The sequence below is a fragment of the Copadichromis virginalis genome, linkage group LG1 (assembly GCF_057382275.1).
Source record: "Copadichromis virginalis isolate Kocher_CV1m ecotype Utaka linkage group LG1, C_Virginalis_male_GT1.1, whole genome shotgun sequence".
Classification (NCBI taxonomy): Eukaryota; Metazoa; Chordata; class Actinopteri; order Cichliformes; family Cichlidae; genus Copadichromis; species Copadichromis virginalis.
In genome coordinates, this window is record NC_140618.1 from 38,449,655 (window position 1) to 38,521,743 (window position 72,089).

The window sequence follows — 72,089 nt, forward strand, 5'->3', positions numbered from 1 at the left end:
ATGGGATATGACATTAGTGACACTGATGTGTCCTTACTGTTGTTCTACTCCCACCCCAACCACACTCTACCTCTAAATCTAATCAATAACTTTTCACTGGGTTAATAAAGCCAGCAAGGGAATGTGAATATTAAAGCTAGTGGAAAAAGAAAACATCTCAGCAAATGGGAGAAAAGACAAACAATAGCAAAAGACAAATGTTCCACTGGAATGCAACCATGGTCTACTGCAGGGGTGGGCAACTCCAGGCCTCGAGTGCCAGCATCCTGCAGGTTTTAAATCTCACCCTGGGTGAATCAAATGATGAGTTCATCACCAGGCCTCTGGAGAACTTCAGGACATGTTGAGGAGGTCAGTTAGCCATTTAAATCAGCTGTGTTGGATTAGGGACACATCTAAAACCTGCAGGACACCAGCCCTCGAGGCCTGGGGTTGCCCAGCCCTGGTCTACTGGCTGGGTGTCAGGTTTACTGCAGGGAACAGCAGGTCCAGTTAAGCCACCTTAACGGAAGCTAGTATTGAACCACCCAGTTTCCAGTTTGTGACATCGAAACATTTAACAAGCTCTTAAACTACAGTGTTAGAGTGGTATATGGGTAAAATAAAACAGCAAAAACATGAATTATACATAAGACAGCCCTATGAGGTCTTTTCAGAACCTTTTCTTATTGTTTTCCAAAGTCTTGGCAAACCTAACCCTTACATATTAGGGCTCAACGCTGAATTAATTCTAGCCAGCAGTGAGGTTTCTGGGTTGTTAAAGACCATAGGAATGGATTTCAGGGAGTATCTGTAAAATGCAGATTTTGAAGGGGGCACTTAATAAAAATAATTAGCGTTATATGTCTGATGATGATTTCATAAAAATGTGTCAGCCCAGCTGATGGATTTGACCTGACCTCATCTCATGGAGGATGTGTTTTGGGTGTCATTCCAGCGCTTTCAGAGATCACTCAGCTTGACAGGTCATTAACTGACTGAGGCAGAGCAACAGCTATCCACCTCTGAAAGGTCAGGAAAAGGTCAGGTTCATACCGTGCCTTATCTGACTGAGAAACACCTCCCACATTCTCTCTTTTATCAACATCCCATTCTCTAAAACATTTACACTTGCTCTCTGCTGCTTCTTAACATCCTCTACACTCGCCCTCTGACAGTGAGTCTCATATATTGCAAAGTGTCATGAAATGGCTGTGACACAGGCAGAACGTAGGTCCAGATGTGGGTTAAGTTGATCCTTAAACTCCACTTTCATTACTCGTCTATATAGAATGATTTAGGAATTTTGCTTCACAGAGGCAGCAAAGAAACTGTGAAAAGGTTAGAGTTGTTTGTGTAATTGTGCTGTTTCTACCTTATTTATCTAGGTAGAGTAGGGGTGGGATTACAGAGTATACAGAGTCATGTTTATAACAATCCTCACAATAACAACAGGATCAAAATACAAAAAATCCGCTATATTCTAAAAAGCAGGCATAATATACCTATTCAATTATTTAGCTCTTTAACTTTGAGTCTGGTAACTCAGATAAGACAAACAGTTTACTGATAATGTATAGCAAGAGGGAACTGTACTGTGTGTCATTGCATTAATATTTTAACCCTTTTACTTTGTTTAACAGTTTAATCGAGAATGAAATAAGTAGGGCTGCTTTTCCTGAAGCTCTACTTACAATCAAATACAAATTTGAGGCACTGTTTTGACCTTAGTGATCAAAAATAATAAGAATTGCTTTATTCTATTAGACTATATGCAGTGGCGTGTCCAGCGGGCCACCCCTCCAACCAGACTGGCCACCCCGGGTGCCACCCCAAAGCTAAAACAATAAAATTTAATGAAATATCAAATGTACGATTATGTCTTGACAGTGAAGCTCAGATATCCGAGTGTAAGTGAATGCAGCATCAGCTTCTGCACTATGAGCATTGCGTTAGCAAAGGAAGGAGAGCCAAGCACGAAAGACGGCACAGCAAAAAAAAAAAAATTTCGGTGAAAGATAATGAGGAGAGAATAAATGTTCCGGTAAGTAATATTAAGTTTGTTGAGTTTAGTAAACTTCGGTGAAATTAGAATACCAAGAAAAAAATAACACTTAAAGAATTATTGCAATTGTCGAATATTTCAGACAGTAGGCTGCTGGGGGGAGCTAACATAAGAGTTATGAGTTATAAGCAGTGTTGGGACTAACGCGTTATCAAGTAACGCGTTACAGTAACTACGTTATTATTGTGGTAACGAGCACGGTAACTAGTTACTAGGAGAGACCCGAAGCAGCAGCTGGTCCGAGAGTGTCAGGTGAAGTGAACTTCAGGTAAGAAGTTATGACCTGCAGTCCATCTGGGTCAGATATGAACCAAGTTTAGGTGGAGTTTATTTTCGTTATGCTGACTTTTTCGTAGTGCGTGCTAGCTAGCATGACGGAGTTTCTATACAGCTATGTTACTGATGTTGAACTTTATTTTGTTCATAAGCTTAATTATTAGAGTTGCCAACCGTCCCGTAAAAAACGGAATCGTCTCGTATTCAGAGAAAATATTACGCGTTTCTTATTGAGGTGAAAAGGAAGACAGTTTGTCCCGGACTTCAGCTACAATGAAAAAGACACAAAGCTGGATTTATTCTGCGTCTTTACGCTGCACAGCTGCCTCTTCTCCTCTCATCCTCTCACCCTCCCTCTCCTGTTTCTACTTCAATCATGAAACTGATCAGTGATCAGCTGATCGGCTTTTCTCTCTTGTTTATTTATCTCCCACTTTGCGCCAGAAAGAGGAAACCAGCGGATGTCGCGTTAAACAACAGCAGCACTTTTAAACTTGATCAGCTGTTGTTAGAATTTATTTTATATTAATTTCTAGTATCAGCTGATGTTTGCTGGAGCCACAGCTGTAAACCTGCTGGTCATGATATCGGTTTGGTTGTGTGGTGAGAGGGAAACATGAAGATGAAACCAGGAGATGTCCTTACTGAATCATCAGAGCTGAACAGGTGATGGAGAAACATGTTTACCTTTTAGGTGACATGAATGAGTTGAAGGGAAGTTATGAACTGTTTCTGAGAGACAAATAACACCAGGATCCTTTTCTAAGTAGCTGACAACTGGTAACTGTGCAGGGGCGGGTCTAGCAAAGTGTTGCCCGGGTCCATGTAGGGCATTAAAAGGGAAAGGGGGGCACTGGGTATCCAGTTACGGAAGCAACACATTAACAAGAGAATTCTGAGTAAAACCAAAGTTACTTTCCCTAGTAACTAGTTACTCTGAAAGTAACGAGTAACTGAAGTAACTGGGTTACTTTTGATAGAAGTAACTAGTAATGTAACTAAGTTACTAATTTAAAATAACTTACCCAACACTGGTTATAAGCAGTGTTGGTCAAGTTACTTGAAAAAGTAATCAGTAACTAATTACTGATTACTTCCCCAAAAAAGTAATCCCATTACTTTACTGATTACTTATTTTCAAAAGTAATTAATCATTTAGTTACTTAGTTACTTTTAAAAAACACGACTTACAACCTGAATAGGTGATAAAGCAATAAATCTTTCAGCCCAATTCTACTTTTTCTGCATAATCCATCATACAAAATGTAATCAAATGGAAAAGTCTCCTTTTTTTAAACTTGTTTTATTAGTTTTAATCTTTTAACTTTATGCATCAAGCAAAAATGTAATTATATGCAACATTCTCTGACTTGAAGAAATTAGTTTAACATTTAAACCTATTTTCTGCACATCAAGCACATAAAATAAAATATTTTGTTTGTGTTTACACAAAAGTCTTTCAAATAGATGCAAGTAAAACACAGCAGAAAATAAATAAAATCAAAGACTACCAGTCCTGTTGCTCTATTTTCACCTGTAAAGCAGGAGTGGCGTAGGCGGAGGTTTGCCCTGGTGCAGGTGTGCCGCGGTCAGTGGAAGAATCCGCGAGTTTCTCTGTGATTTTCCCATTACGTCGTTGCGCACTCGGTGCTTGCTTGGAAGTTTAGAGGGTTTTTTTTCGCTGTAAAAACAAGTTTTCTTCCCACGCACAACGGACACTAATGTTTTTGTCACTTTTTATGCAATCAAACTCAAAGTAAGGTCAATACTTTCACGCTTTAAACGCTGCACGCTCATACTCTCTCCCACAATCGATATGTGATCCATTGTTGATCTGCACACAGCTGTTGTCACTAATGGCGCACTCGCTTACGTCACTGTCGTGAGACATTCTCGCAAAAAAAAATCACGGTTTTAGTAACGCAGTAACGCAGCGTTCCTACGGAACGGTAATCTAATTACTGTTTTTGCAATAGTAATCCCTTACTTTACTCGTTACTTGAAAAAAGTAATCAGATTACAGTAACGCGTTATTGCCCATCTCTGGTTATAAGATATAATCCAAGTCGTAACATTGCTGTGTGGAGCTGCAGATTTGGTTGCAGGTTAATACTGGCAGTGTCACCATGCCAGCTGACTGTACTTCATCATCAGCCAGTGTTGTTCTTTATACATCAATATTACTAAAGTTTACCATAACGCAGCACTTACACTACACTGTGCGGTCTATCTAATTCCTCTCATTACTTATCCTATCTGCCAGCTCCATGTTATGAATAGAGTGTAAATCCCCCCTGTGCCATGTTCAGTGCAGGGATGTGCAGTTCTGGATCTCAAGGCTCCTGTCCTCCCGGTTTCAGATGTTTCCATACGTCAACACAGCTGATTTAAAGAATCATTTACAGACTTCTGCACAACTAGGTGTTTGGGGATTATTTGATTTGAATTGGCTCTGTTGGTATAGGTAACATCTAAAACGTGCATGATAGGGGTCCATGAGGGCCAGAATTTGACATCCCTGACTTCTAGTCAAGGTCATACATCAGGAAAGTTGTTGTTTGTGACATAAGTTTTTGCTTTATTACTTCAGGGCCAACCAGTAGAGATAAAAGAATAGGAAGAATGAAAAGATGGCACTGTTGTCATGTCCCACCCGAATTGATTTCCAAATACGTCATCAACGTGTGACAGTGGGAGAGTGTAACGTCATTGACCTCACCGGAGTTTTACCACGGTTCAGATTCCTAAGGTAAGTTTAACTTTTTCTCCCTTTTGTCCATATTTTTACCACAGTTGTGTTATATTACATTGCGGTTATGTTGTGAAACTTACATATCAGAGAAGGAAAGCTAGTTTTGTACGAAACCAAATCAGCACTATTTTTGTCTGGCTAAGTCATTCTAGCTAGCGACAGTGGTGGTGAAATGTCATTTAAATTTAAACTGTTTAGCAATTGTTTTGTATACGTTTCAGCAAATGGACAAGCTGAAAGCTTACGAGCAGCTGAAAAAAGACCTTGAAAATGGTAATCAAACACTTTATTAAATGTTTTTGTAATGCTTGCAAGTTCATTTTTTAACTGCAAAGAACCCTGACAATATCGTGCTTTAATGATTTAACATTGTTTGGTATTCCTGTTTACTTCTCTTAATTAATATGCATGTTAAAAGACGTATATATTTATTACTTTCTGATATTGTCGGAGTGCCTGATTTAAAAAAAAAATTGACAAAAGATGGATTTCTCACAAAATTAAAAGACTTTATTGCAATTGAAAAGTTAGATAGTCATGTAGGATCTGGCTCCTACAGTCAATCTGTAACTCCTTACCCTTTTAAAATTTAATTTGAAGGTGAGATTACCCAAAAAGGCTTTGATAACAATGTAAAAAAGCTCCTGACAGCAGAAAAATCAGGTAGGTTTTGATACTTTTGAACAACATGTAAAATAATCTCCTTTATTTAACATGATATGCTTAGCAGGTTATGATTGACTAACCGCTTTTGTAGAGTCTAAACTCAGAGCTCGCTGACTCAGAGACTTATTCCCGTGAAGGAAAAAATAAGGCAACAACGATCGATCGATTTACTTGCGCAAGGGAGGCATCGTCGGTATCTCGGGAACACACTTCGAATCCTATCACAAATGACCCCGACTCCGGCTTCCGCTCGCTGCCTTTTCTTGAAAGAACTGTTACAATAAACAATAGTTTACAATAGTTTACACAAACACCTCCCCTCGTAAAACCCCGCTTGGTTACAAAGACAAGGCACTGTATGTGTGTGTGCACGTGTAAGCACATGTGCAAGAATGTGTGTGTGTGTGTGTGTGTGTGTGTGTGTGTGTGTGTGTGTGTGTGTCTCTCTGTGTGCGTGACTTCCTGATCACATCTGTTTCTAACAACATCCTTGGTCATAAAGGGGGTAATCTCCCCCACACCCAATATATGGTTCAATTCCTGTATTGGTTCACCATAAACAACACAGTGAAGCCATAAAAAGGGCAGGAAGCTTACCAAACATCAAACAAACCTTCACAAGGGTTGTGCTTGTGATAAAACACTACAGCCTCCCCCCAGAACCTCGAGAAGCTGGGGAGGGGGACAAAGGAATTCCTTTGATCACAGAGTTTGAAACAATGTAGAGATGGTATGGCAACAGCACCGCCTACAACCGCAAAGCTCTCCAGCGAGTAGTGCGGTGCTCTGAACGGATAATTGGAGGTGAGCTTCCCTCCCTCCAAGACATCTACAGGAAGCGCTGCCTGAGGAAAGCGGGGAGGATTATCAAGGACTCCAGTCACCCCAGCCATAAACTGTTCAGACTACTTCCATCAGGAAGGAGGTTCTGCAGCATCCGGTCCCGTACCAGCAGACTGAGAGACAGCTTTTTCCATCAGGCCATCAGACTGCTGAACACTTCATAGACACCTCACCTCCACTACTGGAACTTCAACATTATGCACTCCATACTGTACAGTAACGCCACTGTTTTGCACATGTCTCAACTCTGTATATTTTTATATATTTTATTTATTGTTGACTCTATTTAATTTGTAAAATATGTGTATACACACACACACACACACACACACACACGTAGAAAAACATTTAGTATACACATCCAGAAATCTTTTTTAATTTTTTTTTGCATATACTATTATATATTGTACATATATTTATTAGTTTCAGATTTAGCCATTCGTATATTTTGCCTGTTTATGTTATTGTATTTTGCACAACTCTGTTGCTTGTGAAGCTCGCACACAAGAATTTCACTCGCATGTGCTGTACCAATGTACCTGCACATGTGATGTGACAATAAAAGTGATTTGATTTGATTAGATGGTAAGCATAAAAATGACAACATTTAACAATTCACTTTAACAACTTTATTTATAGATGCAATACATTTTGAAAGCAGATGACTGTGCAGTAGTCTGTTATTGTAGTAGAATTCTATAAACCAGGTTTCACATCACTGCCCTATTTATATTGCAGATGACACTACTTCAACACGTGGCAATGAATTTCTCAGTAAGAAAACCCAATTATTTTGCTTTAAGATCAATTGTAATATAGAACTTGCTTGCTTCATCCATTACAGGTGCAGCAGAGGCCTTTGGTAAAGCCAAGAAACTACTACAGCCTCAAGTAAAGAAAAGGCAGTTTCCATTGAATGATAAACGTTTGGACCATGGCAAATCATTATTGAAGGTTAGTTAAAAATTGAAGCTACGTGTATGACTGTCAGCAATATATTAAAAAATAACTTTTTTTTTTTCCTTGAACTCTGAGAAAGTGTGGACAGTACCAGAAGTTAATAATGGACGAAGCTCCACCTCGAATCATTCTGCAAGGCCATGAAACATATGATAATTTAATTACCATAGGCAAAGAACACTTCTGGCCAGAGCGTACTGAGGGGAGTGAGTTCACTCTTTGCCATTCTGACGGGACCAGGTGGAGTAAGGAGGAGTTCCACAAAGAATACAGAACTGTTTCTGATATTACACATCTGTGGAAAAGAACACTATACATCGGGCGAAGACAACTGGGTAATAAAGTGATCAATATTGCTATTAAACCTTTAAAGCCGGTCGAAGCGGGCACATAAGCTAGCGCAATAATTTTTTTTGCATATGATACCGGAGGAGTTGTACTTACATCTTATGCCATCAGCTTGTCCTAGGTCACGGTTTCCTTCCACATAAAGCTTTGCAAAAACTGCATAAAAAGCACTTGCAGCAACAACAAACATAATATTCCAGAAACACGCTTTGCCGATCCGATCAGCGGTTTGTAACACTTCCTACGTCCATCAGCGCGAACTATCGCATGTCCACCATGACCTGCCCGAAACCAGAAGTGACGTCATTTTGCGGAAATGTAGTCTTTTTTACCATCAGGGCCTTATGAGCCTATACTTGTGTTTTTAAAAGTTATGTTTGACTTTATGACTTTCTGTATCGTTTCTGGGATGCTTAGGACTTATATTGCACTGCTGGAAATAGTTTATTTTGATACACATGCTGTTTTTTTGCAAATTTTCATTATAATATTTATTTTCGTTTTTCCTTCAGTATATGAAAATTGGTGTATTTCAAAAATATAACTATGAAAACACTTAAAAAAAATTTCCTGTGGTGGGAAACTATTTTGTGCAACTTTTTTGCATTTACAGTTTTGAGGGATAAGCCTCTTAAATTTCTCTAACTAGAAATATATGTTAAAAAAACCACGATTTTCAATTTGTTTTGTAGTTTATTGCATTTTTTGCATTTTATGTAATTACTATGCACTTAATGCAGACATATTATTAGAATTTGGGCTATAATGGTTATATTGATGTATATCAACTTGAAATGCTCCCAAAAATGGCACTACAGCATGTAAAAATATAATATAAGCTCTGGCGGACTTGGTTCTATGCTAGGTCTTAAAGGGTTAACTACTGTCTAGCACTCAAATTTGTATGGTATGAAATAATTTTACTTTTTTTTACGTGTGTTTGGATGATCAAAGTTCCATCTCAGGTGTGTGCCTGCCCAAACCAAATTGAATATTTTTGATGTTATGATTGAACATGGTAGGGAAGGTGCCCGGACTGTTCATTTTGAGCCGATTTTTGAGTCGTGCGACCGTTTTGGTGATCGGCCCGAGTTTGGCCTTCATCGTGCGTCGTGCATCGTATAGTATACGACCAGCTCCCGATCATCAATGCTTGGTCAGGAGAATTTCCTGACCGTCGTGAGGGTGTCGCCGCAGCCGCTCACACGGCGCACGCGCAAACACATGAACGTCGGTCAAAAAGACGGAGTAGCACAGCAGTGCAGCCTGTGATTTGGACACAAGCGATGGAGGCACAACTTGTAGAACTTTGGAAAGCTCATCCGAGCCTTTTCAATGTGGCTTCACAAAATTATCACGACCACAACAACCGTGAAAATAGTTGGATTTACATTACTGCTCAATCACAGCTGCTTGATCAATGTTTTTCCATTAGCAATTTAGCAAAGTTGATGGTGGTGGTGTGCGTGTCTGTGTGAGTGAAAGAAAGAGAGGGAGAGCGAGCGACAGATTTTCTGTTATAACCTTCATGTTATGGAGGCACAGTTTGAGCACTCAGGTCGCATCAGAGCATCGGGCCGTATAGTGTGAGACCCTGCATCGTGACCTACGAACTTCTAACCCCTGCGTCAAGTCAATCATACAGTTTGAGCAGGAGCTGAATCGCGCGACTGGATTGCACAGTGTATGCCCAGCTTAACTTACAAACATTTTTCTGCATTAGTGCTTCCCAACAATGTGTATATTCAAATGCAGAAAATGCAAACATTTCCTGCATCATAAAACCCCTAAAAATGAAACAGAAACCTACAGTGGAACTTGGGGAGTATAAGTCAACAGGGTTGTCCAGACAACCATTCACATTCACACCATGGCCAATTTAGAATCAATTAGAATCAGCAATGAACCTCTCTTGCTGTGAGGCAACAGGGCTAACCACCACGCCACCGCCCCATGCTTTAAAAAGAGTAGGAAAACTATGATTACAGGGTTTGATAGAATTTTTCTTTACATTTTTGCCCTTAACAGGTTAAACCACACTAAACACCATAGCAAATCAAATCAAATCAAATCACTTTTATTGTCACATCACATGTGCAGGTACATTGGTACAGCACATGTGAGTGAAATTCTTGTGTGCGAGCTTCACAAGCAACAGAGTTGTGCAAAATACAATAATGTAACAAGCAAAATGCAAGAATGGCCACATCTGAAACTAATATATATGTACAATATATAATAATATATGCATTTCTGGATGTGTATACTAAATATTTTTGTACGTGTGTGTGTACACATATTTTACAAATTAAATAGAGTAAACAATAAATAAAATATATAAAAATTTACAGAGTTGAGACATGTGCAAAACAGTGGCATTACTGTACAGTATGGAGTGCATAATGTTGGAGTTCCAGTAGTGAAGGTGAGGTGTCTATGACGTGTTCAGCAGTCTGATGGCCTGATGGAAGAAGCTGTCTCTCAGTCTGCTGAGAGAAACGCATGCACACACTTTGTGCATACACAAAGTGTGTGCATGCGTTTCTGTCCCTTATAACCCCAGTGATTTTCCAGTAGTTTAAAATCTTGCATGATGTCAAGGATTTCCCATCAACTGAAAAAAATTTATTGAAACACATGTGTGTGTGTGTGTGTGTGTGTGTGTGTGTGTGTGTGTGTGTGTGTGTGTAAGACAAGGTGATAAAGTGTTTGAGATGTTCTTGTTTTTACAGCAGCAGCATCTTTGGCACTCACAGGTCATTAAAGTCTCTGACCACATGATTTAGCAGAAGCAGAATGGGCCATATATCACTCGGGCAAAGGCCAATAAAAAATTAATAGCTGATTAGACATTAAAGATTCAGGAGTGGTGGCAGTGGTGTAAAATATTAACTTTAAAAGATACATTATACATATATATTTTTTGTGTTAAAGGATTTATGAAACTGAAAAGGCAGAGTATTCACATTTAAAAAAGAATTAAATCTCCGATTTTTCTATGACCACCGAGTGAAAAAATAAAATATTAAGAAGTCAGATGTCACCTCATGCTGCAAGGGGTTTAGTGATAAATCATCCTGAATCTGGGATGTGGGATTCCCAGCAGCAGCCACAAGATCTTCTGTGTGACCTGACTAAAAACAGACTCCCTGCAGTCCAGAAGGTAGCTGCTTTCCCATGCTTCAGCCAACTAAACATCTGCTCACACCTGGTGTTAACATGGTGTCTGCATTCGTTATCAGGTTCATTAGTCTTTGCATTTTGGATTTTTATTTCTGTTGTAATTATTACATTTCAGTATGTGACTTGGTGAGGTTGGGTTGACTGACCAGTTTGAGGGTGTCTGTGGGGCCCATTAGTTTCTACTATAAAGACCTTTTTATTGTCGCAGTTTAATACCTGATTCATTACCATACTATCCAAAATATGCAGACTATCAGCAACAACTAGTGAGTGATGAGGCCAAGTGTATACATTTGTTAACTTTTATTTTAGTTATTTTTTGTCAGTAGTTTAAGTGCTAAGAATGGCACAAGCCAATGTGCTCAAAGCTAAATCTTTGCCAAACAAAACATGTGGATCATCAAGATTGGGATTTTTTTATTTTGTTTTATTTTATTTTTTTTGTTGCCTGTCCCGTTTGGCTCTTTTGCCATCAGAATTATTGTCTAAAGGCGAAGAAAGATGCCCAACGGATTTACTTTACCAAATGGACCATCCCAGCCTTGCCGTAATGGTCTATTTTATTCACCTTTTATTGTTTATTTCATTTTATTTTCACTTGCTAAATACGGGACAGACTTGACTGGGGAAAAGAAAGGGGAGAAAGAAAGAGGGAAAGAAAAACAGCGGAGAAGAGAAGATTGGGATTTAAATATCAAAGTGGCTGGAGAACAAGATGCATGTGGAAACTGTGCTACTCTTACTGTTAGACAAAGGAAGAGGAGATAGGGAAAGAAAGACAGCAGTACATAGGTGACTTTAAATATAGGGACTATGACTGGTAAAGGGAGAGAGTGGGATGATGTAATTGAGAAAAGGTAGAGATTTTGTGTGTGCAAAGGAGACCAAGTGAAAAGAAAGCAAGGCCCGGAGCATTGGATATGGATTCAAACTTTTAACCGTGGTACCATAGTACAGTGGGAACCACTGTTGTAACCCTCCTAGGGTGCAAAGCCATTGCAGGGGCAGCGCGGTATGAATTTAACAAAAAAAAAAAAAAAAAAAAAATGAATGCTTGTACACTGCTAACATAATGGACAGGTTTTTTTGACGGGGCTCCCACACAAACAGAAACAAAACAAAAAAAACAAAAAAAACAAGGAGAACAGGTCCAGACGAGTCCATAAACACACAAAAACAGTTCAACACAAAACTAGATCAAACATGAATCCACAAATCAAAAAGTTCTGCTGTCAACCTGGAGGTTGACAGCACATGAGCCAAATCCAAAACAGTTCAGGGAGCCGGTGTTCTGACAAGACGTCCTACTTTGGCAAAACGTCCTACCGTGAGTAGTTTATGCACATTTCTGCTGTCACAGTAATTCCAGCACAAATGTAAGTAGGTATTACGGTTTGCCACTTAACTTTGCCCATGAGAGTGTGCTTGTAGCTCATATTCATAAAACCAGGACGGTTTGCCACTTCATTTTACCCGGTAAAGTATGCTTGTAGGTCACATTCGCAAAGCTAGCATGGTTTGGCACGTAATTTTACCCGTCAGAGTATATTTCTAGCTCATATTCACAAAGGTAGGATGGTTTGCCACTGAATTTTGTGTTGTGCACATGCGTAGAAACAACGGGTAGGATGGTTTGTCAGGTAGGATTGATTCCCAGAACACCAGCCGTGTGGACAGCAGCGGCGGCAACGCAGGTGAATCAAATCAGGAGGCCGGCCACGCGGAAGGCGGTGGCGGCAACAGAGCAGGTCCGGAGGCCGACTGCAAAGCCAGCAGTGGCGACAGAACAAGTCCGGAGGCCAGCCACGCGGAAGCCAGCGACGGCCATGACATCCAACTAGAGGCCTGGAAAGCGGCCGGCAAAGGCGAGGTGGTACAGGCCGAGCGGGATCAGACGGCGGTGTGGCAACCGCAGGACCAGACGAGGAAGGACCAGGACCAGACGTTGCAGGCGACGGTGTGGAAGTTGTAGGTGGTGATGTTTCAGGAGGTGGCTGAATGTGCTCCCCAGAGCCGTCAGCGGACGCGAGGATGTGCTGGCCGGCTCTCCAGAACCCCCAGATGACGAGACTTGATGGTGGCTGGGTTCTCCTGAAACCCCAGCTGAAACAGAAGACGACTGAACGGGCCTCCCGGCCCCTCCAGCGGAAACAGGTGGCTGAACCGGCCCCTCGCCACAAAACCAGCCAATCACAGACTTGGATGCAAAAATATCTGATTGGCTGTTCTGGTCTCCAATCAGCTCGAAATGACAAAATGCAAAATCCCAGAATGCATTTCGTCCAAAACTCAAACGAGGCAGTGGCGGAGGAACACAGAGTGGCAGAGTTTGACATATTACTCTTTCTGGGTCACAAAATAAACTTTTAAGATAGAGTAAAGAGAGAAACTATCTGTATTTCTTAATTGTAAATGGCACCAAATTGTATTCAAACTGAGCCACACTTATGGAGCTCCACAATTCTTTTCCTGGTGTTTTGGTTGACATCTCTTGATTTTCCCATGTCACAGAAATAGGTTCTGTGTTTTGCCTTATATGCATCCACAGCTGTGCCACCAATTTACTCACATGGACTCTACTAACCAATCAGAAGCTTCTTCAGCTCAGAATGGAATCGTCTGGAGTTTTCTTATTAATTAACAATAAACTTAGTGTACATGTACTCCTACATTTGATGAAAATGATAAAAAATAGACAGCTCTGTCTCTCTTTATTCTGACATTTAACTAATTCAAAAGATATTTCAATATTTATTCATCTAAAACAACCAAGTTTACTCTAAATTGATGTTTAACAGTAAAAAAACAAAAGTTTTTATGTTTTTTCCCTAAAGTGTGTGTAAATATCTGATTTAAACTGTGAATATACTGCTGTGTATTGAAACTCCTCTTGTTTTGCATAGAAATATATTGAACAACATACAAAACATAATATATAAAATAACATCTACCTGAGTTTTTTCTTTGAAAGAAGCTCCTTATGTCTATTCTTGTATATCAGTACATTACTGAAACCAATTTAGAGTGCTTTGTTTAGCCGTGGAGGGAAACAACTGAAAATATGAAACAAACACACATGTAAGCCAAGACTCTCTTAAAAAAAAACAGCATTGTTGTTGTTCGGCTTTTCATTTCGCCGTTTGTTGATTCACTCGAAGAGAAAGTAACGTAATATGTGTTTGGGAACCACTGCCATGGTAGAACAAGATGGGCAGAGAAATCGAGTAGTGGTAATCTTAAAGTAAGAGTATGTGAAAAGTGGTGTGGAGGTTTGAAGCTGGTTGTTGTCATTGACCCACAAATTGGATGTCAGTTTGAAAACATGGATGAATTCTGAAGTTAAATGAAGCAGTAGAATGTTCCCAGTGGGGTGATTGGAGCAGACGTCAGTGGATGTGTATACAGGTATGCAGGTATTGTGTTAAGGGCAGAAAGGCAGAAGGCTAGTTGGTGGTGGACTTTCTGAAAAGGGTGGAAACAGCTGTGGTGAACATGTACTTTAAGAAGACGGAGGAACACAGGATGAGATATGAAGTGGAGAAAAGTCCACGTATTGGGCTCATGCATAAGGTGCAATTTGAAAGCAATACGACACAAGGTAGTCTCAAAGGAGAATTGGTAGGATGTTAGAATGATGTTGGACATCAAAAACAGGAAGCAGGTGACAGCAGGGCCAAGAATTAAATGGTTGAAGTTGAAGAAGGAAGAACATTGTCCAGGGTTCTGGGAGGAGTTGAGACAGGTGGTAGGGAAAAGCTGGCAGATTACAAGGGAACTGCCAAGAAGGTGTATCCTCTGGACAGAGGAAAGAGGACACGGACACCTGGTTGTGAAATAAAGAAGCACAGGAAAAGACCAAAGAAAATCTAGGATAGGCACAGAGGTGAAGAAAGTAGACAGGAGTACTTAGAATGAAGGCATACAGCAAAGAGAAAGTAGGCAAAAGACATGGCTTATAGTTTGTTGTATTTGAGGTTGAACCCTAAGGAAGAAGCAAAGGAACTGTGTTGATACGAGGGAAGGAGGTCATGGTGGAAAGGAAGTTAGGGTGATTAACAATAAAGATATTTTGAAATGTATTGAATGAAGAGAGCAAGTTAAGAAGAAGGAAGAAGTACTTTGAGGAGCTCATGAATGAAGAAAATTAGGAGGAGGAGGATGGATGGAGGAAAGTGTGTACATGAGGAACTGCGTAGGATTAGTAAGAAAGAAGAGGATTAATGGTGTTTTTCAATTCAATTTTATCTACGTAGCGCCAAATCACAACAGCAGTTGCCATGAAGACATCACTATCAGCACCAGCATGGTGATGGTGATGGTTATGGTGATGTCTTGGAGTGAGGGCAGTGGACTTTTTAACCAGACTGTTGAGCAAAAGCTTGGAGTGCTAGAGGATACCTAAGGAATAAAGAAGAAGTGTACCAGTGCCAGTTTTCAAGAACAGAGTGGTTAAAGCCAGGTTAAAAAGAAATGCCAAAGAGCCAGGATGGAGGTTGGCAGGTCTTCTAAGAGTTACTAGGATGGACAAAATTAGAAAAGCTTTCATTTGATCCAAAATAGAATAGAATAGAATTCAACTTTATTGTCATTGCACATGCACAGGTACAGGGCAACGAAATGCAGTTTGCATCCATCCAGAAGTGCTTTAGTGATATAGATATATTACAATATATATTAGCAATAATATAGATATGTGAGTATATTACAGAAATGGGTCTATTATGGTATGTTATAATGTACACGGTATGAAGTATGTTGTGAATATTCTATAACTATAAGTATGTACAGGCTGTAGTGAGTACAAGCTATGTACAGGATATGAACAGGATATAAATATGAAAAACTATACAGAATATGAAATGAAATAAATAACTTTACAGAATCTGGGATATACAGCTATACAGAAATGTGAACTATGCAAGTTGTAAACAGTTGTAGGATTAAAGATTATCGAATGTACAGAATGATTATTTACACAGAGTAGTGCAGTTAAGATAAGTGAGGGTGTAGATAGTTTCTACAGAGGCTATATAAAGTGCTAGTGGTTGTGAGTGGTGGTTCAGTCCATGTTATTATTGTGTTTGAGGGTACAGTTGTCCATTGTGGGTGTGTGTATGTTCAGTCCATGAGTTTAACGTGGGTCAGATGTCAGGAGGCAGAGTTCAGGAGTCTGACAGCTGTGGGGAAGAAGCTGTTCCGGTACCTGGTGGTCTTAGTCCGGAGGCTCCTGTGGCGCCTCCCAGAGGGCAGGAGGGTGAAGAGTCCATGTGATGGGTGACTGGGGTCTTTGATGATTTTCCCAGCCCTTTTCAGACACCGCTTCCTGTAGATGTCTTTTATGGCAGGAAGTGGTGCTCCGGCGATGCGCTGGGCAGTTTTCACGACCCTCTGCAACGCCTTCCGGTCCGAGGCAGAGCAGTTCCTGTACCAGACTGTTATACAGTTGGTCAGGATGCTCTCGATGGTGCAGCGATAGAAGTTCACCAGGATGTCTGAGGACAGGTGGTTCTTCCTCAGAGTCCTCAAGAAGAAGAGGCGCTGGTGAGCCTTCTTGACCAGCTTGGAGCAGTTGGTCGTCCAGGTGAGATCCTCGGAGATGTGGACTCCCAGGAACTTGAAGCTGCTCACACGCTCCACAGCCGTCCCCTTAATGTGGATGGGTGAATGTGGGTCAGCATTCCTCCTGTAGTCCACGATGAGCTCCTTGGTCTTCTCGGTGTTAAGCAGCAGGTTGTTTCTGTCGCACCACTCAGCCAGACGATCCACCTCCTCCCTGTAGGCGGCCTCATCGTTGTCACTGATGAGGCCAATCACCGTGGTGTCATCTGCAAACTTAATGATGGTGTTGGAACCATCAGCAGGTCTGCAGTCGTGGGTGAAGAGGGAGTAGAGGAAAGGGCTCATCACACAGCCTTGTGGTACACCGGTGTTCATTGTGATGGTAGATGAGCAGCGGTTATCCAGCCGGACATGTTGGGGGCGGTTGGTCAGGAAGTCCAGTAACCATTTGCAGATGAGGGAACTGATACCCAGGTCTGTCAGTTTCCTGATGAGTTGTGAGGGGTGGATTGTATTGAATGCTGAACTGAAGTCTATAAACAGCATTCTGGCGTAGGTGTTGTTGTTGTCCAGGTGTGAGAGGACAGAGTGCATTGCGATGGAGACTGCATCCTCTGTGCTCCTGTTCCGGCGGTATGCGAATTGGTGGGGGTCCAGGGTGGGGGGGAGACAGGATTTGAAGTGTGCTAGGACCAGTCGCTCTAAGCACTTAGTGATGATGGGGGTGAGTGCTACTGGGCGGTAATCATTGAGGCAAGATGGGTTGGAGTTTTTGGGTATCGGGACGATGGAGGTGGATTTGAAGCAGGCCGGTACCACAGCGTGGGCCAAGGACAGATTGAATATGTCTGTGAGCACTCCTGCAAGCTCCCCAGAACACGCTCTGAGAACACGGATGCCATCAGGGCCTGCAGCCTTGTGGACATTGATCCTGCTCAGCACCGCTCCTACATCGGTGGGGGAGAGAGTCATAGGTTGGTGGTCTGGCGTCATGTCTGCTTTGGTTGTGGTTGTGGGGTTCCCTCGCTCAAAACGAGCATAAAAGTTGTTGAGCTTGTTGAGGAAGGAGACATCAGAGGATGCGGGGGAGGGTTTGGTGGTCCTGTAGTCTGTGATGGTCTGGAGTCCTTGCCACATGTGTCGGGGGTTGGAGTTGGAGAAGTGTTCTTCTACCTTCTTTTTGTAATGGTGTTTGGCTTTTTTGATGCCCTTTTTTAGATTAGCCCTGGCTGTACTGTAGGCGTGTGCATCTCCTGACCTAAAGGCAGTGTTGCGGGCCTTCAGGAGGAGACGAACATCCCGGTTCATCCAAGGCTTCTGGTTGGGGTACATGGTGATCCGTTTCTGGGTGGTGACACTGTCTGTGGTTTTGGAGATGTAATCCAGTACAGATGAGGCGTACTGGTCCAGGTCTGTGTGGGTGAACATATTCCAGTCTGTGTTTTTAAATCTGTCCTGGAGCACTGCCTCTGTCCCCTCTGGCCACACTTTAATTGTCCTCACAGCAGGTTTCACACGTTGGATGAGTGGTGAATACCGAGGTGTGAGGAACAGGGAGAGATGGTCCGATTGTCCAATGTGGGGGAGGGGTGTGGCTTTGTAGGCTCCAGCCAGGTTGGAATACACATGGACTAAAGTCTTGTCTCCTCTGGTGTGGCAGGAGACATGTTGGTGGAATCTGGGGAGGACTGTCTTTAAGTTGGTGTGGTTGAAGTCGCCAGCAACAATAAAAGCAGCCTCGGGGTGTTTATTCTGGTGTTTGTTAATGGCTGCAGAAAGTTCTTTCATGGCCAACCTAGCATTAGCGTCGGGGGGTATATACACGGCAGTGAGTATGATCGAAGTGAATTCTCTGGGGAGATAATAAGGTCTGCATTTGACCATTAAAAACTCCGCATTAGGTGAGCAGTGACTCTCAGTAGTAGTGGAGTTCATGCACCAAGCATTGTTAATATAAATGCACAAACCTCCACCTCTGGTCTTGCCGGAGTCATCTGCTAGCCTGTCGGCTCGGTGTGTGTGGCGTCCTGCTAACTCGATAGCATTGTCCGGGCAGCTGTTGTTCAGCCATGTTTCGGTGAAAAACATGACATTTGAGTCCATAATCCGTCTGTTGTTAGTGATGGAGAGCCGTATCTCATCCATTTTGTTTGCCAGAGAACGGACATTGGCGAGAAAAATACTGGGTAAAGGCAGCCGGTGTGGTGTTAGCTTTAGCTTAGCCCGTAGCCCTCCGCGCCTACCTCGCCTTTGTTTACGATCTCGGCGCCGTCTGCGTGCACTTCCACCCAGCCGGGGAGAGTGGGCAGCCTCCGGTGTTCTGGAGATCTCTGGGATGAGTCGGAGATCGGCGATAAAACTGTTGGAGTTGTGAGTCCAGATGTCCAGAAGCTCTTGTCTGCTGTAGGTCAGCAACGCACAGCAATTCTGGACCAATAATCCGGTTAAAAGTAGATATAAAACCGCTAAATAGCAGATTCTGGAGAGACACTGAGCCTCGCGTTGTTCACGCGCCGCCATCTTGGGGGCAAGAGTCCTGACAGAGTATAAGGACAATATTGGCTTCTCTTCATTGACACCCTCTTCAATTAAATTAAATTCAGTTCAGTTTTATTTATACAGAGGCAAATCACAACAACAGTTGCCTCGAGGAGCTTTATATTGTAATGCAGACCCTACAATATTACATCCCTGTGGAATTCAAAATCCAATTTAAACCGTTCTTTACTGTAGCATCTTTGTCTTACAATATAAAGCATATTGAGGAAACTTCAATTCAATTAAATTTAGACTATCAGAGGGACAGCTCAGATTGAAGGCTTTGGAGACAAAGATAGAGAGGCAAGGCTGACATTGTTTATACAGAAGAGGAATCCTTTACGCACCAGTCAAAGGATTTTGAATACTGAGCTGCCAGGCAGAAGGAAAAGAGGAAGACCACAGAGAAAGTGCTTGGATGTAGTGTGAAGAACATGCAGAAGGTTGGTGTGATAGAGGAAGATGAACCTCTGCGGGGCCCCAAAGGGAGCAGTGGAAAGAAGAAAAAGGTGTGAACCTAATCAGAGACCAAGTACTAACCCTAAACTGGTCACTATACAGTGGCTTGCAAAAGTATTCGGCCCCCTTGAACTTTTCCACATTTTGTCACATTACAACCACAAACATGAATCAATTTTATTGGAATTCCACGTGAAAGACCAACACAAAGTGGTGTACACGTGAGAAGTGGAACGAAAATCATACATGATTCCAAACATTTTTTACAAATAAATAACTGCGGGTGGGGTGTGCGTAATTATTCAGCCCCCTGAGTCAATACTTTGTAGAACCACCTTTTGCTGCAATTCCAGCTGCCAGTCTTTTAGGGTCTGTCTCTACCAGCTTTGCACATCTACAGACTGAAATCTTTGCCCATTCTTCTTTGCAAAACAGCTCCAGCTCAGTCAGATTAGATGGACAGTGTTTGTGAACAGCAATCAATTGGATTTAGATCTGGACTTTGACTGGGCCATTCTAACACATGGATATGTTTTGTTTTAAACCATCCCATTGTTGCCCTGGCTTTATGTTTAGGGTCGTTGTCCTGCTGGAAGGTGAACCTCCGCCCCAGTCTCAAGTCTTCTGCAGACTCCAAGAGGTTTTCTTCCAAGATTGCCCTGTATTTGGCTCCATCCATCTTCCCATCAACTCTGACCAGCTTCCCTGTCCCTGCTGAAGAGAAGCACCCCCAGAGCATGATGCTGCCACCACCATATTTGACAGTGGGGATGGTGTGTTCAGAGTGATGTGCAGTGTTAGTTTTCCACCACACATAGCGTTTTGCATTTTGGCCAAAAAGTTCCATTTTGGTCTCATCTGACCAGAGCACCTTCTTCCACGTGTTTGCTGTGTCCCCACATGGCTTGTGACAAACTGCAAACGGGACTTCTTATGGTTTTCTGTTAACAATGGCTCTCTTCTTGCCACTCTTCCATAAAGGCCAACTTTGTGCAGTGCACGACTAATAGTTGTCCTATGGACAGATTCCCCCACCTGAGCTGTAGATCTCTGCAGTCCAGAGTCACCATGGGCCTCTTGGCTGCATTTCTGATCAGCGTTCGGCCTGTGAGTTTAGGTGGGCGGTCTTGTCTTGGTAGGTTTACAGTTGTGCCATACTCCTTCCATTTCTGAATGATGGCTTGAACAGTGCTCCGTGGGATGTTCAAGGCTTGGGAAATCTTTTTGTACCCTAAGCCTGCTTTAAATTTCTCAGTAACTTTATCCCTGACCTGTCTGGTGTGTTCTTTGGACTTCATGGTGTTGTTGCTCCCAATATTCTCTTAGACAACCTCTGAGGCCATCACAGAGCAGCTGCATTTGTACTGACATTAGATTACACACAGGTGCACTCTATTTAGTCATTAGCACTCATCAGGCAATGTCTATTTGCAACTGACTGCACTCAGTCCAAAGGGGGCTGAATAATTACGCACACCCCACTTTGCAGTTATTTATTTGTAAAAAATGTTTGGAATCATGTATGATTTTCGTTCCACTTCTCAAGTGTACACCACTTTGTGTTGGTCTTTCACGTGGAATTCCAATAAAATTGATTCATGTTTGTGGCTGTAACGTGACAAAATGTGGAAAAGTTCAAGGGGGCCGAATACTTTTGCAAACCACTGTAAATCTTGTGAGTGTTACAAAGTTAAACTAAGACTAAGTATATGACTTAGAATAACAGCAGGTATAAACTTGTAAACTGACCTCGAGGTGTATCTTAGTAGAACACATCTGTGCTATTTGGTTCAAATATTCATTATCACCTTATTTTTCATCATCACGGATTCAGCTGAAAGTTAACAGTTTTTCTAATTAAAGATGGAGAGTGCAGATGAGGTTCCAGTGCATGGGTTACAAAAGGGCCAGAACTCATGCAGCGCTTTTAGGGACCCTGAACTTCCTGGGCAGAAATCTCTGAGTCATTATGCTCTTTCATGGATCGTGAACTTCTTTTCTGCCCTTGGGGCTCAAAGTAAAACTCCAAAAGACACTACAAGGGCTTTCCACCTTCCTTTGGTTTCACTTTCAGTTTGTTTCAACTGCCTTCAGCATCATTAATCACCCACTGCTGACATGTAAGTCCTCTACACTGTCATTTAGTTAGCATGAAGCTAACTAGATGACAGAGGACAGTCCTCTGGGTCAGAAGAGCTTCAGTTCAAAAATACAGCTCTGTCTTCAGTCACAGCTGGGCTCAGGTCACACCACTGAGTTCATTTATGTCCTCAATTTTCCACCAAACTCCTCCGACTCCTCCTTTTTGGTTTGGTGAAGTGAAGAGCCTTTTTAAAATCTGCCCAACACCATAAGGAAAAGGAAGGAACTTAATGGACCATTTTTACCACATGTGAGTGAACTGCTTTAAAATGTCTGCTCTACATCAGTGTTGGTCAAGTTACTTGAAAAAAGTAATCAGTAACTAATTACTGATTACTTCCCCCCAAAAGTAATCCAGTTACTTTACTGATTACTTATTTTCAAAAGTAATTAATTACTTAGTTACTTTTTAAAAACACGATTTACAACCTGAATAGGTGATAAAGCGATAGATCTTTCAGCCCAATTCTACTTTTTCTGCATAATCCATCATACAAAATGTAATCAAATGGAAAAGTCTCTTTTTCTAAAACTTGTTTTATCAGTTTTAATCTTTTAACTTTATGCATCAAGCAAAAATGAAATTATATGCAACATTCTCTGACTTGAAGAAATTAGTTTAACATTTAAACCTATTTTCTGCACATTCCAGCACATAAAATAAAATATTTTTTTGTGTTTACACTCAGTCTTTCAAATAGATGCAAGTAAAACACAGCAGAAAATAAATAAAATCAAAGACTAGCGGTCCTGTTGCTCTATTTTCACCTGTAAAGCAGGAGTGGCGTAGGCGGAGGTTTACCCTGGTGCAGGTGTGCCACAGCGGTCAGTGGAATAATCCGCGAGTTTCTCTGTGAATTTCCCATTACGTCGTTGCGCACTCGGAGTTTGTTTAGGGGACTTTTTTCGGTGTAAAAAGAAGTTTTCTTCCCACGCACAACGGACGCTAATGTTTTTGTCACTTTTTATGGAATCAAACTCAAAGTAAGGTCAGTACTTCCACGCTTTAAACACTGCACGCTCATACTGATCCATTGTTGATCTGCACACAGCTGTTGTCACGAACGTCGCACTCGCTTACGTCACTGTCATGAGACATTCTCGCAAAAAAATCACGGTTTTAGTAACGCAGTAACGCAGCATTCCTACGGGAAAGTAACGGTAATCTAATTACCGTTTTTGTAATAGTAATCCCTTACTTTACTCGTTACTTGAAAAAAGTAATCAGATTACAGTAACGCGTTAAGAGTAACGCGTTACTGCCCATCTCTGCTCTACATCATCTGAAAATGTCTTGATGGATCCTCAATCACCCAGGTAAGTAAATCTCAAAAGTTGATTCCGTTCATCTGGACGTAGTGCTTTCAGTCACTCATCCAAGTGACTTCTTCAGTCTCAGCTGACCGCAGGTTTCGCGAGAGACAGAGATAGGCGTTGAAAGGCTGCTCCAACAGAACTTATTGTTTCAGAGGAAAACACGAACACAGTGTACAGTCGAGTCTTAATAGCTGTACACCGTCAGGCTCTCTTTTTGGCTGCAGTGGTTATTATTATATTTACATGCTTCAACATGCTATACCTGTAACACTCTGCCTATTGCTTTCATATTAAATAATTTTTTGAACAATAACTTTTTTTGTTTACGTTCATTATGCGGGCTGCAAGTAGAGGTGACATGGGCCGCAAGATTGAGACACAGACATCAGAGCCTCTTAATGCATGTTTTGTTTGGGTTTCCACCGCCGTGGAATTACCAAAAATGGAGAGAGCATAGCCTAACATATGAAACAGGAAAATGACCGCCGTGTAATCCATGTATTTCAACAAAGTAACTGTATTCTGAATACCACCTTTTTAAACGGTAACTGTAACGGAATACAGTTACTCATTTTTCTGTATTTTAAATACGTAACATGTATTCCATTACTCCCCAACACTTCTGCAGAGTCACGCTTAATTCCCAAACAGTCTCTTTTGCTGACTTAGCAGAGTAATGTGTATGCAGTGTACGACGTGCCACAGTAATGGTTGACTTCCATCTGACCTGTGGGCATCAGTTTTAATCTGAGTCCAGAAGGCTTTGACATTTCTCTGACATTTACCATCACAATGTTACCTCATCGAAGTGAAAAAGGCCTAGTTATAGTTTCTCAGCAATCAATAGCCAGTTTGTCCAAGGAGGCAAACCAGTTATACATTAGAAATGTGAATTTTCAGATAGAGAGATAGATAGATGAAAAAAAAAACAGCTTTTGTAGTAATTACAGACTGGTAAACCTTGAGCAATCTAGCTGTCAGTTTTTCAAGGTTATCTGATGAGATTTTATCCCACGCTTCCTAGAGCATCTCCCACAAGATTGATTGGCTTGAGAGAGTTTTCTTCCATCATAGAGGTTGTTTATCACCATCAGTGATGGCTCACAGGGTCAAGCCGTGTTTAAGTTTCTCACACAGGTGTCAGCAGGTGATGATGCTGTATAAGAAAAATGACTGCGTAACAGGTTTGGGTCCAAAGCTTTCTTATCAGTAAGTTCTCTCACTTCTGACATCTCTGCAGTATAATTGTTTTTATCTTTATTTTCCTCCAAGAAACAAAATCTAAGAATACTGTTTAGGACATTTTAAATCACTGATATGGTTTCAGAATGATAATAAAAAAAAACTAAATTGCCCACGATGCATGTCTGACAGCAGGTCTGATATAATTGCTGCTGTTTACTATAAAGTCCACAGAAACTGTATCATCTTTTCTGAAACACGTTTGGACTCTGCTAAACTCAAACCTGCGTACAAGGCTACAGACACTTTCCTCTGAATCACACTATATTGTTTTTGAGATTCTGCATCCTTGTTTAGATGATTCATCACATAATGTCCTCAGATCTGTCAGATGCAAATCTGTTTTAAATGTTCTTCTGGATTCACTGCTGTACAGACAGTGACTGATCAGCCAGTAGAGGGTAAAAGATAGATGGATGCACACTGTGATATTTAAACCATATTTAACTCATTCACTGCCATTGACGTCTATAGCCGTCAATGGCAGTGAATGAGTCAATGGGTTTAACTCATTCACTGCCAATGGCTGGCAGTGAATGAGTTAACTGGTTTTACTGGGCTAACAATATACCAAAAAAATGCCATTACACCACAAGCAGCAGCCTGAATTGCTGACACAAGGAAGGTTAGATCAACAGATTGATGATACTGATGTCATTTGCAGTTCTACAATCTGCAGATTTGGAGATTAATCAGGCTGGCAGTCTTCAACTCCCCCGTGTGATCCTATGCCCACTGCAGCCTTAGATTTATGTTGTTGGCTTACAGAGGAAGCAAATTCAGTTTTCTGCTCTTGTAGCTCTTCTACCTTTAAACTCTTCATTCTCAGGCACTTTTTCCCCAGGACATTTGTAAAGACTCATAATCTTACTTTCAATTCCAACCTGTCTAACCATTCTCCTCTGAACTCTCATCATCAGACGCTTTCAGTTACAGAAATGCCACTTGGGGAGTTTCTGCAGTTTCACAAATACTAAACAAGTTTGTCTAGTTCTGTGTGAGCTGGTTATTGTAGATCCAAATGCAAAGTACATGAGGCCGGAGTCAAACACAAAACGAGCTGCTTAGTCCAAAATTGGGAACAGACAACTGTGCAAGGCAAAGCAGAAGAAATCCCCAGGGAATGAACATGTTTTAAAAAGTTCAACTTGTCACTGCCAGGTGGCCAACACAAGAGATTGGACTCGACTGCAGACAGCACTCGGAGTCACGGGAAATGTGGGAAAGTGACGGGCGTCACAAGTGAAAGCAAAAACAATAAATAATATAATAATAATAATATAATCATATACTAAAGGTGAGAGACCAAAAACAGGCTCTGAAATAATTCTAAATAAATACAACTCTTAATAATTCTATGATCTGCTATGAACAACGACACTTGCACAGTACTAAGAGCATAACTAGCAGTACTATGAGACACTTCTAGCAGTACTTTGAGTTACACAAAATCCCAACATAAATCTAGAGCTTTGAGCTAGAGAGTCACTAAGAGGACAGTGAGGGAGTCCTATGAGGAGGACAAGGGCTGGGGAACCAAACAGTGGGTAACATCCAGTGTAGGAACCTTGAAGCACGAGGCAGGGGGTAGTTATTAGGCGGGGACCTCAGAGTCACTGTAACAAGGGAAACCGGAGTTAACAGGGATTCCAGAAGCAGATCCGAAGAGAGAGCAGCAACTTACAACAGTCTTACTTATTGCAGGTGGAGGTGAAGCATAGAGAGGAGGGTGGTCCGGGTGAGGCGTGGGGAGAAAGTCCATTGAATCAGTCCGTAGCTGCCTGTGAACTGGGCAGGGAGGCAGACAGGTGAGTAAGGGGCGTAAACAGAGGCGATATGACGACTCCGCACCTGGAATCACCGGCACTATGGAAAAAACACAGCACTCACCCAGACCATAACACAACTTTTACTTTAAAAGTGAAAAATTCTCCATTTCCTCTCCATAAGTCTGTGAAGGTTCTCAGTCATCCAGGTCATCGTAGTCAAAGGAGCTTACAAAGAAAAGCGTCTGGACTTCTTTAAGTTACTTGAAGACGTTTCACCTCTCATCTGTCATGTACTGGGCTTTACGGCTTTACGCCACTAGGACCTGCTCTGCGGCAGGGGGCTGTCTATATCCTGTTCTATGTCTTAGCTGACACACACGTTGTTGAGCTGTTATAACCCATGCTGGATACACGTTCAATAAAGCAGCGTTACAAGAAAGCAACCGAGTGGTCATTCTACATGGTGTCAGAAGTGGCCCGGACCATCGCCGAATAACGCCATAGGGGAGAAAACAGCAGAATGGCTAAGTTTAATCCCCCGACGGGCTTCCCCTTCGATAAGCCGACGGAATGGCCCGACTGGAAACAGCGTTTCGAGCGCTACCGGATCGCAACGAAACTCCACAAAGACGAAGGACAGGTACAGGTGAGCTGCCTAATCTACGCGATGGGAAATGAAGCAGAGAACATTTACAAGTCACTCACCTTCGCCGCCGATGAAAGTCGTGACAACTTCGCCGTCGTAATGAGGAAGTTCAACGAGTATTTTTTCCCGCAGCGGAACACGATACATGAAAGAGCATGTTTTCACCAGCGAGTCCAGCGGCCAGGCGAAACGGCAGAGAGTTTTATCCGAGCCCTGTATGACCTCTCAGAGCACTGTGAGTTTGGTGCATGTAAAGAGGAAAATATCCGCGATCGTATTGTGGTCGGGATACGAGACAAGGACCTCTCCCGCAGGCTACAGCTGATGAAGGACCTCACGTTGGCACAAACGACCCAGATCGTCAGACAGTCAGAGGAGGTCGCAGCGCAGGTCAGCTTGCAGGGAGATGCGGGAGGCTCAGTACAGGAGGTACGGGATAAACGGAAAAGCATGGACTGGAAATCACAACAACAGCGAGGTAGGCTACCCGCGAAAACAAAATGGGCGGGGCGTGACAAAAAATGCGGTAAATGTGGGAAGACACAGCATGCCAGGGATGAAAGGTGCCCGGCAGCAAAATCTGTGTGCCATGGATGCCAAAAAATTGGACACTGGGCCAGGGTGTGTCATAACACCAGATCAGTGAATGAGGTTACAGAGACAGAGAAAAGAGAGCATGCCTCATATTTTCTAGGCTCAGTGTGTAATGCAAACGGAAATAGTGAAGCATGGACTGTGCAGCTACTGCTAGACTCTACCCCAATAGAATTTAAGATTGACACAGGAGCAGATGTCACTATCATAAATGAGGACACGTTGCACACTCTTGCTCATAAGAGAACGCTAGAGCCTTCAGATCGCCCTCTAGATAGCCCAGGAGGAGAGCTGCTATGTCTCGGTTACTTAAAGGCCACAATAAGTTATAAAGGCAAAGACTACCTGTCCAAGGTGTATGTGGTTCGTGGACACAGAGTCAGCAACCTTCTCAGCCGCTCCTTGTCAGTGCAGATGAACCTGGTGAGAAGAATTGATGAAGCAACGATCACACCCACCAGGAACCAACCACTTTACGGTGAACACGGAACACTAAAAACTGAGCCAGTCAAAATTCAGTTAAGGGACGATGCTGTGCCATACGCGGTGCATACGGCACGCCGTGTGCCTTTCCCCATGCTGCAGAAAGTGAAGGAGGAACTACAAAGAATGGAGAACCATGGTGTCATTGAGAGGGTGACCCAACCTACCGAATGGTGTGCCCCAATGGTGCCTGTCTTGAAGAAGACCACAGCAAAGGCCAGGATCTGCGTTGATCTGACAAAACTGAATAAGTCTGTCAAAAGAGAGCGCTATATCTTGCCTACCCCTGAGGAAACGATGTCCAGGTTGAGTGGGGCAACGGTCTTCTCCTCGCTGGATGCAGCCAGTGGATTTTGGCAGATCCCATTGCATCACGAGAGTTGCAAACTAACGACATTCATCACGCCATTTGGCAGGTATTGCTTTAAGAGGCTGCCCTTTGGGATAACGAGTGCACCAGAGATCTTTCAGCGAAAGATGTTGGAGACCTTAGAGGGGCTCGAAGGTGTGGAGGTCTTTATGGATGACATCCTAGGGGCGACCGTGGCTCAGGGGGTTGGGAAGCGTATCTGTAACCGGAAGGTCGCCGGTTCAATCCCCGGGCTCTCTGTCCTGGTCGTTGTGTCGTTGGGCAAGGCACTTTACCCTACTTGCCTACTGGTGTCGGCCAGAGGGGCCGATGGCGCGATATGGCAGCCTCGCTTCTGTCAGTCTGCCCCAGGGCAGCTGTGGCTACAACCGTAGCTTGCCTGCACCAGTGTGTGAATGTGAGAGTGAATGAATAGTGGCATTGTAAAGCACTTTGGGTGCCTTGAAAAGCGCTATATAAATCCAATCCATTATTATTATTATTATTATCCTGGTCTATGGGGCCACCATGGAACAACACGACACCCGACTTGAGAAGGTGCTGCAGCGCATTGAGCTAGCAGGATTGAAGCTCAACCGAGAGAAGTGCTCCTTCAGACAGAGCCAGCTTCGCTTCCTAGGGCACCTGATCGACCATTCTGGGGTCAGGCCAGACCCTGAGAAAGTGAGCGCCATTCTTCAGCTGCCGTCACCAGAAAATGTGCAAGAGCTTAAACGGATCCTAGGTATGGTTAATTACCTGGGCAGATATATTCCTGCTCTTGCCACAATATGCCAGCCACTGTACGAGTTGCTTAAAAGCAAAAACAGTTGGACCTGGGATCACCCACAGCAGGCAGCCTTCGAGAACATAAAGAGAGCGCTTACATCAGCACCCGTTCTCGCCTTCTATGATGTCAACAGACTCACAGCCGTATCTGCCGACGCCAGTAGCTACGGGCTTGGGGCTGTGCTGCTTCAGCTTCATGGCGCAGAGTGGAAACCTGTTGCCTACTGCTCTAGACGCCTCACGGAGGCTGAAACACGCTACGCACAAATCGAAAAGGAGTGTTTGGCAAGTGTTTGGGCCTGCGAGAAGTTTGATAAGTATCTATGTGGTTTAGATCGCTTCAGGCTTGAGACCGACCATAGACCTTTGGTACCCCTGGTCAATAGCCGGGACCTTGACAATGTTCCATTGAGGTGTCAACGCCTCCTGATGAGGCTCATGAGGTACAAGCCGGAGGCTGTCTATGTCCCTGGCAAAACGCTTGTCATCGCCGACACGTTGTCACGGAGTCCACAGACTTGGGCTGAGGATGACACTAGCACTCACAGTGAAGTGGACTGCTACATAGCCACCGTGTTACAGGGCATTCCAGCATCCCCAAGCCGAATGGAAAGCATTAAAGCAGCCACTGCAACGGACGTTGAACTACAGACCGTCATTACGTACATTCGCAGGGGTTGGCCTGCACACGGAGCTAGTGTGCCATTGAACATTAAAGCGTACATGAAAGTGAAAAACGAGCTATCAGAGGCTGACGGCCTGGTTATACGAGGCTGCAGAATCGTCATTCCAAAGTCGCAGAGAACAGCCATTCTACACAAACTACATGAAGGGCACCAAGGCCTCACCAAGTGCAGGGATAGGGCTAATTCATCTGTGTGGTGGCTGGGGCTCTCCACTGAGTTAAAGAATGTAGTGCTGCAGTGCCACACATGTCTGGCCCAGAGGCCAACACAGACAAAGGAGCCGCTCATCCCCACACCTTTGCCAGATCGTCCATGGCAAAGGATAGCCCTGGATCTCTGTGAACACAACCGGAATAATTACCTCGTTGTGTCGGACTACTACTCACGTTTTCTGGAAATACTTCACCTACCATCCACGACCAGCGGCCAAGTTGTTCAGAAACTGAAGTCGACCTTTGCTAGGTTTGGGATCCCTGACGTGGTGGTGAGTGACAATGGCCCTCAGTTTTCCAGCTCTGAGTTCCAGGCCCTCGCGAGAGAGATGGATTTCGCCCACATAACGTCTAGTCCCCACCACCCACAGGGAAATGGTCACGCGGAGAGGGCAGTACAGACTGCAAAGAAAATCCTCCGGCACGACGACCCACTGATGGCGCTAATGTGCTTTGGGTCTACTCCCTGTGCCACTACAGGCTTCAGCCCAGCGGAACTTCTTATGGGGAGGAGGATCAGGACAACCCTGCCTACCTTGGAGAAGAATCTTCGACCTAAATGGCCAAACAAAAGAGAAGTTAAACGAAGGGATGCTGGTCAGAAGGCCAAGCAGGCGTTCTACTTCGACCGCCACCATGGTGCTAGGCCCCTACCTCCACTTCATCCAGGGGATGCTGTCCTAACTAAGCTGGACCAGGAGAAGGCTTGGACAACACCGGCCATCATCTCCAAGGAGAGCGTCACTCCGCTCACACCCACTCACGCTGACGTACTGACTCTGCTACGCACGAGGTGCGGCCGGGTACGTAAGCCAGTCAGCAGGCTGGATCTATAGACATTGGGGTGATGGGACAGAAGGAAGGACTGGGGAGTGGGAATGTTGTATTGTTGCTGTTTTGCACTTATGTTTTCAGCTGCAACCAATACTGCTGTTACCTGGTTGAGTTAATTACCTTAAAGGTTTGCCATGTTTCATGGGTCCTGTTTTGTGGACACTGCCCTTCAGGCTGACAGTACGCCATTTGTGCTCGACCCTAAGAGAACCGCCCAGAGGCTATTATAGTGTCGCATGTTATCATTGTGTCATTGCTGTTCTATTTGGGGTTTGTTATTGGACATAACATGAAAAGGGAGGAGATGTCATGTACTGGGCTTTACGGCTTTACGCCACTAGGACCTGCTCTGCGGCAGGGGGCTGTCTATATCCTGTTCTATGTCTTAGCTGACACACACGTTGTTGAGCTGTTATAACCCATGCTGGATACACGTTCAATAAAGCAGCGTTACAAGAAAGCAACCGAGTGGTCATTCTACATCATCCGAGAAGCTTCTTCAGTTCTAAGGTCAAATGGTGGAGAGTCCCAGATATAAACTTAGTGGGAGTGTCCCCCCACAGGGGACAAAAGGACCCCCTGATGATCCTCTAATCGCCTGAGCCAAGGTGTGAAATTGGGTGTGGGTCCCAATTAATCAATCCCAACCCACATCCTGGGCCATCTGATCTCAGGAATTCGCATGATAAGGTGGGGCCAGGTTTCACAATGAGCTCACCCGAAACTCTGGCTGATTGGGACCCACACCCAATTCCAATTGTCCATATGTCAGGTAGGGTATCAGACGCCACCTCTCTGGGGACATCTCAGGCCCTCCAAGGTTTGGAGGCCTATCTCCCCCTACCACCACTTCCCCTGCCCGTGGCGGACTCCCTCAGACATCGGTGCGTTGGTGGTTCTTTGTGTCCGGGGATGGGCGTCCAGGTACACACTGGCTCACTCCTTGGCGGCCGCTTATCGGGGCCTGGAGCCTGGGGCTCACTCGGGCCACTTCGGAGGTGGGGTGCCCCCGGCCTCTCGGCCTGGGGCTCGGTCACTCAGGCATGGCTGGCTGCCGGCGGAGCTCACGGGCGCGTCACTGCAACTCCGCCTGGCTTCCGCTCCGCGGCTGCTGAGTGAGCCCTCATCTGGGACTCTCCTCAGCTCTTTCTGGGACAGTGGCGCGGCTGCCCCTCTGTTGGTCTTCCTTGGTCTCTTGTGTTCTGGGGGCCTCTGGATGTCTGGAGTTTTGATCTCCTCCATACCTGCTTTATGTCCTGGTGGACGGGGCTGTGCCCCCCCCCCCCCCCCCCCCCCCCCCCACACACACACACACACACCCCTCTAGCAGATCATTACATGAAGGAACCTTTTAAAAAAACTGTCCATGCTCACAGGTGTACACACGGGTGATCACACCCACAAACTACACCCTTTTTGGCTCCTACCTCAAAGCACACTGTGTTCTGTTGATCTTATGTGCTGCACAATAATGTTTAATATTTAGTATTTACTGTCATATTCCCATATATCATTGTGATGTTGTTTATTCTATTACTCTTGTTCTCTTCTGCTTGTTTTCTTTTTTCTTTCTCAGCAGGTGATCCAGGTGATTGATATATGCATTTTTTTTCTCTGCCCGTTCTGTTGGTTTATGTTTTTTGCCCTTCTCCCCCGTCCCTCTTCTCAGCTGTTTCTCTTTCCCTCTTTCTTTCTCCCCTTCTTTCCCCCAGTCAAGTCTGTCCCATATTCAGTAAGTGAAAATAAAATAAACAATAAAAGGTGAATCAAATGGACCATTACGGCAAGGCTGGGATGGTCAATTTGGTAAAGTAAATCCGTTGGGCATCTTTGTTTGCCTTTAGACAACAATTCTGATGGCTAAAGAGCCAAACGGGACAGGCAAAAAAAAAAAAAAAAAAGGTGTGAAATTGGGTGTGGGTCCCAATTAATCAATCCCAACCCACATCCTGGGCCATCTGATCTCAGGAATTCGCATGATAAGGTGGGGCCAGGTTTCTCTCTCCCTAATTACTCTAACACTGGGGAAATGGTAATGTTACATATTTTAATGAACACACTGTATGGATAAATGTATTAGCCACACCTCTTCATGACTGAGCTCAACGCTACAGTGAAGGGAATCTTACTGGTTTATCTTACCAAGGCACTGTGAACAATTCTCTGTTTCCATCAATGTGGGAATATTTTAGGTTAGGCCTTTTTTTGTTCCAGCTTCAGTGCAAAAAACAAGACCTGGCATTTTGGATTATTTTAGTTTGTGGGGGGCAGTCAGGTTCTTCCCAGAGTGCTGATCCCAGAGAATACTTTTCCAGAAGAGTATAGCTGCTGAGAAGGGACCAGTTTCAGATGTGATGCCTAATGCACTATAGGCGTAATATGTAGTATATAGTTTAATTAAGTCACTCCATCTGTCTTTTATCAGCTCCGAGAACCCGACACATCCATTTGTTTGCTTTGCTAACTTTGTAAATTAAAATGTCAGTGTTGGAGTTGAGGGCGACGCTGCCTTACACAGACAGATTATTCCCAGTCTGCTCCTCACAGTGAGAATACTGATTATTTAACACTGACATCAGATTGATACTCGGTACTGCTAAATGCCAAAATCAAATGTGCCTGTAATATCAATACACTGAAACTGCAGATGTTGTACTGGTGCAATACAACAAGTGTTTACTTAACACTTCATGAACCCTCCAGTTGTGCAGTTTGAACCAACCAATCACAGATACGCCCACACTCACCAATATGGGAGGAGCCACATATCAATCACAAACATAACACTATAATCATATTACATTTTTCAGTAATGCATTACTTTAATAAATGAAGTAATTATTTTACAGTTACAATTATGTTTCATAACTTTCTCTTGATTTTAGTTATGTGCAGTAATAAAAAGGTGGAGAGCTCTACAACTAAAGCTTTTAATTGCTCCAAAGGAGAAGAGGCAGGTTAGCAGAGAAACACCCCTCAATTCTACTTCCTCCATATTTAACAAGACAAACTGAACTAAATTTAATTAAACCATTTTCTACACTGCCTGTCGTTTATTCAGCTCAGTGGGGGGGACTGTGGAGAAGGCAAACAAACTCAACAACTTCTTCAACAGGTTTGACCAGCCCACAACCCCCCTCCCTCACCTTTACTACAGAGCCCCCTCCCCACTCTCCTATGTCCCTCGCTTGCCCCCCTTCCTGACACTATGACACCCCCCTCCTCCAATCCCTCTCTCAACAGCAGGACACCCCCCCCCCCCCTCCTTCCAATCATCTCCCAGTGTCACAGTGGATCAGGTCAGGAGACAACTGAGGAGGCTTCGCCCCAGAAAGGCAGCAGGTCCAGACAAGGTGTGTCCGAGGATGCTAAAGGCATGCGCTGCTGAACTTGGGGAGCTGCTACAACGAGTCGTCAATCTCAGTCTGCGACTGGGGAGAGTGCCTGCCCTATGGAAGACATCCTGCATCGTCCCGGTCCCCAAAAGGAACCGGCCCAATGAGCTGAATGACTTCCGACATCTTATGAAGACTCTAGAGCGGCTCTTCCTCAACCTCCTCCGACCACAGGTACAACATGCCCAGGACCCACTACAGTTCGCATACAAGACGGATGTCGGAGTGGAGGATGCCATCCTGTACCTCCTACATAGAGCCCACTCACACCTGGACAAGGGAAAAGGCATGGTCAGGATCCTGTTTCTTGACTTTTCCAGTGCCTTTAATACAATACCCTGTCTGCTCCAGGAAAAACTGAACAGGATGCAGGTGGACCCCTGCCTGGTCACTTGAATCTCCAACTACCTCACTGACAGACCACAGTACGTCAGGCTGAAGGACATCATGTCTGACACTGTGGTCAGCAGCACAGGAGCACCACAGGGAACTGTGCTGTCCCCTCTTCTCTTCACCCTGTACACCTTTGACTTCTGCTACAGCTCTGAATTATGCCATATTCAGAAGTTTGCAGACGGCACAGCCATCATTGGGTGTATCTGGGATAATCAGGAAGAGGAGTACAGAAGTCTGGTGAGGAACTTCGTCACATGGAGTCACACAAACCACCTGCAACTCAACACCTCAAAGACCAAGGAACTGGTTGTGGACTTCGGGAGGTCCAGAGAAGGTCCACTGCCAGTTCAGATAGAGGGAGAGGAGGTGGAGGTGGTCAACAAGTACAAGTACCTCTGGATGTGGGTGGACAACAAACTGGACTGATCATGCAACACAGAGCACCTGTATAAAAAAGCCCAAAGCCGACTGTACTTCCTCAGGAGGCTGAGGTCTTTTAACATCTGCAGGAAGCTCCTGAGGATGTTTTACCAGTCGGTGGTTGCTGGAGTACTAATAATGTAATGTGTATATGTTAGTCCCCATAGGGAAATAGTCCCTCTGCATTTAACCCATTCAACCAGTGAAGCAGTGGGCAGCCACCAATGCAGCGCCCGGGGAGCAGTGTGCAGGGACGGTACCTTGCTCAGGGGTACCTCAGGGTAGCCGTTCAGTGGAGTTGAACCCCCGACCTTCCAAAGGTCTCATCCAGGCTGGAAAAACTGATGAGGAAGGCTGGCTCTGTGGTCGGCATGAAGCTGGACACTCTGGTGACAGTGGCAGAGAAAAGGACACTAAAAAAATTGCTGGACATTATGGACAATGCTGGGCATCCTCTGCACACGGCCAGAAATAACCAGAGGAGTCTGTTCAGTGACAGGTTGCTTCTCCCAAAGACAAGAACCAACCAGACTTAAAAACTCCTTTGTCCCACACGCCATCAAACTGTTTAACTCCTCTCTGGAGGGGAGAGGGAGGGGAAACGGGAGGACCGAGGAGGGGGGAACAACTAAACTGTAGTGCCTCTTCACTTCACTGTGCAATACTTTTTGTTAATAGCCAATGGTGCAATAGACTTCAATACTTGAAATTCCCTTGTATTCTTATTCCTATTTATTCTATTTATCCCTTTTGTATATTTTATTTATATATGTCTCTGTATTTATATATGTGTACATATAGTATTCTGCTCACATTCTGTAACTTCTGTCGGTGCTGTGCTATTGGAAACCAGAGGGAGGAACCCACCCGAGGGATTAATAAAGTTTTATCTTATCTCTCTTATTCTTTTGAATATTCTGACAGCCTCTCGCAGCTTCTTACGCTCCTTTGATTTTGATTTGATTTGATTTTATTGATTAGCATTCAAATTCAAATCTCAGTGAAAACAGTGAAAAAACAAACAAACAAACAGTGAAAACAGAACAAAAATCTACCATAAAGAAAGAAAGCATGAGACAAGGCTAATCAAAAGGTATTGGCTGAAGCATTTGCTTATTACGCCAACCCTTTTCACAAAATATCTTTTTGTATGCAGCTCCTGTACACAGGGCTTGAAGAAAATAATAAAACAAAGCAAAAACCAAACAAACAAACAAACAAACAAAAAAAAAACAAACAAAAAAAAAACTTTCCACCTTAGATAAGTAACTACATCAAAGCAAAAGAATCAAGAGGTTGTTTTTTTTTTTTTTTTTTTTTCTTTCTCCTTTTTGCTCTTTTCATTCTTGATTTATATATTTTTCTAATACTCTATTTTTAAACATATTTTTAAACAAGGAAAATGAACTACACCTTTTTAAATCACTGTCATAACTATTCCACAGGTTAACTCCTCTAACAGAAACACATCTCTGCTTTATATTTGTCCTTATCTTGTTTTTTTTAAAGAAATCTGTTCCCCTTAAGTCATATTGACTCTCTCTGACTTTGAACAGCTTCTGAGTACTGGGGCAAAGCAAGTTATTTTGTGCTTTATACATTATCTGTGCCATTTTATATTCAACTAAATCATAAAATTTCAGGGTATTCAGATTAATAAACAAAATGTTAGTTGGTTCTATATAGTTTGATTGGTTTATAATTCTTATAGCTCTTTTTTGTAACTTGAAAATAGGAAGAGTGTTCGTTTTATATGCATTACCCCATATCTCCAGACAGTAAGTCATATATGGAAGCAACAGAGTACAATAAAGTGTGTATAATGTTTTTTTGTTCAGGACATGCTTTGTTTTATAGAGAATAGCAATGGTTTTTGACATTTTTGTTTTCACGTGGTTTATATGCAGTGTTGGTCAAGTTACTTGAAAAAAGTAATCAGTAACTAATTACTGATTACTCCCCCCAAAAAGTAATCCCGTTACTTTACTGATTACTTATTTTCAAAAGTAATTAATTACTTAGTTACTTAGTTACTTAGTTACTTTTTTAAAACACGATTTACAACCTGAAGAGGTGATAAAGTGATAGATCTTTCAGCCCAATTCTACTTTTTCTACATAATCCATCATACAAAATGTAATCAAATGGAAAAGTCTCTTTTTTAACTTGTTTTATCAGTTTTAATCTTTTAACTTTATGCATCAAGCAAAACATTTAATTATATGCAACATTCTCTGAGTTGAATAAATTAGTTTAACATTTAAACCTATTTTCTGCACATTCCAGCTCATAAAATAAAATATTTTTTGTGTTTTCACTCACTCTCTCAAACAGATGCAAGTAAAACACAGCAGAAAATAAATAAAGTCAAAGACTCAGCGGTCCTTTTGCTCTATTTTCACCCGTAAAGCAGGAGCAGGGTAGGCGGAGGGTTACCCTGGTGCAGGTGTGCTGCGGTCAGTTGAAGAATCCGCGCGAGTGTCTCTGTGAGTTTCCCATCACGTCGTAGCTACTCGGTGCTTGCTCGGAAGTTTAGGGGTTTTTTTCGCTGTAAAAAGAAGTTTTCTTCCCACGCACGATGGACGCTAATGTTTTTGTCACTTTTTATGGAATCAAACTCAAAGTAAGGTCAGTACTTCCACGCTTTAAACGCTGCATGCTCATACTCTCTCCTGCACTCGATATGTTATCCATTGTTGATCTGCACACAGCTGCTGTCACCAACGTCGCACTTGCTTACGTCACTGTCATGACACATTCTCGCAAAAAAAATCACGGTTTTAGTAACGCAGTAACGCAGCGTTCCTACGGGAAAGTAACGGTAATCTAATTACCGATTTTGCAATAGTAATCCCTTACTTTACTCGTTACTTGAAAAAAGTAATCCGATTACAGTAACGCGTTACAAGTAACGCGTTACTGCCCATCTCTGTTTATATGAGACTTCCAACTCAGCTTATCATCAATTATCACTCCAAGAAATTTATTTTCGTACACTCTTTCAATTTCAATTCCATTAACCCTTATTTTAGATACATTTTTCATTGGTCTAGTGCCAAAAATAATCAATTTTGTTTTCTTTATATTTAATGATAACTTATTTACATCAAACCAGTTTTTTAATATATTTAACTCCTTTTCCGCTGTAGTCAGAAGCTGTTCTAAGTTTTTACCTGAGCAGTACAGAGTGGTATCATCAGCAAACAATACACATTTTAACAGTTTGGAAACACTACATATATCATTTATATATAATATAAATAATTTAGGGCCCAGCACAGAGCCCTGAGGAACACCACAAGTTACCTTCAACTGCTTAGATTTTACATTATTGAATTCGACATATTGATATCTTTCATCCAGGTAACTTTTCATCCACTTGTATGCTATCCCTCTTATGCCATATCTCTCTAGTTTATTCATTAATATAGAATGATCAATTGTATCAAACGCCTTTTTTAAGTCTATAAAAACACCAACAGTATATTCCTTATTATCTATAGCATTAGATATCCCTTCAACAAGTTCCATCACTGCCATTGAAGTGGACCTTTTCACTCTAAAGCCATATTGGTTATCACTTAGGAGATTATGCTTCTCAATATATTTATCAAGTCTATTAACAAATAACTTTTCTAAAATTTTTGAGAACTGTGGGAGTAGTGATATTGGCCTATAATTGGTAAACTGACATCTCTCTCCGTTTTTATGGATTGGAATAACTTTTGCTATTTTCATTTGTGAGGGAAACACACCAGTTTGAAAGGACAGATTACAAATGTATGCGAAAGGTTGCACTATATATTCTATAATACTTTTAACTAATATCATGTCAATACCAAAACAGTCAGTGGACTTTTTATTTTTAAATGTCTTCACAATGTTAATTATTTCTCTATGAGTTACAGCACCAATAAACATGGAGGACACATTCTGAGTAATATGTTTATTTAGGTCGTTATTATTTCTTGACTCTGGAATTTCTTTTGCTAAATTAAAGCCAACATTTACAAAGAAATCATTAAATTCATTTGCAATGTCTTTAGTTTTATCAAGCACAATATCTTTATCTTTTTTAAAATAATCTGGATAATTCTTATTTTTTGAGCCCTTTTTGATTAGACTGTTTAATATCCTCCATGTTTCTTGTGTGTTACTTCTACTTTGCTCCAATAATTTGTGGTAATATTCTTTCTTACTTGTTCTTATAATATTTACTAATCTATTTTTATATAACTTGTACTTTATTTCAGCATCTTTTGTCCTCTGTTTTATGAATCTCTTATATAGATTATTTTTCTTTTTACATGCATCTTCTATCCCCTTTGTGATCCATGGCTTATTTGATCTGTGATGCTTTCTAGTGATTTTCATTAAAGGACAATGTTTTTCATATAGTGAAATTACAGTTGATAAGAATGCATCATACGCACTATTTGAATCTTCATTTGCAAAAACCTCATTCCAATTGTGTTCCTTTAAGTCCACCTGGAGGGCAGCAATGGCTCTTGTTGTTCTATGTCGTATCATATCAAATGTTTGATTCTTTTGTTTAGTTTTAATCCCAAAATAATTTTGAAAAATTGCAAAAACAGGAAGATGATCGCTTATATCAGTTATAAGAAGTCCACCTACTATTTCATGGTCAATTTTATTTGTGAATATATTATCTATCAATGTAGCTGTATCAATTGTTATTCTACTTGGTTTTATAATTACAGGGAAAAGGGAGTTACTATACATTGTATCTATGAAATCTGTTGTTTTCTGATGTCCATTTGGGTTTAGCAAATCTATATTAAAATCACCACAAATTATTTGCACTTTTTTATCATTTAGGTTGCTAAACATAGCAGCAAGTTTTTCATTGAATATCTCAAGGCATGAACCTGGTGTCCTATAGATGCAACTTATAATTATATTGTTAGCTTTTTCAACATGAATTTCAATAGTGACACATTCCAATATGTTATCTATGGTGCTTGACATGCATTCAATCAGACTACATTTCAAAACTTTATCTACATATAAAGCAACACCGCCTCCTTTTTTATTCACCCTGTTCATTGTAAATAATTCGTATCCTTCCAGTCCCATTTCACTAACTTTCTCATTATCGAGCCATGTTTCTGATATTGCAATTATGTTAAACTTTTTTAACTTACTTAAGCATTCTGTAATTTTAGAAAAATTTTTATACAGGCTTCTACTATTGAAATGTATGACCGACAATGCATTTGCCATTTTAATATTCACATTGAATTGGTCATCTGTATAGTACTCACAAGTATTATTGGTGTTATTGTAGAAGTGGGTATCTGGGTCAATGTTACTTTCAGGGTCATTCATGTTGTGCTCTGCATAGTTAAACATTTTGAAGTTCGTTTTCTCAGCGTGTGTGGCAAAATAACCACCTTGACAGTCCTTTTCATAATCAAAGTCTTCCTCTTCAATATCTCCGAATGGAAACCTATAATCTGTGTCCAAACTTGTCATTTATGTGTTTTTGTTGTTGTTGTTTCCATTGTTTTTGAGCCGTAAGGCCAGAAACACTTTCCATACCCATTGTTCATTATCCAATCGTCACTTTTCCAATAGATTCCATAGCAGATTCCTGATTATTTATATTGCTCTAAGTCTTTGAGTTCTCTTATCATCACAACTTTCGCTTCTTCGGGATTGCCATTTAGTCTTATCATTACTTTGCAGTTCCTCGTCCATGTCGCTTGTATCTTATTTTGTTTTCTCAGGCTGCGTGCCTGTCTTGCAATTTCAGCAGTCTTTTTCGTTAAATGTTCATTTAAATACACACCAGTCCCTTTTAGCTTCTTACCCTGTTTCAGTAACTCAATCTTTGTTTTGCGACTCACAAACCGAAGAATGATTGCTGGCTTTGTTTTACTGTCTTTTCTGGGGAGCGTGTGGCATGCTGCAATATGATGGCTCTGAATACTTACATTCTTCGTTTGAAGGAATTTTATCACTTGCTGTTCAAGCGTTTGCAGCTCCTCTACCGGGGCATCTTCACCGTCTTTACCTCCGCCAGCTGTTACTCTGGCGTAGGTTCGGTGTTGCGTCTCCAGACCACTTATGACTAAATCATCCATTCTTGTGTATTGTTCAAGGTCCTCGATTCGCCGTTCCAAGTCGTCTATTTTCTTGTCCTTGTCCTTTATGAGGTTTTTTAGTTGTTTTATTTCATCCATTAGGTCATGTAGCATACCTTGTTGTTTAGCCACTTTGCTCAGTTCATCAGACATGAAATTAAGCGATTTCCTAATCTCCTCCAACTCCTCTTCAACTCCTGGGTTAGCTTTTTTAGGTGGCATTTTGAAAATGGTGAGATTAGTATTTCCTTGTGATGGCCCGTTGAAGTCACTGTTGATTTACTTGTTGGTGCCTTGCTAGAGGAGCCTGGGCCCAGTGGCTGCTGGAGGATCCTGGGCCTGGTGGAGCAGGAGGATCCTGGGCCTAGTGACTGCTGGAAGAGCCTGGGCCTGGTGGCTGCTGGAGGAGCCTGGGCCTGGTGGCTGCTGGAAGAGCCTGGGCCTGGTGGCTGCTGGAGGATCCTGGGCCTGGTGGCTGCTGGAAGAGCCTGGGCCTGGTGGCTGCTGGAAGAGCCTGGGCCTGGTGGCTGCTGGAGGAGCCTGGGCCTGGTGGCTGCTGGAGGAGCCTGGGCCTGGTGGCTGCTGGAAGAGCCTGGGCCTGGTGGCTGCTGGAAGAGCCTGGGCCTGGTGGCTGCTGGAGGATCCTGGGCCTGGTGGCTGCTGGAAGAGCCTGGGCCTGGTGGCTGCTGGAGGATCCTGGGCCTGGTGGCTGCTGGAAGAGCCTGGGCCTGGTGGCTGCTGGAGGATCCTGGGCCTGGTGGCTGCTGGAAGAGCCTGGGCCTGGTGGCTGCTGCAGGATCCTGGGCCTGGTGGCTGCTGCAGGATCCTGGGCCTGGTGGCTGCTGGAAGAGCCTGGGCCTGGTGGCTGCTGGAAGAGCCTGGGCCTTTTATCTGCACTCAAAAAACAGATTCAGGTCCTCTGAGAACGTAGAGACAATTCACGCCCATCTGGCAGTTACTTATCAATCACAAGAATGTCTTCAACTTTCTGCACTTATTTCTGGCTGAAGACTTGTAAAATATTATTACTTCTATTGTAAAATAGGCAGCAGCACGGTGGCACGGTGGTTAGCACTGTTGCCGCACAGCAAGAAGGTCCTGAGTTCAATTCCAACATCAGGCCGGGGTCTTTCTGTGTGGAGTTTGCATGTTCTCCCCGTGTTTGCGTGGGTTCCCTCCGGGTACTCCGGCTTCCTCCCACTGTCCAAAGACATGCAGCTTGTGGGGATAGGTTAATTGCATAATCCAAAATGTCACTAGGTGTAGATGTGCGAATGAATGTGAGTGCGAATGGTTGTCTGTCCCTGTGTGTTGGCCCTGCGACAGACTGGCGACCTGTCCAGGGTGTTACCCTGCCTCTTGCCCTATTACAGCTGGGATAGGCTCCAGCGCCCCCCGCGACCCTGAAAAGGATAAGCGGAAGCGATGGGATGGATGGATGGATTGTTAAATATATATTTACGATACTACTGTTGACCTTCGCTTAACTGGGCGTGGTGACACTTTCTCTCAGCTGAACACGGGATACACACACACAAACGAAACATGTACACTGATACTGATACACCCTCACTATCACCCTCCCTCCCCCGAATCCAACGCCTCCTCCCATGCTTCCCCCATATCCGATGTGTACAGCGGGTCAGCTGGAGGCGCAATCGAAGATTGCAGCGCTCCCAGATCCAGCTGTACGCACTGGAATATTCTCCCATGTTGCTTGTCTGTGTTTTATTGTGTTATGATGTGTTGATATCTGTGTATTCCTGGATTATCCTTTTGTGTTACACATTTCAATGTTTTTTTTCCCTTGCTTCCTAGCCTGACCTGTCTCCCCAATGTGATGTTTGTGTATGTACGGTCGGCAAGGTCTGTCATCTCAGTTGTGGGCAACTGCAACTGACAAATAAAGACCATCTCATCTCATCATCATACTAAATATTTGCAATTAGCTGACGAAGATGAAAGAAATGTAACCATTCCTGTAGCTAAAGAACAAACCACCACATAAAACTATATAACTGGTAAATTATGCATAAAGTATCAAAAGTAATTATTATACAGAAAAAAGTTCCCCATCAGTGTTATATGGATCAATATCACTGCTGCAGATGATTAAGCTTAAACTCATTTTAAGTACTTTATATTCTGTTTAATCTATAGCAATGAATCATAGTCAGTATGGCTGTCCTGTGGGGACCACATAGCTCTGAAAAACAGCTCTTAATGAACTTCATAAAGGGTGGATGTGTACTGGGAAGACATCCATGTGGGTTGACAATGTTTTAAAATAGCAAAACAACTTGAACTGAGCACATTGCACTCCAGATTCTGTGTGAAATGTGTAAATGACAGAACAGCGCGGGAACGAGTCAGTGCACATTTTTCTTATGCTTTATGAGGCTCAGTGTTGATTGCAGGTGACAGTCAGCAGGGACAGATTTGAGGGTCTTCATTGTAAGGTACTTGAAGAAAGAATGTGTCTGTAAAATGTAGGCAGACTGCATTTCTTTTCCATTTTTGAAATCAGTTATGAAGCCCTGTTCTTTCTTTTTTTTAATGCAGTGAATCAACTGTACAGCAAGCAGACAAAGCTCATTGTTATCCTCTTGTCACATCAGCGGAACAGTGCTGGAGCAGATAATAAGCAGCAGAGCCACCTCTCAGTCACACTCTGTGTTTCACACTGAACGTCTCATGATTCATTTTCACCACTACTTGCCCTCTGTCTCCTTATGTGAATCAGATGGTAAAGAGGACTAAACAGTGGACTGCGAAAGGTCTTTTGCAGTCAGAGCTGACTCAAGTCTGAAGAAAATCAAAGCTAACCTTCCAAATGGGAAGGCTCTGTGACAAAACGACTAAATCTTGCCCTTTGTGCCGCAGTCCTCTCGTTTTGTGGTATTTAATAAATCCCGATGCCAGTGCGAGTCTCGCGCTATAGTACAATAACAATGCAAATGACCTTCAAGGATAAAATCTCTCAGAGTTCTGCAGAGGATTTGTTGTAATATATGAACACACAGAGGTCCTGTTTATCAGGCCACTTGTTGGTGTAGTTGGTGTCTGTGTTGCATTTCATGTCACTGTCAAAGTGCCTGTTAGTTCTTATATGTATTTACAGATTTAAGCTCATTGCATCACTCACACACATCGTTTACTAGACCGAGCTCAAATAGTATGATGATTTGCAATTAGCAATAAAAATTCTGCAATTAATGCTACGTTACCCTCTGTTAACTTTCACTACAACCTTCAGCATCAGGAAGAATATTTTACCAGATCGTTTATTTATTTATTTATTTATTTATTATCGAAGCAATATTTAGTCAGAGACTGGTTCAGAGGTTATCACTGTCACCTCAAAGCCAAAAGATTCTGCTTTCCAGGTTCTGCTGTCACCTCAAAGTCAAAAGGTTCTGCTTTCCCATTGTGGAGTTTGCATGTTCTCCTCCAGCTACAGTACGTCCACAGTCCAAAGACATGCTCGCTGTTTAGGGTTTCTCCCGACCCTCACATCCCCCACTCAGCTGTGTGGTGGCTAGCTATGAAATCGTAAATGATCTAATCACAAATAGTGATTATATTTTGACTGAAATATCCATCAGCAAAAGTCTAAAGTCAAACTTTTATTATATCCTTAGGTTATTGCTGCAATACAAGCATTTGCATTAACAGCTTTTCTCGTACCATCGTAGAAGACATGCTATGAGTTCAGCATCATACTCCGCATTATCATTCATTCATTTACTCTGTAGCAGCTTTTTCCAAAGGTGAAAAGCTGCGAAAATGTAACCACTGGTTTTGGTTTTAGAATTTCTTGTCTTTGTGAATGAACATGGATTCCTTCCAGGAGGAGAAAATGTTCTGAACTCCGACACATCGCTTTCAAACCCCTGCGGTCTTTTGCTAAACATGATATATAAGTCACTTAGATAACTTAAAAATGTTATTGTTTGGCTTTTTTCCGTGTTTTATTTGTTCCTCAGTAAATTGGTTTGGCTGAGATTAAAGTTATAGTTTTCACACAGCTGAGTTTGTTAAACTCTACCGATACAGCAGTGACACAAATCTGAGGGCGAGACCGTCCAATTTCCCAGGCTTGCACTTCTGGCCTTCTCGGTCTTCAGAGTACCCGGCCCACGTACACCGGGAAGGCTGGGTCCTCCGAAGGATGCGGCCCTGAGGTTTTCTGAGGTTCATAGTGATCTTAGTTCTCCCTCCGTCAGTCTTGATCTCAGCCTGTGTATAGTCAGTCTTTCTCTGTGCCCCCCCCCCCCCCCCCCCCCCCGTAGTCCACGTTTCATCTCTATGTTCGTGCATCGTGTTCCCTCTGTCTCCCCATTCAGTCATGTCTCCATGTCACAGTGTCAAGTCCAAGTCTTTGTGAATGTCTCATGTTTCCTGTTTTATTTTGACAGTTCCAAGTTCTCTGTTCCAGTCTTAGGCTGTGTCCGAATTGAGAGGAAGGATGCGCCAATGCCACATTTGGAGGCAATGACATCACGGCGACGCGACGAAGGCTGTCCGAATTCAAAGAATACTCAAAATGCGGCGACAAATGCGTCCTACTTTTCCCCAAATTTTAAGGATGGGTCCGATGTATCCTTCGTGTCCTACTATATCCCAGGATTCATTGCGGGTCATAGAGGAGATTTGTTTCTGATAACGATGGTGGTCGAAACAGGAGAGGAAAACAATTTCAAATGTAAGTATATGAACATCTGGTTGTACAAAAGTTAAATTGTTATAGCGGTCGTGTTGTTAAGCTTTGGGCATCTGCATAGACATGTTTCTTTTATTTAAATAACCGTAAACCAGCTTGTATGGCGCGTCCCGTGGTTTTTCATGTATTGCCGCTTACATACAGCTAATTTTGATTTTTTTCGAATTGGTGAACAAAGACCAAACGGCTTAATTTATTAAAACGAGGAGAAAACGATCACCTCTTCACTGGGGTGAAGAATACCAAGACAAAAACTGTGGTATTTTGTAAATATAATAATAAACGTGAATGTACTGTGTAATTGTGGAACTTTATTAGCAGCGTCCTCCTGAAAATGTGCCAAATTGAGAGTAACATCCTCCTCTCTGCCGCTTAATGCTCTCTGGTCACTATGGTAACATGTAAATATTTATTTCAAAATAAGACACACAACTACAACAAGGGAAAGACCCAGGGAAACCGAGTTAACGCTAAAAACCCTGAAACCCATAAATTTCACAGCAGAGCCTCTACTCTCATGGCCTGCTGCTGTACAGAACCTGTGACGTCCAGATGTTGTTCCTCTGGTGTTCTGCTGTGAAAACTTTTGGGTTTTGGGGATCAAAATAGTTGCCATGGTTTCCTCTCTTCTCTTATTTGTTGTGTGTGATCAGGACAATTCTGGAGAAGATGGGCCTGCAGGGGAAAGTCACCCCCTCGCAGGCCAGAAGACATGAGATAACTTTAAAGAATACAAAGTACGTATGTGTGTTATCAAGAAGATAATTCTTAAGAACACAAGTTAATAAATGTGCAATTACTAAGAGTTGTTGTGGTGTTTTTATTTGCCTGCTGTCATTTTTGATTTCCTCTGCCTTTAGGATTGCAAGTATCCAGGCTCAGGAGAGGGGGTCAGTGGGAAGCCCACTGCTGCTACTTGGCCCTGGTTTGCCCTCATGGATGAGGTGATAGGATAGATGCCTTCCATTAAGCCTCCTGTCCTAATGTCCTCTCTCCCTGAGGACACCTCATGGCCAAGCACAGCAGTGGGTGACCAAAACGACAGCAATGACGAAGCGAGTCAGCCACCTACGACAGGGAGAAAGAGGAAAAGAGACAGGGATGATGATCTGCTAGACCTCATCAGAGAGGACATGAGGCAGCAAAGAGAGGCTGAGGAGAGGAGAGCAGGGAGAGGATGGACAGACTGTTTTCACTTCTAGAAGGATTAGTTCCCAAATGAGTTATGTATTGATAAATTTATTTATTTGAATATATTTGTTACATTGTTGCATTAGTTTAAAGGTTTTATGTTATTAATAAATTGATTCAAACAAACAGTAATTGTCACTGAACTCAATTTAATTTAGAGGCATTTTTAACATGTATGAACATAATGCTAGCTTTGAACAATATTACTTGGATATTTACTTGATAGCAATAAAGTAAATAACAATAACAATTAAACAATAATATTTCAAATACACAGTATGTAAAGATGAAAAAACAATATTTACAGTTGTTCACACAGGGTTAACCTGAGTGACCTGTTCCTGGACCGTTTCTTGAACAACTGTAATAGATTACAGGAAGTCTCTAGCAGTGTTGCTGAATCTGCCTGAGCAAGATCAGACGTGGATGGGCTGCTGCAACTGAGACCTGCGGTTTGTCTTTTCTGGTTGGCGAGTGGAGAATCACACAGGGTGGTCTGCAAAGAGAGCTTTAGGATGCTTCTTCCCACTGTCCACTGCATCGTCCATCCACAGGGTTTGCAGGGCTGGCTCACTTGTGGCTGCCACACCACTAACATGTTTTCAGAAGTATGCAAGCAGGAGAATGTGGATGCTATATTATTAGTATAATACTTGTAACTCTGTAGCAGACAACAGTTTGATAAAGTGCTATGTAAAAAAAAAAAAAAAAGATTAGATTCTATATGTTTCAAAGATATTTAGTTTATATATTTTATATGATACAGTACATGTGTAAGAATGACCGATGTTGTGCCCAAATATGATCGTCTAACTTGTTGTTCTATAATACATGAAACATATGTCAAATGTATAATAATAATAATAATGGATTGGATTTATATAGCGCTTTTCAAGGCACCCAAAGCGCTTTACAATGCCACTATTCATTCACTCTCACATTCATACACTGGTGGAGGCAAGCTACGGTTGTAGCCACAGCTGCCCTGGGGCAGACTGACAGAAGCGAGGCTGCCATATCGCGCCATCGGCCCCTCATTAATGATATCAAGTCATCTTGAGCCACCAGCAACATTCCTGTAACGAGGTAGAAGCTGCAATCAGTTTTTAGCAGTGACTTTTATATATCTGTAACACCCGTCCCACGTTCTATTGAGAGGGGCCCTGGGTTCCTGTTGTTACTTTCCTACTGATACTCCCTTTTTAATGCTTATGGTATTAAATATGCAATAAAACTACACTATATGGAAATAAATCACACACAAGTAGGTCAATTATAAAGTTAACTCCACTTTAGTGAATGCTTAATTAACAACACAAAAGAAAATAAGTAAAATCAATAAAGTTTGTTAAACAATGGTAAGGTATCTACCTCAACAGAAACAAAATAATCAAATAATATTGTGGGCCCACACGCACTCTCACCAAACACACACACACCTCAAGTGCTACAGTCTTTCTGCTAGCAAACCCCTCGTTGCAGGCCTGAGTCGTGGCTCGGGTGCGTTGGGACCTAAAACAATATGGTCGCTTCACTTGTTGCCAAGCAGTAAAAATAAAAAGCACGTGCAAACAACAGTACTCACACCTCCAGGCAGTTCAAGGGGATAGCGGGGAAACTGGGTCACGGCTACCAGCAGGCCGCGGCAGCAGCACTCACAATCGTCCTTTCCACGTGCTCCCACGTGCTCCCACGTGAACACATAACTTCAGCACACCAGCAGAAGGGACCTCTCTGACACGCCAGCAAGACGTCCGTCTCCTCCTACTCACAGTAGGGTACAACAGTTCTCGACTCCAGTTAACTATCCGTCAACCCGAAAATACGTCGGTCGCCCTTCTATGAACTCTGCGTTCACTCGACACTGTTCAGCTCTCGTCTCTCTTGCTTCCTGCAGAGTGCACACGGCTCCCCACTTACTCCCACCCCTCTACCTGAGACTACTTCAGGGTTCACTGGAGCTGTAGTACATATCAATACCATATCAAAAATAATGCCATAAACCTCAAAATACAAATAAAAAGGTTGTGCATTTAACTGACACACATCACATACTTTGCAGGCATTTGTATACATTCTTGAACACATTAAACATTTGCAATTAACTATCAATATTAATGAACAAATTTAAATAATGAGCTACTTATATAGCCAGGGCTACACCTCCTTATTTATCCAGTTCACAAACAATCTTGTTGACATTAAAAAAATTTTTTAAGTGTAATCTGGTCAAGAGGACAGCAGGCAGTGCAACGAATATATCAATTGTACCCACATTATAACCAGAGTTATAAAGATATTCGAACAACAGGTAATCATTGTATATATAAAACCTCTTTGTAAACCATGTTCACCGAAGTCTATTTACCAACATACATAAAGATATTACACATGGGAACATTGGAAATCAGTTTTGGCAGGCGAACACTTTTTTGGTACAACGCTGGCAATAATTCAATTATCCGTGTTATTAGTCCTAAATGCGTGTAGATTAAAGGAAATTATTTTACCTGGATATGATTGTCTCTGATGAGCCTAAGGTACAAAATGTGCGGGCGACGACGATAAGATTTTTCTAGCTCCTCGAGAATTAAATTGTCCAAACAACAGAGCAACATTTCTGGGTCTATTTTAAAGTTTTTGCGCTGTGGCGCTAACGACCAGAAAAAAACACAAGTAAGGGCGGAGTTGAAGGCTAGGAGGCTGTCCACAGCCCATCTGTTATGTTGGATACTCATTGTTTGTTCAATAAAGTTTCTATGGAGAAAAAAAAGGGGGCTGTCCACACCTGCTCACTTCCTGACTACACGTCCATCTAAGGACACTACCTTGTGACGTAGGTAGGTAGTATCCTTATGAGCATCTTTCCCCTGAATTCGGACACAGCATTAGTTTTCCAGTTTCCTAGCTTTAGTTCCATGTTTCTAGTTTTTTCAGTTTTTGGTTATTAGTGCTTTTATGTTTGAATATTTTGATAAATAAATATGCCTCCCTTAGTTCTCTCCTTTGTTTTTGAGCCCTGCACCTTAAATGACATATTTAAATCACTAGCGATCATCATGACTCCTTATTTATTTCATCACAGACGGAAAGATCCATTTTTATTCGTCTTTATATTGCACCAGTCACATGAAAGTGTGTAATCATACGATGACCTTCATGGTTCCTTGACCATCTCTCTGTGACAGCAGGCAGAAAAGTCCACCTGACAACCTTTAAATTAGCCTTTCGTCTAAGGAAGTCCCATTATATCCTCTGCTGAAAAGTCCTCCTGGCACATCTCACCATCTTTTAACCACCAGCTCAGACTCACTGCAATCATCATCATCGTCATCATTCCACCAGCTGTGGTTAAATTACAAAATAAAAGAGCCTAGAACCTGCCGTCACTGTCAAGCTTGCAGTAAAAGTCATCAGCGTTCAGAGAAATACGATGCACTCACACTATCATGTCTGGTCTGTTTTTAACGGCTGCTAGTAACTATGTTTGTGCTTGGCTGTTGATATTAACCCCAAGGAGCCAGAAATAATTCAGCTAATCCCACAGCCTCCACCATCACAGACTGCATACATGCCTCTGTATTAATGTTTATATTTATGCAAGAGCCTGTGGGTACAGTGCCGCACATATTCAACAACAGCTTGTGTGGGTTTTTGTTGATGTGTGTGCTCAAATTGTAGAACTCCAGGGAAGAATACAAGTGCTGATGCACTAAAAGAGGCGTCTCATTCTGACGTGGTTGTACCTGGGGAACTCCATTTCGTTTGTGGGCGTTTAGAGTGTGAAAAAATGCAAGCCCCACTACCCACCACAAATATTGTCCAGGCTTTCAAATTTAATCTAACTTGAAAGTTTCATGAATAACAGAAAGAGGGACCCAAAATGCAGACACTCGAAGGCTGATGGAGCTAAACGAAAACAAACCTTTATCTAGGAAGAAAAAAAACGGCACACAGAAGGGTAATCAGGGACGTTTACACAGGGGGGACCATACACAATGATCAAAGATAATGATAACACAAGACACTAGCAAAAAGTAAATAACTAAAACAGAAAGTAACAAAATGTGTGGACGACATACAAATGAACTAAATCTAGTGAATTGAAACAAGACAATAACACAGGAAATACTGAGGGAATCAAATACAGCAACAGCAAGTAGGGAAGGGTATTGATAAGATTTTCACGATTCCGATTCCATTTTCGATTCTGTTTAACGATTCGATTCTTTATCGATTCTCTTATCGATTCTTTTTAAAAAAGGAGAACACTAAGGTCGATTAGCTTAGAACTTTGTTTTAGAATCAGAATCAGAATCAGAATGGGTTTTATTGCCAAATGTTGAGCAGGTTTACAACATTAGGAAATTGCTGTGGTGCTTCAGTGCAAACATGCTGTCATAAATTGCGCTTAAATAGACATGAAAAAATAAAAGTAAGAATAAGAATTAAAAGTGCTACGTAGAAAGATATATGCATGAGATATACATGAGATATATACATGAGAATAAGAAGAATTAAAAGTGCTACGGAGAAAGATATATACATGAGTGCAGGTGGTGATCAGTGCCAAAACATGGAATCATGCAGTGAACACAGCGTAGGGTCATGAGTTAGTGGTGGGAACAGTCGTACGTTTATTGTTCATGTGTCCAACAGCAGAGGGGAAGAAACTGTTCTTATGGCGAGAGGTTCTGGTGCGAATGGACCGGAGCCTCCTGCCTGAGGGGAGCAGGTCAAACAGACTGTGTCCAGGGTGAGAAGGGTCAGCTGAGATCCGAGCTGCACACCCCAGTGTCCTGGAGGTGTACAGGTCCTGCAGAGATGGGAGTCTGCAGCCAATCACCTTCTCAGCAGAGCGCACAACACACTGCAGTCTCTGTTTGTCCCTGATAGTGGCTCCAACGTACCACACGGTGATGGAGGAGGTGAGGATGGACTCGATGATTGCGGTGTAGAATTGCATCATCGTCCGTGTTGGCAGGTTGAATTTCTTAAGCTGCCTCAGGAAGTACATCCTCTGCTGGGCTTTCTTGATGATGGAGGTGATGGTGGGCTCCCACTTCAGGTCCTGGGTGATGGTGGTACCCAGGAAGCGGAATGAGTCCACAGAGGTGATGGGGGCGTCAGTCAGGATGATGGGGGGGAGTGGAGCTGTGTGCTTCCTGAAGTCCACAATAATCTCCACTGTCTTCTGGGCATTCAGCACCAGGTTGTTGTGGCTGCACCAAGACCCTCCCTCCTGTAGGCAGACTCATCCCCGTCTGAGATGAGCCCAATAATGGTGGTGTCATCTGCAAACTTGATTAGCTTGACAGACTGGTGGGTGGAGGTGCAGCAGTTGGTGTACAGGGAGAAGAGCAGAGGAGAAAGAACACAGCCCTGAGGGGAGCCGGTACTGATGGTCCGAGAGTCCGAGACGTTCTTTCCCAGCCTCACATGCTGCTTCCTGCCCGTCAGGAAGTCAGTGATCCACCGGCAGATGGGATCAGGCACATTCATCTGGGAAAGCTTGCCTCGGAGATGGTCTGGAAGGATGGTGTTGAAGGCAGAGCTGAAGTCCACAAACAGGATCCTGGCGTAGGTTCCTGGGGAGTCCAGATGCTGCAGGATTTATATCTTCTCTTTGAACAAGATAGAAATTTAGGAGTAACATGGCCTTACAAACCCAACAGTGAGATCTTAAGAGATCCACAGCCTACGGCTCTTCAATGGGGTGTCACAGGGTCCCCGGGGAAAAGAATTGTAAATGTCAAATAATAAAATAAATATTCTTCTGTAGCAATAACAAAGTATTCTGTAGCAATTACACAAGAATATCCAGTAATGTCCCTGCCTTCAATTAAAACATTCACTTACCGAAAATCAGGGGCATCTGCTGTGGCAAATGGGTGCAAGCCTGTTTTATGAGCAAATGCTTTTGCATATTTGTAGTGTTTCCTCCCTTAAATGAAATCTCTACTTTGCAAGTATTGCAAGTTGCCCTATTGCCATCTGTTCTCATAAAGTATAATCAAACATTTGAGCGTTTGAGCCGCTTAGGCGCCATGTTTCCTGCCAGGTAAATGACGCTCCGCAAAGTGGTGACATCATTCGGGGTGACTGGAATCGATAAGGGAATCGTTTGCAAAAATGGCAAACAATTCCAAGGAATTGAAACAGTGGGAACCGGTTCTCAACAAGAACCGGTTTTCGATACCCATCCCTAACAGCAAGTAAAACTAACTACTCAGGATTGAAAGCACAAAGCAATAACAGAAAGATTACATTTAAATAAGAAAACTGCCCTGTCACAGACTGGCGACCCGTCCATAGTGTTTCCCGCCTCTCGCCCTGTTGGAGCTGGGATAGGCTCCAGCCCCCACCCCACCCTGACAAGGATAAGTGGAAGAGGATGGATTAAATAAGAAATAAACCATAAAACAGAAAATATTTAATAAACAGAACTAGAAAAGACTTAATGTGCTAAGTCAAAAACCCAGGCACTTCATGCACACAGGTTCTTAACTCACCCCCGAAGAAAGCAGTTAAATAGTACAACAGTTCCAGTCAGTGGATGCATTGTTCATGAGGAGCTGTAACATACCATCGTACCATGTGTGTTCACCTGCTGACTTCTTTGGAATGGGTTTAAATTATTATGCTGCAGTATGATACACAGAACTCGGGTTGCAGTCTAAATCAACCCGTGCTGGGTTAACACCCCTCTTAATTCATCCTGACCAAACTGGTTTCATAAAAGGTAGGCACTCATCAACAAATACACGTAGATTACTTAATTTAATAGACTACTCATACAGTTAAAACCTTGAAACTACAATATTTTCTTTAGATGCAGAAAAAGCATTTGACAGAGTTAACTAGAAATTTCTATTTGCAACTTTACACAATTTGGTTTTGGATCCTCTTTCATTAACTGTTTAAAATTATTATATAATTCCCCAACAGCTTGTGTCAAAACAAATGACCAAACATCCTCCAGCTTCTGTCTCCTGAGGGGCACCAGGCAGGGATGCCCACTCTCCCCTTCACTGTTTGCAATTTTTATTGAACCACTAGCAGCAGCAATTAGACAGAATTCAGTAATTAAGGGTATAAAATGCAAGAACGTGGAACATGAAATCAGCCTTTATGCGGATGATGTGTTACTTTTTCTCCAAAACTCACAAACCAATATCTCTGGGGTGATTGAATTAATAAACTCTTTTGCAAGAATATCAGATTACTCAATTAACTGGTCAAAATCTACAGTCCTTCTGATTAATTGCTCCTTCCATAATTCTTCTTCTACACTACTGCAATCGGGAAATATAAAATATTTAAGTATTAATGTTTCTCCCAAGCTTGCAGATCTAACTAAATTAAACCATATCCTACTTTTAAAGAAAGTAGAAGGTGATCTGTTGTCAGAGATTTACAGTTAACAAACAGTTAGGTGAATAAACAACAATGAGACACTTGTGTAGGTTAACGTGCTGCACGGGTGAAAAGCTCAGAGCAAATCACACCGAACTGCAGTATTCGTTTATTTTTATAGGTTACATCGTCAATATGCAAATATAATCCCATTTCCTGTTACGCAGGTCCTGATGCTGTCTGTGTGTGTGTGTGTGTGTGTGTGTGTCACAAAGTATGTGTGTTGCAAGTCAATTTCTAAGAATAATATAATGCAAGTCAACTTCTGCGGATATGTATTTCTGTACTGGTCTCTTGTCAGTGTCACAGGGTCAGCTTCCTGTTTCAACAGAAAACTGTGTCTGGTGAAATATGTGTAACATAACTTTTGAAGCATAATCAAATAAAACAATAAAAATTCCTTAACATCTGTCTAGATGGAAATGTCTACCCATATCACTCATGGGAAGGGTTGCCACTATAAAAATGATGGTCTTACCAAGAATAAATTATTTATTCTCAATGATCCCAACTAAACCGCCACAAGATTGGTTCAGATCTCTAGATTCACACATGTCTAAATTCCTTTGGAAAGATAAACCCCCACGTATAAGCTTAAAAACACTACAAAAGACCAAGGATAAAGGAGGATTAGAACTACCTGATAAATCCGCTTCCCAATTTGCATTATCTTTCAGCACTACTTCTTAGCCAACAGGCTTCAGTTTATCTCAGGTCGGCTAAAACATACCTTCTTAGATGAACCTTGGCTAGATGTAGAACAAGCACTTTCCAATAATCTAGAGCAGGGCTGCCCAATCCCAGTCCTCGAGAGCTACTATCCTGCAGCTTTTAGATGCATCCCTACTCCAACACAGCTGAATCAAATGGTTTAATTACCTCTTCAGCATGCCATCATGTTTGGCAAAGGCCTGATAACAAGCCATTCATTTGATTCGGGTGTGTGGGAACAAGGATGCATCTAAAAGCTGCAGGACGGTAGCTCTCGAGGACCGGGATTGGGCACCCCTGATCTAGAGATTTCAGATCTACCATTTATCAGCTCAAACATCCAACGACATGAATGCTTCAAAAGCGTAAACATCAGCTCTTCTCTGACAGCATGGTGGGAGTTTCTAAAATTGACGGAGTCTTCATTAATCCCATGCAAACGTACACCTATCTGGAACAACCCTGACATATTACAAAACAATAATATGATAAACTTTTCAGATTGGAGTGGTAGAGGAATCAAATATTTAGAACATATATTAGAAGGAACAGAATGTATTTCATTTCACAGACTAGTTACACAATATGGGATCAACAAGAAACAATTTTTAGAATATCAACAAATTAAATCCATAGTAAAAAAGAAATTTAAACCGGGTCAAGTTGAACTACAAACACCACCAAGAGTGGTTCAATTTCTTACTCTTAAAACCCCTAAATTACTTTCCAAAATATACAGAATTCTTTCTGAAACAGATGAATCAATATCCCTTCCTATTGCAAATTGGGAAGCGGATTTATCAGTTAACTTAGACCAAAACTTCTGGTCTCAGATTTGCTTAAAAACCATTCATCTAATTAGAAATCCCAGTCTTCAATTAATTCAATACAAAATGCTACATAGAGCGCACTATACAGTAGGGCTGCTCGATTATGGCAAAAATGATAATCACGATTATTTTCACTGAAATTGAGATCTCGATTATTTGACGATATTTATTTAACCCTTTAAGACCTACTATAGAACCAAGTCCGCCAGAGCTTATATTATTTTTTTACATGTTGTAGTGCCATTTGTGGGAGCATTTCAAGTTTCTATACATCAATACAACTGTTATAGCCCATATTTTAATAATATGTATGCATTAAGTCCATAATAACTACATTAATTGCAAAAAAGTGCAATAAACTACAAAAAAATTGAAAATCGTTTTTGTTTTTTTACATATATATTTCTACTTGGAGAAGTTTAAGAGGTTTATCCCTCAAAACTTTAAATACAAAAAAGTTGCAAAAAATAGTTTACAACAACAGGAAATTTATTTTGAGTGTCTTCATAGTTTTATTTTGGAGATACACCAATTTTTATATGCTGCAGGAAAAACAAAAAAAACAATCCTATGATGCAAATTTTCAAAGAAAACAGCATGTGCATCAAAATAAACTATTTCCAGCAGTGCAATTCGAGTTCTAAGCATCCCAGAAACTATTCAGAAAAGTCAAACATGACCAGTATAGGCTTTTAAGGCCTACAAGTAAAAAACTACATTTCCGCGAAAATGACGTCGCTTCCGGTTTTGGGCAAGAAATGGCGGACATGCGATAGTTCGCGCTGACGTCTGTTTCACTGTGGGAAGTGTTATGAACAGCTGATCGGATCGGCAAAGCGTGTTTCTGGAATATTATGTTTTTGTTCCTGCAAGCGCATTTTATGCAATTTTTGCAAAGCTGGATGTGGAAGGAAACCGTGACCGAGGAAAAGCTGATGGCATAAGATGTAAGTAAAACTCCTCCAGTTTCATATGCAAAACAAATTATTGTGCTAGCTTACATGGTTCAGGTTCTACAGGGATTTAAAAATAGTTACACAAAACGGAGCGTGCTGCTCTGACCAGATTTAAAGGGTTAACAATAACAATGTATTGAATAATGACTTTAAAAAATTAATATAAAATAGTGTGCAACACCACTGAAGTTTTTTTTACCTCTCTTTTCAATCAGCGGCAGTCACTCTCCTCTCCAAATAACTTCTGCTTAGCTTTCCGAGCTTCCCTCGGGTCCTCTTAATCAGCGGTCTCCAACCTTTTTTGCGCCACGGACCGGTTTATGCCCGACAATATTTTCACGGACCGGCCTTTAAGGTGTCGCGGATAAATGAGGGAGGGGCTAATAATCGGCTCAGTCATTTTTAATGATCGTTGAAAGCCCAGATCGTAATCGTGATTAAAATTCGATTAATTGAGCAGCCCTCTTATACAGGTCATCGGATGTTCAATCAGAATCAGAATCAGAATCAGAATACTTTATTGATCCCTGGGGGAAATTATTTTTTGTTACAGTGCTCCATTTTAAACCAACATTAAGACAAGACAGACAATACGCTAACTAAGAATAGTACAATATATACATATATATACATACATAAGTCACTTATAAATAAATATTTGGAAAAGAAACATGTGTAGTTGTAGCAGCAAACAGTGTGTTAAGTGGATGCGTTGTACAGGGAGATGGCCACAGGCAGGAATGATTTCCTGTGTCGTTCAGTGGTGCTTTTCGGTAATCTCAGTCTCTCACTGAACGAGCTCCTGTGACTGACCAGCATGTCATGGAGTGGGTGGGAGGTGTTATCCAACATTGTCTTTATCTTGGACAGCATCCGCCTCTCCGACACCACCTTGAGGGAGTCCAGCTCCATCCCCACAACATTGCTGGCCTTACGGATCAGTTTATTAAGTCTGTTGGCATCTGCGACCCTCAGCCTGCTCCCCCAGCATGCAACAGCATAGAGGATCGCACTGGCCACCACAGACTCATAGAAAATCCTCAGCATTTTCTGGCAGATGTTGAAGGACCTCAGTCGCCTCAAAAAATAGAGACGACTCTGGCCCTTCCTGTAAAGTGCTGTGGTGTTTTTAGCCCAGTCCAGTTTATTGTCAATGTGTACTCCAAGGTATTTATAGTCCTCCACAATGTCAACACTGACCCCCTGGATTGAAACAGGGGTCAAGTGTTTCCTGGTCTTCCTGAAGTCCACGATCAGTTCCTTGGTCTTTGCCACGTTGAGCTGCAGATGATTCTGCTCACACCACGTGACAAAGGAGTCGACCACAGCCCGGTACTCTGTCTCATCATCCCTGCTGATGCATCCAACCACCGCAGAGTCATCAGAAAACTTCTGAAGATGGCAGGTCTCTGTGCAGTGGCTGAAGTCTGTGGTGTAGAGGGTGAAGAGGAAGGGGGAGAGGACAGTCCCCTGTGGTGCCCCTGTGTTGCTAATCACCTTGTCAGACACACACTGTGGGAGACGTACATATTGTGGTCTTCCTGTCAGGTAATCAACAATCCAGGACACCAGAGAAGCATCCACCTGCATCGCTGCTAACTTATCACCCAGGAGGGTCGGCCTGATGGTGTTGAAAGCACTGGAAAAGTCAAAAAACATGACCCTCACAGTGCTCGCCGGCTGGTCCAGATGGGTGTAGACACGATTGAGCAGGTAGATGATGGCGTCCTCTGTTCCGAGACGAGGCTGATAAGCGAACTGAAGGGGATCCAGATGTGGTCTTACTATGGGTCGCAGCTGGTCCAGGATGAGCCTTTCCAGGGTCTTCATGATGTGGGAGGTCAGTGCCATGGGCCTGTAATCCTGGGGGCCACTGGGACGAGGCGTCTTTGGTACAGGGACGAGGCATGATGTCTTCCACATCACCGGGACCCTCTGCAGACTCAGACTCAGCATAAACAGTTTATGAAAGACTCCACACAGCTGGGGGGCACAGGCCTTGAGGACAAGGGGACTCACTCCGTCTGGTCCAGCAGACTTGCCTGAGTGAAGTCTCCTCATTTGCATCTCAACCTGGTATTGAGTGAAGGTGATGGGTGGGGGAGGGGTGTCAGGAATCTCACAGGAGGCAACATGTGAAGAGAGAGGCTGGCACAGTGGTGTGGCTCTGGATTCCAGGCTGACTGCAGGTGAGGTTGTGGGGGTGGGAGCAGACACTGTGGTGTCGAATCTATTGAAAAACAGATTCAACTCGTCGGCTCTATTCTCACCTCCCTCAGCTCCCCTGCTGTTGGTTGGCCTGAATCCAGTGATGGTCTTCATGCCCCTCCACACCTCTCTCATGCTGTTCTGCTGGAGTTTCCACTCCAGCTTCCTCCTGTAATTGTCCTTAGCCTCTCTGATCTTGTCCTTTAGTAACACCTGGACCTTCCTCACCTCCTCTTTGTTGCCCCCTCTGAAAGCCCTCTTCTTGTTGTTGAGGAGGGCTTTGATGTCCTTAGTCACCCACGGCTTGTTATTTGGGTAACAATGAACAGTCTGAGCTGGAACAATGGAGTCGGTGCAGAAAGTTATGTAGTCTGTGATACACTCAGTAAGCCCATTGATGTCCTCGGCGTGAGGCTCACAGAGTGTTTCCCAGTCGGTCACCTCGAAACAGCCCTGTAGTTCCGCTATTGCCTCCTCTGACCACCTCCTAACAGTCCTGGTGGTCACAGGTTCCCTCCTCACAATTGGCACATAGCGGGGGGTGAGGTGAATCAGGTTATGATCTGACCTACCAAGTGGGGGGAGGGAGGAGGAGCTGTATGCATCCTTGACGTTAGCATACAGTAAGTCTAAAGTTTTCTCTCCCCTGGTGGGACAGTCCACATATTGTTTGAATGTTGGTAGTGTATTGTCCAGTGATACATGGTTGAAGTCACCCGAGATCACAATAAAGGCACTCGGGTGCTGAGTCTGTAGCCGAGCTATGGCAGAGTGGATAGTGTCACATGCAGCTGTGGGGTTAGCAGAGGGCTTTACGTCTACCAACAACTGCTCACACTGCCAAACCAATTCACCGGACAATTATATTCACGCTCTTTGGTTCTGTCCACCAGTTCAGAGGTTTTGGCGTGAGATATGTGAAGACTTATCAAAGTGTCTGAAATGTAACATTCCAACTTCCCCTTTAGTGTGTTTGTTGGGCAGCTTAGAGCACTACAGAAAAGAATATAGCCCATATGGTTTTCACTGCCCTATGCATAGCCAAGGAAACAGTCCTCATGAACTGGAAAAATAAAAATAATCTTAATTCTAACCAATATAGAAATTATCTATTAGATTACATTAGTCTTGATACAGCCTCTGCCACCACATCAGATCAATTGCTCTGGGCTCCTTTGATTAGCTCCATCACCTAGTGGGGGTGGGGGGTCATAGTTTAGTCCCACCTTCGCTGTTCTGATTGGTGTGGGGGTAGGGACAGGCTTGGGGCGTCGGGGGGTTCCCCAGGAGGCATCTTCCTTGGAGGACTTAACCCGGGTAAGCGGTCATGGCCTATTAAGGGCTCTGTTGGCTCTTAGGTGACGGTTTCCTCGTGGCTGCGTGCAGCGGGGCTAGGGGAGGGTCTGTGCTGACGGACGTGGGTTACTGACCTGGTAGCCTGGCTGCCCCTGGGTGGGTCCGGGATGGGCGTGAGGTTCTGGGGGCGCTCCGTCTCTGGGCTGGGGCCCTGGCTGGGCCTCGGGGGCTTGGGTCCTGGTTGGTTTGTTGCCGGGGTTGTGGGCGGGTGGGTGTATGGGGGCCCAGTCCTGGCGCAGGGTGCCGGCGGTGTATCAAGCCACCTGGGGGGCTCTTCAACTGTTGGGGGAGATTGTCACATCTTGCAGGAGCTCTCCTCTCTTCAGGAACTCACTCTGCAGGAGGGGGAGATATAGGAGAGGTGGAGGAAGATCTCAGCCTGGGCGTCTATTGTCTTGTGTAGTCTGGAAGATGAGTGGATGATGGGGTGGGTGCAGTTTTCTCTGAGGTGGGGTCGGGTGGGTTGTCCCGGGCTCTGTGGGGCCGGGCAGTGCTGCTGCACTGGGCCCCGGTCCAGATGGGCCTGGGCCCCCTTTCCCTGGTGGGTTGCAGAGTATGGGGGTGCCTACTGGGGTCAGCAGGGGAGCTGGCCCCAGGGAGGGGTCACTTGCCCCTCCCTTCCTTCCCTCCCCATCTCCAGCTGCCTCCCTCTTCCCGCTCCACCGCAATCACCCACACATGCAGGGCCTTGGGGTAAAGATGTGTCACCAGGGTGCAAGGGAGACATCCCCCCCTCTGTCCCCTTCTGGCTGCCTGTGCCTCAATTTTATCTCACAACTTAGACATTCACATTACTCACACTCTCATAACACATACATATAGGATCTTGGGGGTGGGCACGCTACACGGAATCCAAAAGACCATCAGGGCGTACACCTCACCCCTGGCGTTATTGTCCACCTCTCAATTTTAAATACACGTAGACACTGAGGGCTAGCAGGAGGGACTATGCGCTTACCTGCTGCTCTCTGGCAGGTAGCTTCATGCCCTCCTGGGTTTTAAATGCACCTTAGAACGCACATGCATCAACACTACATATGAGCGGGTGGAGGGAGGTTTGGAGTCTTCACACACCCCCGTTCTCTGCAGCCTGCTGGAGCGGGGCGGCTAGGAGGAGAAGTTGGCTGTCCGATTGGGGTCTGGAATGTGGGGCCTCCCTGCTGCTGTGATTGTGTGTACAGTGTCTCTCTATGTCTGTCTCCACGTTGGGTGAGTGTTGAGTAATTGCATATGAGAGCATGAGGGTGGGAATGGATGTTTGTATCTGTGTGTGCCTGTTTGTCTGTGTCCATATGTCAGGTTGGGTATCAGACGCCACCTCTCTGGGGACATCTCAGGTCCTCCAAGGTATGGAGGCCTTTCTCCCCCCCCCCACCACTTCCCCTACCAGTGGCAGACACCCTCAGACATCGGTGCGTTGGTGGTTCTTTGTGTCCGGGGTGGGCGTCCAGGTACACACCGGCTCACTCCTTGGTGGCTGCTTGTCGGGGCCTGGAGCCTGGGGCTCACTCAGGCCACTTCGGGGGTGGGGTGCCCTCGGCTTCTCAGCCTGGAGCTCGGTCACTCTGGCACCGCTGGCTGCTCACGGAGCTCACGGGCACGTCACTGCAACCACCCCCCCCTGACTTCCGCTCCACAGCTGCTGAGTGACCCCTCATCTGGGACTCTCCTCAGCTCTTTCTGGGATAGTGGCGCGGCTGCCCCTCTGTTGGTCTTCCTTGGTCTCTTGTGTTCAGAGGGCCTCTGGATGTCTGGAGTTTTGATCTCCTCCATACCTGCTTTATGTCCTGGTGGACGGGGCTGTGGCCCCCCCACACCCTCTAACAGATCATTACATGAAGAACCTTTTAAAAACAAGCGCGTTCATGCTCCCAGGTGTACACATGGGTGGTCACACACACAAACTACACCCTTTTGGCTCCTACCTCAAAGCACACTGTGCGCTGTCGATCTTACATGCTGTACAATAATGTTTAATATTTAGTATTTACTGTTATATTCCCATATATCATAGTGATGTTGTTTATTATGTTGCTCTCGTTTTCTTCTGCTTGTTTTCTTTTTTCATTCTCAACAGGTGAAATTAAAAAAAAAAAAAAATACAATAACATGTAATATTTAGTATCTACTGTGTTAGCCAGTTTATTGTGATGGTATTGTTTGTATTATGTTGCTCTTTGTTGTTTGTTTTCTCTTCTGTTTTCTTTTTATCTCCATACAGGTGATCCAGGTGTTTTGTTTGTTTTTCTTCTTTTTTTTCTACCCCCTTTCTCACCATCTCTTCTCCCCTCTATTTTTCTTTTTCTCTCTCTCTTTCTTTCATTCTTTCTCCCTGTCATATCCCCCAGTCATGTCTGTCTTTAAAAAATGAAAATGAAATAAATACATAATTATAATAAAGGTCAATCAAATGGACCAACATGGCAAGGCCATGATGATCCACTTGGTAAAGTAAATCCACTTGGCATCTTTCTTGGCCTTCAGACAACAATTCTGATGGCTAAAGATCCAAATGGGACAGACAAAAAAAAGAAAAGAAAAAGAAACGGGAGCTGGAAGCATGTAAATACAATAATAACCACTGCAGCCAAAAAGAGTGCCTGATGAGTCCAGTTGTAAGTAAGCTATTAAGACTCGACTGTACATGGTGTTCGTGTTTTCCTCTGAAACAATAAGTTCAGTTGGAGCAGCCTTTCAACGCCTCTCTCTGTCTCTCGCTAGCAAAGTTGACCCAGACAACAAAGTAAGGCTAGTTTTCGGCTACGCGCCCGACGTATTAGCCAGAGGTCCCTTTACTACGGTTCGGAGCCGCGGACCTGTTTTATATACGCGCGGAATAGTTTTCTATACGAGTTGTGGTTGCTCGTTTTCCTTTTGTTTTGCTTTGTTCATTTGTCTCTTTTAATTCTATTTTGTTGTACTTTTTCAACATGTTCAAAATAAAGATTCAATCAATCAATCATTCAATCACTGCAAAAAGTGCAGCCTTACCTAATGTCCACCTACTGTTACTCATTTTATATTAAGATTTAAACATCTAGTTGGTATGTCGAGTAGCCTTCAGTAATAGTAATAAATCACACAGCAATAGTACATTCATGTAGTTGTAAAAAGCATGATAATATATTAAGTAATCCAAAGTATTCAGAATACGTTACTTGAGTAACATAACGGAATACGTTTCAAAATACATTTTGGGGCATGTAATCTGTAATCTGTAGTGGAATACATTTTAAAAGTAACCTTCCCAACACTGCTCTTGTTTATCATCAACAGGAACACAGTGGAAAGAAACTATATCATTCGGATTATCTGCATTGGAAGGAACTACTTCCTCTTCCGCCTTTCATAGTAATGTGCGAAATACGGCTGTATAAATGTGTAGCAGCCCCTGGCATGCACACTCACAACAATGGCTGAACATAAACGGAGTCATGTGTGGGCGTATTTTACCTCCACAAACAGCCAAGACGTGGTTTGCGATACATGTGGCAAGACAGTGAGGTGTTGTGGCAACCAGAGATGGGCAGTAACGCGTTACTGTAATCCGATTACTTTTTTCAAGTAACGAGTAAAGTAAGGGATTACTATTGCAAAAACGGTAATTAGATTACCATTACTTTCCCGTAGGAACGCTGCGTTACTGCGTTACTAAAACCGTGATTTTTTTGCGAGAATGTCTCATGACAGTGACGTAAGCAAGTGCGACGTTCGTGAAAACAGCTGCGTGTAGATCAACAACCGATCATATATCGAGTGCGGGAGAGAGTATGAGCGTGCAGCATTTAAAGCTTGGAAGTACTGACCTTACTTTGAGTTTGATTCCATAAAAAGTGACAAAAACATTAGCGTACCTTGTGCGTGGGAAGAAAACTTCTTTTTACAGCGAAAAAAACCCCTAAACTTCCAAGCAAGCACCGAGTGCGCTACGACGTAATGTGAAATTCACAGAGAAACTCGCGGATTCTTCCACTGACCACTGCGGCACACCTGCAGTGGCGCTCCTAGCCAGTTTGGCGCCCCCTCCCCTTCACACACACACACACACACACACACACACACACACACAAAACATATTAAGGATTGTACATTAACATAAAATTGTTGTACACACACACACACACATATGAAGAAAGAGAGAGAGTATGCATAGTATGCAAACGGCTACCAAACAGCCATCATAATTCGTCATACAATGAGAACAGTACGAATCAACAACTGACAATGACTAATTAATATTAAAATCTGTAACATAATGTATTGTTTAGAGTTTAGTCTGTTACTGTTGCTATTTTTACCATTTCTTCTGTAACTCACATAATTTCCTTAGGGATTAATAAAGTATCCTGATTCTGATTGTTTCAGGATGACCTGCCATTATCCAATGACACATCTGCTTACCTGCATCTTTTGCTCGTTTCTCCTCCTCTTCTTTCCTATTTTTCTAAACTGAGCACCTGATGGCTTTGAACTTTTCTTGTCCATCTTCCATTGGTTTTAATTTTGCACTCCAGTATGAACACCCATCTCAACCCAAGGATCACCACAACATGATCTAACACACCTACACCTTAGTTCACAGATTAACTTTGTCTAGGGTGCATTTCTGAGATTTCACACAACCCAGGATTCAAATCATGAATACATAATGGGTTTGGATTTACAACATTATAAATGAAATGTGCTCTATTTGGAAGCAGCAAGCCCCCCCTTTCGACGGCTTGTATGTGAGACTTTAAATCATCAAACTGTAAATTTTAAATTGTTATTGATCCCTTTACCCCTGGTCCTAAAGTGTATATTTATTTTCTTACTCTTCTTACATATATTTTTTGTTTGCTTGCACTGCTGTAACTGGAGCCTTGTCGTCTCGTCTCTCTATATCAGGGGTCCCCAATCCCAGTCCACGTGGGCCGGTGTCCCTGCAGGTTTTAGATCTCACCCTGGGTCAACACACCTGAATCACATGATTAGTTCATCACTAATCTGAAGACATGGAGAACTGAAGACATGTTGAGAAGGTAATTTATCCATTTAAATCAGCTATGATGGATCAAGGACACATCTAAAACCTGCAGGGACACCAGCCCTCGTGGACTGGGATTGGGGACCCCTGCTCTATATACTGGACTGTATGTAGCGGAGATGACAATAAAGTTTACTTTGACTTGGCGCACCAAGGGCTCTCACGCTCACTTTTCGTGTATAATTTCGAAAAAACATTGGTGCAAATAATAAGTCTGTATCATAATGTCTGGTATTTTTGTGTATGCTGATTTATTTTTATTTTGTTTTACTTTGCGAGTTGGTTATTAGATGCTGCTCCAGCCGGTCAGAAAATCCCCCGCCGCCCCGTGCTCTCCTCTCTGCACCGCAAACAGCAGGCGCACCTCGCAAACGAAGGGCGTCCTTACTCCCAGCAAATGGGCGATAGAAAACCGATCGGTGCCTATGCCATTCCCAATATGCGCTGGCTGACGTCGGGGCAGCATGAGTACAAGCATTTTTTTTTTTTTTGCCGATGCCCGTGATGCCGCCCCCACCACGATGCCGCCCCGGGCAACCGCCCGTGTCCCCCGTATCTAAAACCGCCACTGCACACCTGCACCAGGGTAAACCTCCGCCTACCCTACTCCTGCTTTACAGGTGAAAATAGAGCAAAAGGACCGCTGAGTCTTTGACTTTATTTATTTTCTGCTGTGTTTTACTTGCATCTATTTGAAAGAGTGAGTGTAAACACAAAAAATATTTTATTTTATGTGCTGGAATGTGCAGAAAATAAGTTTAAATATTATACAAATTTCTTCAAGTCAGAGAAGGTTGCATATAATTTCATTTTTGCTTGATGCATAAAGTTAAAAGATTAAAACTAATAAAACAAGTTTTAAAAAGAGACTTTTCCATTTGATCACATTTTGTATGATGGATTATGCAGAAAAAGTAGAATTGGGCTGAAAGATCTATCGCTTTATCACCTCTTCAGGTTGTAAATCGTGTTTTTAAAAAGTAACTAAGTAATTAATTACTTTTGAAAATAAGTAATCAGTAAAGTAACGGGATTACTTTTTTGGGGAAGTAATCAGTAATTAGTTACTGATTACTTTTTTCAAGTAACTTGACCAACACTGGTGGCAACACCACTGACCTCGTCAAACCCCTCAGAGTAAATCATATCCCAGAATATGACGAGCGTATGTTGAGCAAAACTGAAGAGGAGGAGAGGGACAGGTGCTGCCAGGGCGAGACAGACGTCTCTCACGGAGTCCTCTAGTGCTGCAGACAGGCAACATGCTCAAATGGCGCACAACTTCAGTTGTTTTTATTTCTATATGATAATTCTGCATTACTAAGTGATATACTCAAAAATGGCGCCGGTGAGGTCAGCTGCCGTGCTGGATGCTCTGCCCTAACTTCTCCACTTTTTGCAGTTTTTCGTCACTTTTTGCTATATCTGCGATAATCTTGCATGGGCATCATGCAAAACACACAAATCCGCTACAGTAGAGACACTTTGGTTTCTATTGGTCTGCAATACACGAACATTTCACCATGTTTAACTCCGGACCCAACCTGGCCAAAGGAGATCCTGAGAGAGAACAAAGGACGCGACCCTAAGCGACGGCCTCGAGGTAAAAGAGCCGGCATCAGGAACAGGCTACGGGCTCGCGCACACCGCGCACCCATGCCCAGTATCCTGCTAGCCAATGTTCAATCCATCAAGAACAAGCTTGATGACCTCAGAGCCAGAATCAAGTTCCAGAGAGACATTCGGGACTGCAACCTCCTCTGCTTCACCGAGACTTGGCTGAACCCAGCGATACCAGACCACGCCGTGCAGCCGACGGGATTCTTTTTGGTTTACCGCATGGACAGGACAATGGAGTCGGGGAAGAAAAGAGGTGGTGGAGTATGTTTGATGGTGAACAACAGATGGTGCGACAGCACAAACATCTCCCCACTCACACACTCTTGCTCGCCCAATCTGGAGCTTTTGATCGTTAAGTGTCGCCCTTTCTATCTCCCTCGGGAATTCACTGCGGTCATTGCCTGCACTGTTTATATTCCGCCTCACGCGGACTCGAACACTGCCTTATGTGAGCTACATGAGGCTCTCACATAGGGATGGGTACCGGTGTCCGGTGCCATCATGGCACCGGTTCTGACATAAACGGTAGTAACCAGACCGAAAAGCAGCGCACATTTCGGTGCTTTATTTCGGTGCTTTTTTTTTCCTGAGCTGTGATACACTTCTAGCCAATAATTTTACGTTTCCGAGGATAGTAGGCGGGTCCAGGTACGTGCGTTCTTTTAGAGCAGAGCTACAGATTAAAAATGTCCAAGGCGAAGCGGTCAAAAGTCTGGCTGTACTTCACAGCAAAATATGCAAACTCAGCAGCAACAAGTGCTTTAAGGTGATACCGTGATACTGTCAAAGGAGGTAACACCTCAAATCCGATGAAACACCTGGCGACGCATAGCGGGTTTTTTTTTTAAAGCCCAGAAATGCGCCGTATTTGATAGCTTGCTGCGAGACCTCACACCGAGCGCATCTACTGCGGGTGGGTTGCCTGTTATGCAACATCCCCCAAAAACACGAAGAGGAGAGTCCTGGCCCCTAGCCCTGCCAGTGTAGCAGAAATGATGAGAATGATGATGCAGCAGCAGCCGTTCTTCTCTGCGTGAGTAGCTTCATGTTGTTCGAGTGTAATTTACGTTGAGTAGGCTAACCACGTTATTACATTAATGCATGTAAGGTGAACTAGCAAACATCATCATAGCTACATGCGGCTGTCCTCTTGTTTGATGGCAGATACTCCCTTCACCCTGGCCAAAAAGGCTAAAATGACCAAAGAAAAAGTGGAAAACAGTTAAACATGAGAGGTTTTGGACAAAGTTTGTGTTTTTTTCTTTTTTTTTTTCTTTTTTTTTGCCTGTCCCGTTTGGCTCTTTTGCCATCAGAATTGTTGTCTAAAGGCAAAGAAAGATGCCCAACGGATTTACTTTACCAAATTGACCATCCCAGCCTTGCCGTAATGGTCCATTTGATTCACCTTTTATTGTTTATTTTATTTTCACTTACTGAATACGGGACAGACTTGACTGGGGGAAAGAAGGGGAGAAAGAAAGAGGGAAAGAGAAACAGCTGAGAAGAGGGATGGGGGAGAAGGGCAAAAGACAAAAACCAACAGAACGGGCAGAGAAAAAAAAATGCATATATCGATCACCTGGGTCACCTGCTGAGAAAGAAAAAAGAAAACAATCAGAAGAGAACAAGAGTAATAGAATAAACAACATCACAATGATATATGCGAATATGACAGTAAATACTAAATATTAAACATTATTGTGCAGCACATAAGATCAACAGAACACAGTGTGCTTTGAGGTAGGAGCCAAAAAGGGTGTAGTTTGTGGGTGTGATCACCCGTGTGTACACCTGTGAGCATGGACGCGCTTGTTTTTTGTTTTTTAAAAGGTTCCTTCATGTAATAATCTGCTAGAGGGTGTGGGGGGGCCACAGTCCCGTCCTTCAGGGCATGAAGCAGGTATGGAGGAGATCAAAACTCCAGACATCCAGAGGCCCCCAGAACACAAGAGACCAAGGAAGACCAACAGAGGGGCAGCTGCGCCACTGTCCCAGAAAGAGCTGAGTCCCAGATGAGGGCTCACCCAGCAGCCGCGGAGCAGAAACCAGGGGGAGTTGCAGTGACGCGCCCGTGAGCTCCGCCGGCAGCCAGCCGTGCCTGAGTGGCCGAGCACCAGGCCGAGAGGCCGGGGGCACCCCACCTCCGAAGTGGCCCGAGTGAGCCCCAGGCTCTAGGCCCCGACAAGCGGCCGCCAAGGAGTGAGCCGGTGTGTACCTGGACGCCCACCCCCGGACACAAAGAACCACCAACGCACCGATGTCCGAGGGGGACCGCCACTGGCAGGGGAAGTGGTGGTAGGGGGAGATAGGCCTCCATACCTTGGAGGGCCTGAGATGTCCCCAGAGAGGTGGCGCCTGACACCCAACCTGACATATAGACACAGACATACAGGCACACACAGATACAAACATCCCACCCTCATGCTCTCATATGCACTTACTCCACACTCAACCAACGTGGAGACAGACATAAAGAGACGTTGTACACACGATCACACTCCCCAAGCGTACTCTACAAACCGGGTCTAGGTGCCCTTGCCCCTGGAGGGGGGAACCGCACCCAGACCCAGGTGGGGTTACCCTTTTCCCTACGGTGGGGGGAGGCAGACCGCCCCGACTCTGCAGCAGCAGGAAGGCCCCACACTCCAGACCGCAGTCGGACGGCCAACTCCTCCTCCTAGCCCCCCCGCTCCAGCAGGTCGCAGAGAATGGGGGTGAGAGAAGACTCCAAACCTCCCTCCACCCGCTCATTGTAGTGTTGATGCATGTGTGTTCTAAGGTGCATTTAAAACCCAGGAGGGCATGGAGCTACCTGCCAGAGAGCAGCAGGTAAGCGCATGGTCCCTCCTGCTAGCCCTCAATGTCTACGTGTATTTAAAATTGAGAGGTGGGCAACGATGCCAGGGGTGGGGTGTACACCCTGATGGTACTTTGGACTCCGTGTATCGTGCCCACCCCCAAGATCCTATATGTATGTGTAATGAGAGTGTGAGTAATGTGAATGTCTAAGTTGTGGGATAAAATTGAGGCAGAGGCAGCCAGAAGGGGACAGAGGGGGGGGGGGGGGGGGGTAGCCTCCTCTGCACCCTGGTGACATACCCCTACTCCAAGGTCCTGCATGTGTGGGTGGTTGTGGTGGAGCGGGAAGAGGGAGGCAGCTGGAGATGGGGAGGGAAGGAAGGGAGGGGCAAGTGACCCTTCCCTGGGGCCAGCTCCCCCGCTGACCCCAGTAGGCACCCCCATACTCCGCGACCCGCCAGGGAAAGGGGGCCCAGGCCCATCCAGACCGGGGCCCAGCGCAGCAGCGCCTCCCGGCCCCACAGAGCCCGGGACAGTCCACCCAACCCCACCACAGAGAAAACTGCACCCACCCCACCATCCACTCATCTTCCAGACTACATAAGACAATAAACACCCAGGCTGAGATCTTCCTCCACCTCTCCTGCATCTCCCCCTCCTGCAGAGGGAGCTCCTGAAGAGAGGAAAGCTCCTGCAAGATGTGACAATCTCCCCCACCAGTTGAAGAGCCCCCCAGGTGGCTCGATGCACCGGCGGCAACCCGCTCCAGGGCTGGGCCCCCATGCACCCACCCACCCACAACCCCGGCAACACACCAACCAGGACCCAAGCCCCCGAGGCCCGGTCCGGGTCCCAGCCCAGAGACGGAGCGCCCCCAGAACCTCACGCCCATCCCGGACCCACCCAGGGGCAGCCAGGCTACCAGGTCAGTAACCCACGTCCGTCAGCACAGACCCTCCCCTAGCCCCGCTGCACGCAGCCACGAGGAAACAGTCACCTGAGAGCCAACAGAGGCCCTAACCGGACATGACCGCTACCCCGGGTTGAGCCCCCCAAGGAAGATGCCTCCGGGGAACCCCCCGACGCCCTAAGCCTGTCCCTACCCCCACACCAATCACACTAGTGAAGGTGGGACCAGACTATGACCCCCCACCCCCACTAGGTGATGGAGCTGATCAAAGGAGCCCAGAGCAATTGATCTGATGTGGTGGCAGAGGCTGTATCAAGACTAATGTAATCTAATAGATAATTTCTATATTGGTTAGAATTAAGATTATTTTTATTTTTCCAGTTCATGAGGACTGTTTTCTTGGCTATGCATAGGGCAGTGAAAACCATATGGGAGATATTCTTTTCTGAAGTGACATTATCTAAACTGCCCAACAAACACACTCAAAGGGGGAAGTTGGAATGTTACATTTCAGACACTTCGATAAGTCTTCACATATCTCGCGCCAAAACTTCTGAACTGGTGGACAGAACCAAAGAGCGTGGATATAATTGTCCGGTGAATTGGTTTGGCAGTGTGAGCAGTTGTTGGTAGACGTAAAGCCCATCTTGAACATCCGATGACCTGTATAGTGCACTCTATGTAATATTTTGTATTGAATTAATTGAAGACTGGGATTTCTAATTAGATTAAAGGTTTTTAAGCAAATCTGAGACCAGAAGTTTAGGTCTAAGTTAACTGATAAATCCGCTTCCCATTTTGCAATAGGAAGTGATATTGATTCATCTGTTTTAGAAAGCATTCTGTATATTTTGGATAGTAATTTGGGGGTTTTAAGAGTAAGAAATTGAACCACACTTGGTGGTGTTTGTAGTTCAACTTGACCCGGTTTAAATTTCTTTTTTACTATGGATTTAATTTGTTGATATTCTAAAAATCTTTTCTTGTTGATCCCATATTGTGTAACTAGTCTGTCAAATGAAATAAATTCTGTTCCTTCTAGTATATGTTCTAAATATTTGATTAGTGAAATAGTTTGATTTGATTAGTGAAAAGTTTGTGTTTTTTCCATTGTTTAAGCACTGCTCCCAGCCAAGAGTGATACCATATATGCCCCATAGCTGCAGAGAAGGCTAACATTGTTATCTTTTTACAAAAAACAGCTGACCATGAGAGGTTTTTGGACCAATTTTGTGTTCTCCATTCTTTAAGCACCAGTTTGAGCACCGTTTGAGCACCGGCACCGTTTCAAAAGTACCGATTTGGCACCGGTATCGGATAAAACCTAAACGATA